At 39.2% G+C, this 72089-nt stretch overlaps 1 protein-coding gene across 1 annotated transcript; it reads left to right on the top strand.

The window, feature by feature from the left end:
- Positions 1–28720: 28720 nt before the first annotated feature.
- Positions 28721–60694, top strand: ZSWIM2 (zinc finger SWIM-type containing 2). Its single transcript, XM_046019475.1, has 9 exons — positions 28721–29023; positions 30756–30832; positions 32956–32996; positions 38488–38698; positions 45647–45898; positions 47058–47142; positions 47807–47919; positions 58094–58247; positions 59164–60694. The coding sequence occupies exons 1-9, from the start codon at positions 28859–28861 to the stop codon at positions 59974–59976; spliced, it is 1911 nt and encodes a 636-aa protein (XP_045875431.1). The 5' UTR covers positions 28721–28858; the 3' UTR covers positions 59977–60694.
- Positions 60695–72089: the final 11395 nt, after the last annotated feature.

Below are 72089 nucleotides of genomic sequence, written 5' to 3'. Positions count from 1 at the left end.
CCATGTCCCCAGCCCGAGATCACAACCTGAGCAGAAACCAAGAGTTGGTGCTTAACCAGCTGCACCCACCCAGTTGCCCCCTAAATAGTTTTTTGAAGTAGTAAGCCTGTTTCTTAATGTTGTTAAAATTTACAACACTTTAGCTTCCCATTTTGGTTTAGATGATGCCTCTGAATCAACAACCAAAATAAAGATAAACATATTTAGATAAACATATTTCTAAATGTGTGTTACCCATTAGTCTAACGCTTAAATGAAATAGTATTGGCACAACGAAAATTGAACAGAATAGTCACTAAAACTAGGCAAGAGGCCTAAAATGCTTATAACTGACTTTCCCTACAACATTACCCCTTTTGGCCTGGTTCACATGGTAGTGGTTCTTTAAAAAGTTATAACATTAAATATACATAATAGCGGTTATGAATAAAATCTGAGAAATTCAATCTTTTTTGTGATTTTAAAAATCTAGATGTTTAAAATCACGTAGACCAAGCATTTAAACATTTGACTATTCCTTTATTTTATCCAAATGTTTTGACATTTTAGAGCAGGAAAATTAAGCATAAGAAATAATGGGACTAAAATGAACCAAGCAGAATTTTTATTTTGAGTAGATTTTGAGGAATAGCTGATAGACATTTGAATGAATATTTGTGCTTTTTAAAAGCAATAGACAATCTCCAGTATCTATTTTAAAATTCGTTCCTACCACTTTGTCTCCAATCTTCTAATATGGTTAATCTTGAGAGGTCATTTAGAGACCAGGAGTACTGTTGGTTTAGCTGTAAAATGTACAGAAACTCCCACCAAATTTCCCAAGTTTGCCTTCAGTGGGATATGTGCTCCCTAGTTGCAGAATCAAATATAACCACCCTTATAAACACAGCAGTTCTGCTGAGTAACCAAACTTAACCTCTCAAAACAAAGCATTTCTATTAAAATAACTTGTTTGGCATATTATTAGGGTTGTGCTATTATTAGTTCCAGGCAAACAGATGTCTTCCTGGATGAAATTCAAGCCAGGCATCTTTTTTGTTGTTGTTGTTTGGCAAGTGGGTGATATACTAAGTTATACTTTTTATAGCTCAGTAAGCTTTTAGCTTTAGAAAAAGATACAGTCTTCCAATTCCATTTGACTTGAATTTTTAATCTACTCTTTTATAGCACATATTACAACAATTTGATTCCTTACAAAAACAAGATAGTAAATTCCATGTTTTCTAAAAATGTAGATATACTAGTCAATGACATAAAAATTTCAAAACCAAAGTATTTATAATTTTAAGACTATCAATATCCATTCATTTAAAGATTTTATTTATTTACATGTCAGAGAAAGAGAGAGAGAGAGCTCACAAGCAGGGGAGCAGCAGGCAGAGAGAGCGGGGGGAAGCAGGCTCCCCACCAAGCCAGGAGCCCGACGTGAGTCTTGATCCCAGGACTCCAGGATCATGACCCGAGCAAAAGGCAGCCGCTCAACCAACTGAGCCACCCAGGCGTCCCTCCATTCTTTTATAAATGAAAAATATGTGTTAACATTATCTCTAAAATATCCATAGTAATGTCAAAAATTAAAGCATCCTTCAATAGTACATCATCTGTAAGAGACTTTAAAATATACTAAATGCTTATACTGAAACTTTCTCTTTTATAATAAAAGTGAAAATTCCCTTTACTCTTTTCCAATATAAATACATGTTTTTTAGCAATGGTTTCCATAGTAAAGTTAATTTTTAAAATTTCCCCTATTTAAGTTTATAAAGGTTAAAAGAAGAACCATTGCAGAAATAATTACTTTTCCCATTATACATTTCCACCTTCTTCCTTTCAGTAACAGAGCCCCCCTGAACACGCTGGCGCACGGCAGGTGCCGTATTTACTGGCTTCCCTTGCCATCACAAACGGTCAGATGACCATGTTCTGATCAGTGGGATATAATCAGAAGTCGTGTGTGCTACCTCTGGTTCATCTCCTTAAACAGAAGTTGCTTTCTCTTTTTTTTCTCCTTCCATATCCCCTTTCCTCCTTCTTAGGGACTGCTGCCCATGAGCTAGCTTTGGCAGTAGGAAACAAGAAACAACAAAATAGGAGGAACCTCAAATTCGGATTGATCTTAAAAGCCACTGTATATTTAATTCTTTGTTATAACCCTTTAGTCTATTTGATGTATCAATCTTACGATGTGGTTAATCAGTGTAATGTAATGTGCAAAAAAAGATTTTAGATGTCATATTATTTTGTCTGGTAACAGTGTGTTTGTGGGGATTTTCAATCCATGTGGTTCAGGCAGGGAAACCTCATCACCAATGTTTTCTTCAGGGATACAAAAAGTCCAGATCTGATCACTCAAGAGTATTGCATTGTGCTGACCATCATGAATGTTTCATGTCCAGATACATGGCCTGTATCAGGCCCATAAAAACTCTCCCAGCTTCTTTTGTTAAAACTATCAGCAAAAAGATTCATCTTCTCCTTCAGAGTTTAAAAGCACTAAGTACTAAGCAAGTTTGGATTATTGATGCTCTCTTGGCCACCCAAGTGGGGAAAATCCACTTAGAAATAAATGCAACACGAAGAAAAGAAAGCCAAGAGAGGAAGAAAGAGGGGGAACTTGATGACATTATTTAAGCTCCTGTGTCCAGCTGTGCTAAAGCTACATGCATTCTGGGCTTCCCATGACTGTGCGCCAAAAAATTCCCACTTATTATTAAAACTAATTAAAGTTGGATTTTTATAAATTGCAATTAAATATCTCTAGTCATAGTTGTTAATTATAGTCATTTTAATTGATAGAAAATATCAAGTCTTTTAATCTAAGAATGGTTCTTAACTTCAAAGTCGTCCCCATCTTCCTGAGAATATCAGTAGGAGATTGCTGCTAGTTGTTCTATTTTACACGATCATTCTGGCTTATTAAAAGCTAAATCTATGACATTTTCAACCTGATGACAGCAAGTCTGATTTGCAGTTTTAGCCTATTCTCTGCTATCATCCAGACATACAAACACTCTTTACCACATGATGCCGTAGACAACTAATTGTGGTACGTAGAATATAATCCAATAATATTATCATTTGACTCATCTTCCTTCGGTAGTATGCCGCACCTCTAGCCCTCATTTTAGGTAATGAAAGAGATAGAGATATATTTGGAAGAGAGTTTTCAAACTGAATTATACAAACATAAATGCATAATTGGAACCTGTTTTGTGCCAGTCTATGTGGAGTGAGCAGGAAATATACAAATTCAAACGGGCTTTCTTCCAAATTGGCAACACAACTTAGTTCCTTAAGTTAAGACTTGGGAGTCTTGGCTACCTTCGGTCACTGACAGCTCGTTCAACAGAAAGCGTCTGAGCACTGCTGCAGGCTGTGCTCCGGGCACTCAGAACGCCGCATGAAGAAAATACTCAAGTTCCTACTTCTTAAGTGGTGAATCGAGTTTTCTTACATGTGTTGAGTCCCCTTACACCACCTGGTGAGAGGGCTCTCTTCTGGACTCTTTCAGTCACAGTCCACGTTGACGTCAGTGCCTCTCTGAATCACGCATCCTGAGGAAGAACTGGTGCTTTTTGGGGCAACGCATATACTAAAACTGGAACAGTACTGAGGAGGAACTGGAGTTAGAGGTAGCTGGCCTCCTTGGGCCGCCCGTATCTCCTGAGGCCTCTGCCAGTCTCTGCTTAGAACCGTGAAACCTGGGCCATCAATCCCAGTGTCACTGTCCTCCAGCCGAGCATAACACTCACACTCCTCTCGACCTTTCCTTTCGTCTGATACCTCAACATGTCTTCAGTTTAACTGCCAATGCCCTTGTCTTTCCCAACACTTTCCTTTATGCACTCTGGAATTCTACTTTATTGTTTTGTGTTTTAGTTTATGTGACAATGAATATTATTAAGGTAGAAGGCAGTGTTAAGCCTGGATTAAGTTCTTTGTTGTTTTACTGAGCAAAATTGTACGCCTAACAATGTGGTATGGGACAGATGAGAATGGAAGTTTTGATACTAGCAATATAACTCAACTATTCGCACTCCTTTCAAGTGTGAATTTTAATGAATACCACCACCAAGCCTTCTAAAACCTTAGAAACCCCGAGAGTCCTTCTCAATCCTTCACACTTTGCTTCCATGAGTGACCAAGTCTTATCGATGAAATTGCTTACACATGTATCGCCTCTATTCACATATATTAACTTGTCCCTTTAACAAGCATTTGTTACACACCTATTATGTTCCAGGTACTGTTCTAAATATAATGAACAGAATGTAATGTACATTCGTTCTGAATGTACAGAATTTTCCTTGTATTTTTATTTTTTTAATTTTTATTTATTTATTTGACAGAGAGAGGGAACATAAGCAGGGAGGGCGGGAGAGGGAGAAGCAGGCTTCCCGCTGAGCAGGGAGCCTGATGCAGGACTCAATCCCAGGACACCGGGATCATCACATGACCTAAAGGCAGATGCTTAACCGAGTCACCCAAGTGCTCTAAGAATGTTCCTTGTATTTTTAGTTGTGTGTTTGTGTACATATCCACATTCATATACATATGTATATTTGTATACATAATCTCCACTTTAGATTTGCAACATATAGAATTTCTTCAATCTAAATTTTTAAGATTATTTTGCCAAAAAATAAATAAGTAAAACAGATCAGTGAAACCAGGAGCTGATTCTTTGAAAAAATTAATAATGTTGATAAACCCCTAGCTAGACTTATCAAAAAGAAAAGAAAAGGGACCCAAATAAATAAAATCACAAGTGAGGAGAAATCACAACCAATACCACAGAAATACAAAAAAATTATAAAAGAATGTAATGAAAATTATATGCCAAAAAATTGTACAACTTGGAAGAAATATATAAATTCCTAGAAATATACAAACTACCAAAACTGAACAGGAAGAAATAGAAAACTTAAATAGATCGGCAACCAGCAAAGAAATTGAGTCAGTAATCACACATCTCCCAATAAACAAAAGTCCAGGACCACATGACTTCATAGGAGAATTCTACTGAACATTTAAAGAAGAGTTACTACCTATTCTTCTCAAACTATTCCAAAAAATGGGAAAAACAAAGCTGGACCTATCACAATTCCAGACTTCAAGCCATAGTACAAAGGTGTAGTGATGAAGACAGCAGGGCACTGGCACAAAGACAGATGACACACAGATCAAGGAACAGAACAGACAACCCAGAAACGAACCTACAACCATATGAGCAATTAATCTTTGGCAAAGCAGGAAAATATACCCAATGGAAAAAGATAGTGTCTTCAGCAAATGATATTGGGAAAACTGGAAAGCAACATGCAAAAGAATGAAACTAGACCACTTTCTTACCCAATGCACAAAAATAAATTTAAAATGGATGAAGACCTAAATGTGAGACAGGAAACCATCCAAAACCTATAGGAAAACCTTTGACATCAGCCGTAGCAACTTCTCACTAGGTGTGTCTCCTGAGGTGAGTGAAACAAAAACCAAAATAAGCTATGGGGACTTCAAGATAAAAACCTTCTGCACAGTGAAGGAAACAATCAACAAAACTAAAAGGCAACCTACAGAATGGGAAAAGATATTTTCAAATGACATATCTGATAAAGGATTAAAATCCAAAAAAGAACTTGTACAACTCAACACCCAAAAAGCAACCCACTTGAAAGATGGGCAGAAGATGTGAATTGTTTTTTGGGAGGTTTTTGATCACTGCTTCAATCTCATTACTAGATATCGGTCTATTCAGGTTGTCAATTTCTTCCTGGTTCAATTTTGGGAGTTTGTAGCTTTCCACGAATGCATCCATTTCATCTAGGTTGCTTAGCTTATTGGCATATAACTGTTGGTAATAATTTCTGATGATTCTCAACAAGATCCTAGCAAACAGGATCCAGCAGCACATTAAAAAGATTATCCACCATGACCAGGTGGGATTCATCCCTGGGTTGCAAGGTTGGTTCAACATTCGCAAATCAATCAGTGTGATAGAACACATCAATAAGAGAAGAGAGAAGAACCACATGGTCCTCTCAATTGATGCAGAAAAAGCATTTGACAAAATCCAGCATCCGTTCCTGATGAAAATGCTTCAAAGTATAGGGATAGAGGGAACATTCCTGAACTTCATAAAATCTATCTATGAAAGACCCACAGCAAATATCATCCTCAATGGGAAAAAGCTTGCAGCCTTCCCGTTGAGATCAGGAACATGACAAGGATGCCCACTCTTACCACTCTTGTTCAACATAGTATTAGAAGTTCTAGCAACGGCAATCAGACAACAAAGAGAAATAAAAGGTATCCAAATTGGCAAGGAAGAAGTCAAACTCTCTCTCTTCGCAGATGACATGATTCTTTATATGGAAAACCCCAAAGACTCCACCCCCAAACTACTAGAACTCATACAGCAATTCAGTAACGTGGCAGGATACAAAGTCAATGTACAGAAATCAGTGGCTTTCTTATACACTAACAATGAAAATACAGAAAGGGAAATTAGAGAATCGATTCCATTTACTATAGCACCAAGAACCATAAGATACCTGGGCATAAACCTAACCAAAGAAGTAAAGGACCTGTACTCGAGGAACTACAGAACACTCACGAAAGAAATTGAAGAAGACACAAAAAGATGGAAGACTGTTCCATGCTCTTGGATTGGAAGAATAAACATTGTTAAAATGTCTATACTGCCTAGAGCAATCTATACTTTTAATGCCATTCCGATCAAAATTCCACCGATATTTTTCAAAGAGCTGGAGCAAATAATCCTAAAATTTGTATGGAGTCAGAAGAGACCCCGAATTGCTAAGGAAATGTTGAAAAACAAAAACAAAACTGGCGGCATCACGTTACCCGATTTCAAGCTTTACTACAAAGCTGTCATCATCAAGACAGCGTGGTACTGGCATAAAAACAGACACATAGACCAGTGGAACAGAGTGGAGAGCCCAGATATGGACCCTCAACTCTATGGTCAAATAATCTTCGACAAAACAGGAAAAAATATTCAATGGAAAAAAGACAGTCTCTTCAATAAATGGTGCTGGGAAAACTGGACAGCGATATGTAGAAGAATGAAACTCGACCATTCTCTTACACCGTTCACAAAGATAAACTCGAAATGGATAAAAGACCTCAACGTGAGACAGGAATCTATCAGAATCCTAGAGGAGAACATAGGCAGTAACCTCTTCGATATCAGCCACAGCAACTTCTTTCAAGATAAGCCTCCAAAGGCCAAGGAAACAAAAGCAAAAATGAACTTTTGGGACTTCATCAAGATCAAAAGCTTCTGCACACCAAAGGAAACAGTCAACAAAACAAAGAGGCAACCCACGGAATGGGAGAAGATATTTGTATATGACAGTACAGACAAAAGGTTGATATCCAGGATCTACAAAGAACTTCTCAAACTCAACACACACAAAACAGATAATCATATCAAAAAATGGGCAGAAGATATGAATAGACACTTCTCCAACGAAGACATACAAATGGCTATCAGACACATGAAAAAATGTTCATCATCACTAGCCATCAGGGAGATTCAAATTAAAACAACATTGAGATACCACCTAACACCAGTCAGAATGGCCAAAATTAGCAAGACAGGAAACAACGTGTGCTGGAGAGGATGTGGAGAAAGGGGAACCCTCTTACACTGTTGGTGGGAATGCAAGTTAGTGCAGCCACTTTGGAGAACAGTGTGGAGATTCCTGAAGAAATTAAAAATAGAGCTTCCCTATGACCCTGCAATTGCACTGCTGGGTATTTACCCCAAAGATACAGATGTAGTGAAAAGAAGGGCCATTTGTACCCCAATGTTTATTGCAGCAATGGCTACCGTCGCCAAACTGTGGAAAGAACCAAGATGCCCTTCAACGGATGAATGGATAAGGAAGATGTGGTCCATATACACAATGGAGTATTATGCCTCCATCAGAAAGGACGAATACCCAACTTTTGTAGCAACATGGACGGGACTGGAAGAGATTATGCTGAGCGAAATAAATCAAGCAGAGAGAGTCAAGTATCATATGGTCTCACTTATTTGTGGAGCAGAACAAAGAACATGGAGGACATGGGGAGATGGAGAGGAGAGGGAGTTGAGGGAAACTTGAAGGGGAGATGAACCATGAGAGACTATGGACTCTGAAAAACAACCAGAGGGTTATGAAGGGGCGGCGGGAGGGGGTGGGGTGGGGTGGGAGGTTGAGGAACCAGGTGGTGGGTAATAGGGAGGGCACATACTGCATGGAGCACTGGGTGTGATGCCAAAACAATGAACACTGTTATGTTGTAAATAAGCAAATAAAAATAAATAAATTAATTTAAAAAAAAAAGAAGATGTGAATTGACATGTTCTGAAAGACATCCAAATAGCTAACAAATCTATGAAAAAGTGCTCAACACCACTCGTCATCAGGGAGACGCAAATCAAAACTACAACGAGATGTCCCCTCGCATCTGTCAGAATGGCTAAAGTTAACAACACAGGAGACAACAGCTGTTGTGGAGGACGCAGAGAAAAGAGAACTGTCTAACACTGCTTTTAGAATGCAAACTGGTGCAGCCACTCTGGAAACCAGTACGGAGTTTCCTCCCAAAGTTAAAAATAGAGCTACCCAGCAATCCAGCACTGTACTACTAAGTATTTACTGATTTGAAAGGGTACAGGCACCCCAACATTTATAGCAACATTATCAACAATAGCCAAATTATAGAGAGAGAGCAAATGTCCATCAGCTAATGGATGGATAAAGAAGTGGGGTGTGTGTATATATACAATGAAATATTACTCAGCCATCAAAAGAAAGAAATCTTGCCATTTGCAACAATGTGAATGGAGCCAGGGAGTATTATGGTAAGTGAAGTCAGTCAGTCAGAGAAAGACAAATACCATATGATTTCACTTATATGTGGAATTTAAGAACTGAAATGGATGAACATCATGGGGAAAAAGAGGCAAATCATAAAGCAAACTCTTAGCTGTAGAGAACAAACTGAAGACTGCTGGAGAGGCAGAGGGTGGGGGTGGCTTAAACAGGTGATAGGTATTGTGATGACGCTGGGTGTTGGGTGTAAGTAATGAATCACTAAATTCTATACCTGAAAACCAATGTAAATAAATTTAAATTTAAATAAATAGCAAGAAGGAGTGGAATTTCCTGTGAGTTCTGAGGAAATTTTTCAAAGAAGATTTCAAGATTGTAACTTAGTTATAATATAATATAATATATATTATATATATAATATACATATATATTATATATAATATAATAATAATATAATATATAATAGAAAATTAGTTAATTAGTGAAAGACTTTTAATACTTTTAATACTTCACTAAAGTCAGTATATATTGCCAGTGAATATTTCCCTATTGCCTTTGGCTAAAAACTTATTAAAATATTGACCACATTACAAACTATCCAAAATAGCACACTTCAGTGCATTTTTAGGTACTGTTATTTGAAAAATACTTCAACATGTCACTTCTTCCTTTAAAATGGTAACATTTGTGGGGTGCCTGGACGGTGCAGTCAGTTAAGTGTGGGACTGTGGATTCAGCTCCGGGTCATGAAGTGGAGCCTCCTGCCTCAGGGTGGGCTCCGCACTCAGTGAGGGATCAGTCGGATCCGGTCTCCTGCAGCCCGTCCCCCAGACTCTCGTGCTCTCTCACATGTGCTCACTCTCACTCTATCTAAAATAAATAAATCTTTTTTTATAAAAAAATGTTAATCGTTGTGGGACACCTGGCTGGCTCATTCACTAGAGCATGAGACTCTTGATCTCAGCATGGAGCATGTTAAAAAAAAAAAAAAAAGTAAAATGTTGTTTTATGAAGCCAAAAAATTTTTGCATACTAAGGAAAATAGAACTCAGATGAAATAACTTTCATGAATATTCATGTTTTCCCTATTTAGTAGAAGATGAAGCTTGTGTTCTAATGAATCAAGGTCAACACAAAGTCAAAGCCTCTAATGCTATACTAGGTAGTCAGAGAGGGAGAAATACATTAATAATATCTAACTTATGAATCACCCAACACGTTCTCTTAACAGGAAAGCTTATCAGTCAACATGGTACTAAGCTAGTCAATTACTGCTCATATCCTTTAAATTATATTTATGAACTAGATAACACAAGGGGGAAATGTTATACTTTTGATCTTTCTATCAGCCAAATGTCTTTCATAACTTATTGAAGAAAAAAGCGACTGACTGAAAACCCAAAATACAATGCAGGAAGCATACTCATTGCTGTTATTGCTGTGTGTGATTGATTGTTTTCTTTTTCTATTCTCTTGATGTCAGTTAGCACCAAAGCTTAACTAATTTAAGCAGCTGACATTAATTTGAGTAGGTACAATAAAAAAGAACATTTGGGTAGACAATAATTCTTATAATACAAAAGAGATTACATTATTAAATCTAAGTGTCACATCGTCATCCTTGGAAAGATAAATAAAAATACGTTTGAACCAGCAAGGATTTAATCCTTGTTCGCCCAATAACATTCAAATTCACAGTGTTATGCTGACACCTAGTGGAATGAAAACATGATCCAAATGCTGCCAAGATCTTCATTCTTGCTTTTTATACTTAAATTAACCTATAGAATGAATAATACAAATTCACATGATACACATATTCTAAATATGTGACAAAAGACGATAGAGCTTGGGGGCCAATTTGCTAAGAAGTTACTTGAAAGCAGTTGGATGCTGTTAGATCTCAACTAATAAAACTTCACCAAATTCGATGAAAACTAGATTATTTAAAAGTAGCCAGGGAATTTATTTTATTTTGATCCAAGTTTTTTTTAACATACCAACCACATTTGAAACTTTTTATTTGCATATTTAAAATTTGTGCATTCAATAATTAAAATCATTTGAAAAAAAATGGCACTCGGATTGAATTGCATTGTACAGCCGGCATGACACCTTGGACCAGTTTAGTTTTTACTGGTCATCCCCACCCAATTCTTCCTCCACCAACAAGCTCTTTTCCTTCTCCGCCAGCCAGACAGGCAGATGGGAGAGGCGGCTCAGTGTTCATGGTCAGTAGTTCAGATTCTTTGATGGGGAAAGGGGCAGCAGTCATTTAAACTTGACCTGAGCTCTGTCCGACTTACGAAGTTGGAAGTTAACAGCACACAGAAGTAAGGTGAGAAGGCAGCGCGTGTGGAGGGTACAGCACACAATGGTGGCCCAGCTCTCGTTGCACTCCGTCCCCTTGCTTCTTGGGTTCAGTCATCTCCTTTGAAGGCATTTATGGCTTCAATTTCAATTTATTGAATTTCTCAATCTCAGCCACATTGTGTTCATCAGACTTGGTTGCAGCGGAAGTGAAGTCTGGTCTGCACGGTGGCTACTGCCAAGGCTTTAACAGAGTTTTACATGAACACGGTTTAAAGAATCAATGCTTAAGACAAAAATGGCCCCTGGACCCTCTACACTTGTTCTCCTGCCCCAGCAGCAAATAGTTGAAAGTATTTTTGCTTGACTTTTTGTCTCTATTTTTTAAATTATTATTTTTTTTAATTTTCAAACAACTTCTTAATTTTTCATTTACTTCCCACTTTTGGAAGTTAAGGATTTAACTTTTTCTCACTCTACCTCTCCACACATGTTCCCACTCTCTCATTTTCCCAAACCAGTTCCATCGTGCTTTCCGTTAGGTCACTGTTCAGTGTGTTAAATTATCATCAATATGTAAACACCTATCAGAGTAAAGCTATGATTAAATTTCAAATTTCTGTATAATATTCTTATTCCTAGAACTGATAATTATTGAGGAAGCATCTGCTTGCCCCTAAGCCTGGGCTCCCTAGCAAACAGTACCTAAGGTAAAACTTGTATGCCAGCATTTCACTGGGGTGAAAACCTTAGGGACACGAGAATAAGGGAAAGGAGAGAGAGGCGGGAAAAGAGCGTCAGCAAACGTGAGGGAGGGAAGAACTGAATCAGTCTCCCAGGCGGTATCAAGTGAGCGGTTGCTCCATCCCAGGGCCCGTGTCAGATCTGTATTTCAGGAGGAATGGAATGGGGGCACGGAGGCAATGCATTCACCAGTTCTGGCTTCCCGTTAGTCTCCCCAGGGATGTTGACGTCCCAGCATTTCCAAGTCCTAGTTGTAATGATCTGCCTGTGGTTTTACTGGGTTTAATATTGAAAATCCCACCTGCCAGAAACCCTGCCTCGGTTGTGGGTGAGCAAGGATGCTGGGTCACCGAAGGACTTACACCCGATAGCAGATCAGCCTGAGCAACGAACGGCTTTGGCCGAGGTGCCGGCAGGTTGGATCCACATTAGGAAACAAATGCCCAATGGGCACCAAAGACTTGTGACCAAGATAACCTGAGATGGTTATATTAACGTTCTGTTACGGATTATTTCTTAACCTTCTGTCCCTTAGGATTCATTCACTTCTAAGTGAATCACACAAACCACGCTAAAATATCTTAAAGCTTTAAGGCACATCACATAATTCATTCTATTGATTTCATTTTCTTGAAGGAACAAAACTGCTGGCGTTGTCTGAACTGCTCCGGTCTGGGCTGTTTTTCTTCTCCTTTTTATCTGGAAGATTCCTCCCACCTCTGCCTCCTGTTAGATCTCCTGTGTGTCTCTCTGTTTTCTCCTGTGTCTTGGCAGAGCCCCTGCTCCAATAGCTTCCTGAGGAGGGGCATATTGATGGAGAGTAAATACTTTAAAACCTTGCATGTCTGGAAATGTTCTCATCCTATCTGCGTACTGACTTTGGCAAGGTATGGAACTCTGGGTTTGATACCACTGTGCCTAGAAACTTTAACACATTGCCCCATGCCTTAGAGCTTCACTGTTGATGAGAAATAAAAAGCAATTCCGATTCCACATCCTTTAGTGTTTCTGTCTCTATCTCTGTCTCTCTCTCCCCCTCACGCCCCTGACCACCCAATATAAACACACAATATAGAAATTTCTTCTGTCCCAGTGATAATGAAATTTCACATTTGTGAGCCATGGTGCTAGGCACTCAGGAACACCACGTAAAAGCACACAGATGTGGTTTGCACATCTCCACCTATGCATAGAGGGTGCCCCCTTGGAATGGCTCAATCCCCAACCATTCCTACCTCAGCAGATGGGTTATGTTTGATGAGTCTTTTCCAGTTGGTTAACTCATGCCTTTCAGTTCCAGAAAAATTTTTTGGAATTATTTCTTTAATGTTTTCTTCTCCTTTCTTTGATCTATTTCTGGAACTTCTATTAATTAGAATTTAGACCTCTTCTACTATGTCATAAAGTATTATGAGGTCACTTAAACTCAACCTCTTTGTTTCTTGATAGTGGTGGTGGTGACTTGGGTTTTGTTTTTTGTTTTTTATTGTTGTTGCTTTTACCGTGTTTGTTTCTTTTGGGGAGAGATTTCTTCTGCTCTTACAATCCTCTTGAGTTTTCTTCTGTCTTATTTAAAATTTCTAAATGTTTTTTTTTCTCTTACTATTTCTTTATTGTAGCTTTTTTCTTTTTTATTATTTTGATAGACTTAACTCTCTAAAAAGGATATGCAAAATGTTTTATGTTTTCTTCCCCCTGCAGAGTTTGTTTGTCCCTCAGATTTTTTTGCTTTTGGCTATTTGATTTCTGTTTTTATGTTAAAAGCCTCCCTTAGGTTTCCTATTTTGTGTTCATATTTACCAGTTCATTAAGAGTGGGTGATGGAAAACCCTAGTTCAAAACTTTTAGTATGCAGGTGGGGTTCGTTGACTCTGTCACTACAAGTGATCTTGCCAGGTCTTGTCATTGTCATGGGGAAGACCGTATTGCATTGCATTGCATTGCATTGCATTGTATTGTATCTGTATTGTAATTGTATTTTATCATATTGTATTGTATTGTATCTGTATTGTGTTGTTTTGCATTGTATCTGTATCTGTGTTGTATTTTATTGTATTTGTATTGTATTGCAGTGTTATCTGTATTGTATCCGTATTGTATTGTATCTGTATTGCATTATATTGTATTATATCTGCATTGTATTGTATCTGTATTGTATTGTATCTGTATTGTGTTGTATTGTAATACATTGTATTGTATCTGTATCTGTATTGCATTGTATCTTTATTGTATTGTATCTGTATCTGTATTGTATTGTATCATATCTGTATCTGCATTGTATTATATTGCATTGTATCTGTATTGTATTGTATCTGTATTGGATTGTATTGTATCTGTATTGTATTGTATTGCATTGTATCTGTATTGTATTGTATCTGTATCTGTATCTATTGTATTGTATTGTATCTGTATTGTATTGCATTGTATCTGTATTGTATTGTATCTGTATTGTATTGCATTGTATCTGTATTGTATGGCTTTGCATTGCATTGTATTTAGATCTTTCATCTAGGGCTGGGCAGATTCCCTGGAGAAGATTCATTCTTTTCCTTCTTCAAAAGTAAATGCTTGACAACCAATGATCTAGTTGTGGATGGAGTAAAGCACTGGGATTCAGTCTCTAATATGCATATGTTCACTTAATACCTGTTTTTAGTATGACGTAAACATCCTTGATTACCCACAGGGTTCCCCAGTGTAGAGCCCTCTGTGTCACCTCCTCCAGAGACAAAATTTCTGCTGGTTTACCTGGATGGAGGCAGTTGTCTGAGTGTTCAAAAAGAGGAAGTGGAACTGGGGATATAACTCCCTTCTCGGCAGGTTCAATCGATTTTTTTTTTTTAATTTTTAGAGTATCATCCCATTGCACCTTCCAACTCCAGAAGTAGTTGAGCCCATGAATCTTCAGTCTCGTTTGCAATTCTTCAAGGTAAACTGGACTAATTCCCACCTCTTACAACCCAAGCTCAGTATACAGCTTTTACCAGTTTGCTACAGTGTCTGCCACTCATTGGTCATTTCATTTTCCAAAATTATGTTGTTGTCTCCACTTTCATCTTTAGTATTTGTGAATTCATGCCTTTTGAATTGTTCCCTTACTATATAGCCCAGTGGAGTTTGGAAAGGTAATTCTATTTGTATCTTTAATTCACCAAGCAGCAAACTTGTATCTCTATACAGTTAAGAGATTTTCTTTACCACTTAGGTCACTAAGAAGAAAAGCCCAAATATAATACACATATGGGTTTATAAGCGTTTTAATGCAAAAGAACCAAAAATGATATCTAGAGTCCAACTGTCCACCTCCATCACCAAATTTTCATGGAGATGTTATAAGTTTATATTTGATTCCTCAAGTTTGTGCCTCCAGAAACACAATTTTATTGCTAGCTCATAATTTCTCAGCCTTTTAACAACTAGCTCATACTAAATTTAGAAAAATGCACAAAAGACTGCTGCGTAAAAAAAGCACCATACTTTATTAATTTAAAGTAAGAAACATACTATCAGTTGAATGAAATATTCAAATTGTATGAATTGCAATTCTCTGATCAAAGTGCAGAAGGCAAAAATAACAATAATGAAGTTATTTTAAAAGACTTAAACATTATTAATAGTATGATGCTATATTAGTTTGATGTCTCTAAGTACATCAATTTCCCAGTTAAACCATTATCAAAATTCTTAATTATAAATAATTCAATATAAAAGAAATTTCATAGCAACTAAGGCTATAGTGGGTGGGGTTGGGGGGCATTGCATTAGGACAAGTCCAGACCAATATATCCTGCTATTAAGTATGTATCTCTATTAAAAGTCCAACAGGCATCACAGTCTTAACACATTTAAACCTAGACTCAAAATATTCTTGCCCACCCTAGTCTTTCTTCTGTGTTACCTATCCCAGCAGGTTGAGACTTGTTTTGGGTCTTCCCATTATCATCCAAATCCTACTGATTTCTAAGACATTTTGATTCCATAAGTGAGACCCATCATTTTTTTTTTTAATATCTCCTCAACCATAAAGTTAATGCAGAACCTCATTTTAGTTACTCATCTGGTCACAAAAAAAAAAAAAAAAAAAAAAAAAAAAAAAAAAAAAGCAGAGACTCACTGAAGCTAATTCAAGCAAGAATATTTATTGTAGTGAGTATTATAAAGTAAAGCAAGACATATCAAAATTTTCAAGAGTTTATTCGAGTATACATTGATTTGAATCAGGCAGCACCAAACCAGAGGTGTTTAGGAGTGCTCTGCCTGTGGGAGCTAGGAGAAAAGGCTTTATAGAGAAGACACAGCAAAGCAAGGAAATTATTTGATTGGCTATAGCTTAAGTAATTAGCTTATTTGGGAAAGCTTTGTTAGCGGTGGTTGGTTGGTCTAGAGGTTTTTTGTTTTTTTTTTTTCTCAGATTTGAGTGCATTGACTCTGCCTTAGGTTTTTTGATTTGGTTAATGGTCTCCTTGTTTAACTGCTTTGACACAAGTGAGTGGGGAATGACAATAATTTGGAAGGAGGGACTGTAATAGGGATGGTCTTCTGTGAGGTTAGGGCTATTAAGTAGTTTAGATTCATAGTAGCTCCCAAGACTGTGGCATCAGGAATCCACAGAGCTTTACTCTAGCACACTGCCTTTAGTGTGACTATGCAACACCTTACAGATCTGCTTATTACGATCATCTCCAGAAGCTTCCCTTTGAGATTAGCTCAGTTTCAAAAGAGGAAAGCCTAGATCGTCTTCATGAGCCAGGCCACTAAGCCAGACTTGTCTATGCACCCTTGTTGAATGCATTGTCCACTTCTGTCCAGGTAGCTCTAAACAGAGGCACAGTGATGCATGCTGCCCTCCATTTACTGGATACTCTAAACAGGAGAATCACGGGGGGCCAGATATGGATGTGCAGTAAACCCTTCCCTTTTTTTTTTTTTTTTTTTTTTTTTACTTTCTTACTTATGTCAATATTGCCTGAAGATATCTAAAACTATACAGTGAAGTTCAGGAAACTACTTTTGGGCATCAAAAGAGGGGACAGTATTCACATGACTGTTTGCTGCAGGGCACCATCTTACACTGAGATTTTCCATATGGGTTAGGTCAAAGTACCTTTTTTTTTTTGACTATGAAAACACGCACACACACATTTTCATTCATTCTGCTTAGAAATTTAATATTTTTCTATTTATAATATTCTTATGGCTTTACTTTAAGAATGTTAGGTATTTTCATTTGTTACAAAGGCAATTTCCAATAATATATTCAAATTATAGATCAGCTGAATTCAGTTCCTGTTATACAGTTAAGAATAGTGCCAAAATGACATCAGAAAAAGTACCATCTGGAGGATAAAGAAAAGAGACAGACTGAACATATTTTCCAAGTCAAGAATGAAATAATTAAGACAAAAAAGACACTCTTAAAATATTAATTTATTTTTTTTACATAGACCCTTATGTCAAATATTTAACCTGGTAATATTACAGCCCATGAGGTTCCCAAAAATATTCTCCCATGAATTAGTTTTTTCTATTTATACATCAAATATTCAAAGTTGTGTGTATATTTAGAGAGCTCTCAAAACATTTTCATGTTGGTTTTCTTTTAGTATGACAACTAAGGTAATATTTCCATTCTCATATTTATAGGAAAGATTCATGAATGCAACTGAAAATTGTATAATAAATCTTAAGTTAGACATGGTTTCTACAAGCAAGTGAACAGTGAGAGGAAACTAGTTCAAATAAGCTTTAAAACATCATTGATCTGATAATTATAGACTCTAAGAAAGCACAAATATCCCTTAGAGGATCTTTCAGATAATGTTTCACTTCTGCAGTATTCCCAGAATATGCCAACTCAGTATGCCTTTGTTTTCTGTGATGGGAATCTTCAAACATGATAAAAGACCCACTTCATTTTCGGACAGCTGGAATTGTCCAATGTTCCTTCTTATAGGGAGCCAGTCTGCCTGTCTAATGCATCAAGCCCTCCAGAATGACACAGTTCAAAGGGATACCTTTCCACGTGTGTGCCTTTAAAAAGTATTTCTTCTTACTGATCTAAGAACCTCTCCTTAGACTCACTGCCAGATGCAGTTAGCAACTAAAACAAAGGTATCTGACACTTTTTGACTCCTTTATAACATAAAGATTAAATAAATGCAAAACAGTAAAAGAAAATCTGGAACACTGATCTGCACTATTTGCATAGAACTGTACCAGAGGAACCAAGGAGATACACCATGTAGACTAGACTGCCAACCAAGGAACTGGTCTATAAAACTCAGTGGCTCTGACTCTAACTTTGAGAGCTGCAGCAACAGTAGGGAGAACAAAATGATTTCAAGACCAGCTGTTTCAGGAGACCAGAAACAAAGAAAGCTCACAAAATGAATTCCTAGTGGCATTAAAGTGGAGTTTCTTCCTTTAATATCAAGGTTCTTTGATGCCATCGGGCACAAACTTAGAAAGAAGCTTGGGCCATACTGCATAAAGCTTCTACAAATTGTCTCAGGAAACACGAGGGGGAAAAACAACAACAACAACAAAAAAAACACCCTCACAGAGAGAAGTGCCCAGTGGTTCTGACTACAGTCTTAGCCAATTCCTTAGCTCTTCCCAGATCAATGACCCACAGGCCGTCCCACTGGCCTAAAATGCTAACAGGAGGATCCTAACAAATCCAAGTAGATATTGAGGCAAAGCAAGACCCCATCTGTGTCCCCTGCTCTAGGCCAGTACTGAGACTATAAGAAATTACCTCCATCAAGGATGAATAAAAAGTCAATTTAGAAAAGATTCTGTAGGAACGATAAAAAAGGCACACCTTTCAAGAGGCAGGCAGAAAACACGCTTTTAAAAAAAGTATAGGGGCATCTGGGAAGCTCGGTGAGTTAAGCCTCTGCCTTTGGCTCAGGTCATGATCTCAGAGTCCTGGGATTGAGCCCCACATCTGGCTCTCTGCTCAGCAGGGAGCCTGTTTCCCCCTCTCTCTCTGCCTGCCTCTCTGCCTACTTGTGATCTCTGTCAAATAAATAAGTAAAATCTTTTAAAACATAAATAAAATTAAAAAAGTATAAATAGCAGTATCTCTTTTAATGCTTGGTAAAATTCACTAAAACATGCTGTCATGGTTTTATTAAAAAAAGAAAAAGAAAGGGTGATGTCTGCAATCAAAGGAGACACAGCAGAGACAAAATTTTATGAAAAATTGGCAGAAATAACAAAATAACTAGAATTCTAAAGCATTGTGAAATAAATATCCAATGACATAATTTTTAAGTCCAGTAGGATGACGAGGGAAAATATGAAAAGATCTCACAGACCAAGATGGCAACATAGGTTGTTCCCAACTTCACTCCCCCTTGTAAGGAATACAGCTCACAGCTCTTCAAAAACAAGACGCCACTGAGAGAATCCTTGAACACAGGGGTGAAGCTGAAGCTCCCTACACCCCACAGACCAACATACATGACATTAGAGGGATCAGAAAAGCAGCGACAGGTTGATCACAGTGCTCCTCCCTCTGGCCAGTACAGCACCACATGGAGCAGTCTCCACTTAAGCCTTCGTTCCCCTGCTGGAAAGAGTGAACCCCGGAACCCCTAGCATTGTGTATTGTATTGCGGGAGCTCTGATTTCACACCATGGGGATCACAGGCAATCTGCTCAACCAATGGGAATCCGCCTGTGACAGAGAAAGGGGGAGGGGCTTGCAACAATCAGTCTGCAATCTTGGCTCACTGAGTTCATATCTGCATTGCCCAAGTACTGATCCCAACCAGAGGTATTGCTCATCTGCAGAACCAAGCTTGGACACACTTATCTGTCAGATTCAGAGGCAGTTTTGCAAACTCTAGAGCCCAGTTTGCCCATCCACACCCAGGCAAGAAGCAGAATCACAGCCCGACCCTAAGTGGAGAGTGTCTTCCAGCCCTAACCACCCAGAAACGCTGGTGAAAACTCCTGGAAGCAATGCAGCCCAGCAGTGCTTGAGCCAAGATGCAGGTAGGTAGGCAGATGGGCAGGCAAGTGGAGTTGATCACCCAGTATTGGGTGTGGAGCATTTCCATGCTATGTGTAGGCAGGGGGATTGACTAATGGCCAAAGCTGAGGGTAGTTCTTGCCCTACCACCACACCTGAAGAGGCTGTCTGAGAAGTTAAGTAGCCTGGAGCAGCACCACCCCCATCCAAACAAGGGAACTGAGACATAGCTCCACGTGCCGTGGAAACTGTCTTTGGGCCCCATCTGACTGGAGAGGCTGGAGAGAACTCCTTCCTGAAGCTGAAAGGCATGTAGCAGAGCCAGTGTCTGTAAAACAAAGAGGGTGGCTCTGTTCAATCCCAGAATTTGTGGTGCAGGTTAGCTTGAGTTAAGACAACAAACAAAGAGCCTTAGTAGCTATAGAACTGCTCCCACTGCACCTGGCATGGAATCTAAATAATAGCCCCACTCATTACTGAACAAGCCTTCAGCCTGTTTGACCACAGAACCCAGCGCACAGGAAGCTTGAACAGTGTACAGCGCCTGGGGTCCTCTATGTGCAGAGCAGAACTAGCGGCCTCAACTGACCAGGGAATTCAGTGCATACTCTGGCCTAATTCAGACCCACAAACAATGATCTATCTATATAGGCCTTGGGTCCTGTCCCAACACCCTGCCACGCAGAGGGGATAACTCATAGCCCAATCTACCACTGAATATGGTACCCAGTCCCGGTCATCTAGTGACCCTGCCCAGAGAATCCAGGCAACCAGAGCCCATTCTTCAGCTCACTTAGGAAGGCAAACAAGCCAGCAGTCCTCCCCAACTGTGGAACCAGAGGCACATCGAACCCACGCATGTTCTCAGAACTCAAAGTGTTGCCTCACCCCAAACACTCCATAAAAGCAGGCCCCACCTCCTCAAGGAGGTTATCAATAAACATCCCTGGAAACCCACACTGAACCAACTGGTGAAGAACTATCTCTGTCAAAACCTGTAGATTTTGGGAGAAGAGCCTGATTACTCAAATACAGACACGAACATAACGAATCAAGGATCACAAATAGATCAGGTAAATGTGGCAACACCAAAGGAAACTAATAAAACTCCAACAACTGACCTTAAAAAGTGGGAATCTATGAACTGTCAGATGAAAAATTTAGAATAATGCTCCTAAAGAAGTTCAGTGTATATATAAATATAAATGGGCAACTAAATGAATTCAGGAAAACAATGCATGACCAAAAAGAGAAACACAAGGAAATAGAAGCAAGGAAATAAAACAAACAAACAAACAAATCCTATAGTTGAAAAATATTTTTAAAAAGATTGGAACAGAAGAATTCAATAGAGAATTTAAAAAGTAGATTCGACATAAAGAAGAAAGAATCAACTATCTGGAGGACAGGACATTGGAAATTACACAGAGAAGCAAAAAAGGATGAAAAAGAGTGAAGAAACCCTGTGGAAATTATGGGACACAATGAAAGGAAACAATATTTGCATCATTGGAATTCCAGGAGAAGTGGGAATGGGACAGAAATGATATATTTAAAGCATTAATGGCTAAAAACTTTTTGAACCTAGAGAGAGAAATGGACATCCACAGCCCTGAGGCCCAAGAGACCTCAAATAGGTTGAATCAGAAAGGGCTAATTTTGGACACATTGTAATCACATTGCCAAAATTCAAAGAAAGAATTTTAAGAGCAGCAAGAGAAAAGAGAAAAGCTCTGTACAAGAAAAACCCTTGTAAGACTAGTGGATTTCTCAACAGAAAATTTTCAGGGCAGGAGAGAACGGGATAACATATTCAAAATACTGGAAGAAAATAACTGTCAACCAAGAATTCTAACCCTAGGAAAGCTGTCCTTCAGCAACGAGAGATAGATACTTGCTTGAACAAATACTGAGAGAGTTCATTACCACCAGACTCTGCCTTACAAGAAATGTTGAAGATAGTTCTTCAAGTGGTAAGTAAAAGAATTCTAATTAACATCATAAAAATTCAAAAAGGTAGCATAAATCTATTATATTATATATATAATATATATTATAATCTATTAGCAAATATATAATCATAGTTAGATTCTGCAATATGGTAATTCTGATGTATAATTCATTTACAATTCTAGTTTAACAGAAAACAAACCATAACTACAAAAATCTGTTATTAGTTACACAATAAAAACATATCAATTGTAACAGCAATAACCTAAAATGTGAGGTGGAGGAGAAGTAAAAATACAAAATTCACAAATTCTATTGAAGTTATCAGTTTAAAAATAGGCAGCTATAAATTTAAGATATGCTCCATAGGCCTTATTAACCACAAGAAAAAAAATCCTGTAGTTATTACACAAAAGAACACTATAAGGAAATCAAAGTATACTAATAACAAAAGAACCAAAACACACACAAAAAGACAGGAGGATAAGAAACAGAGAAAAACAGATCTACAAAACAACCAGAAAAGGGCGCCTGGGTGGCTCAGTGGGTTGGGCCACTGCCTTCCGCTCAGGTCATGATCTCAGGGTTCTGGGATCCAGTCCCACATCAGGCTCTCTGCTCGGCGGGGAGCCTGTTTCCCCTTCTCTCTCTCTCTCTCTCTGCCTGCCTCTCTGCCTGCTTGTGATTTCTCACTCTGTCAAATAAATAAATAAAATCTTTAAAAAAAAACAACAATAACCAGAAAACAATTAACAAAATGGCAATAGTAAGTTCTTACCTATCAATAATTAAAGACAAATCAGATTCTCCAAATAAAAGATATAGAATTGCTGAATGGATAAAAAGAAAATCCAACAATATGCTGCCTTTATGAAACTCATTTTAGGGATGGATGGCTCATTCAGTCTAGCATTGATTCTTGATCTCAGCTCAGGTCTTGATGTCAGGGTCATGAGCTCAAGCCCTGTGCTTACTAAAAAAAATAAATAAATAAATAAAAATAAGTAAAAGAGAAACTCACATTAACCTTAAAGATGTATAAACTAAGAGTGAAAGATGGAAAAAGGCACTTCAGGCAAACAGTAATTTAAAAAAAGTCAGGGGTAACTATGTTTATATCAGATAAAATGGATTTCAGTCAATTACAGAAAAGTCATTATATAATGATAAGTGAATTATCATTCACTTATTTGATGTATTTGGTGAATACATCAAAGAGGTGTAACAACTATAAATACTTATGCCCCAACATCAGAACACCTAAATGAATAAGTCAAAATTAACAGAGCTAAAAGGAGAAATAACTAATAATACAATAATAGTTGGGGACTTTAATACCCCAGTCTCAACAATGGGCAGCTTATCCAGAGAATCAATTAGGAAACAGCAGATCTGAACAACACCGTAGACCAAACAGATCTAATCTATATATACAGAACGTGCCATCAACAACAGCGTAACACATATTCTTCTCAAGCGCACAGTCCTAGGATGTCAGGCCTGTTTTCTAGGATATTAAACCATGTTTCTAGAATATGTTGGGCTACAAAACAAGTCTCATAAAATTCAAGAAGATTGAAATCATACCAAGTATCTTCTCTGAATACAAAAGCATGAAACTAAAAATCAGTAAGAAGAGGATAACTGGAAAACTCGAGAGCACATAGAAATGGAAAACTCATGAAATGATCCTGGTGGAAGTGTTAATTACAAAGATTTGTTTTAAATGTTACTAATACATAAAGAATTAAAAATTAGACTGGCCTCAGAGTTACATCTTCTATATCATGGATCACCTGTAAAATATATAGCAATATTTTTAGGGTTAGAGGACAAAGATTTTTATCCAAGTATTTTATAGTGAGCCAAACTGCGATGTACCTGTGAAAGCTGTTTTAGGACAATTTAGGTTATTCAAGATTACATAAAGTATATAACTCACATTCTCTTCCTGCAAAAAGTATTCAAGAAATTATTCAAACCAATCAAGGAATGAATCAACTGAATAAAGAAAACACAGAAGTTATATAATAAAAGGAGAGGTGTTGACTAACAGGAATAATTTAAACATAAAATTAAACAAAAAATAATAATAAACATAAGAGTAAAATGACGCTGATTTTTCTGGTGGTACCAGACTCAGTAATCATGTATGGGAGGTAAGTTTTTTCAGTCTTACTTAGCTTAATACAAATGAAAATTAAAAAGTTGATGATTATCTAATTTTTGTCTCTTTGTACCTATTCTTTTATTCTGTAAATGAGTTTTCTCATTCTCTTTAGTGTTCCGAAATTTATTAAGCACATATATAAGTATGGCAATAATTATAATTCATTCATCATACTTCACATTTGATAAGCTCTCTCCACTTGAAGGTAAAGTCCATCAGTGGTGGGAATTTTTTTTTTATTTGACAATCATTTTCAAAACCAAAAATCTCTTTCTGATTCCCTGATTTTTCTTTTGGCTGGCCAAACTATTTTAACCTCCTTCTCTTAGCCATTTTTTTACCTCTCCAGTTTTTTTAAAGCCACCTTTCCATTATTTCCCAGATTTGTTTTCTTTTGGCCTCTAGATTGTAACACATTGCGAGCTTCTGCCCAGATCTGAAAGGCAGAAGTGAAGCTCTTGAGAACAGGAAGCCCAACTAGCAGTTACAGTTGTGAAGTTCTTTGGTTTTCTGCAATAATGGTGGAGGTATCGATGTCTGGTTCTCGGCTTCTTGAGTTATTTCCCTTGCAAAAAATCTCAGGGTATGAATGAATAATTTTCCTGAGTGCCTCACTTTAGTCTATGATCAAAGTTTGATTTCTGTGACCTTAATAAACATTCTGCAAGCTAACTTATATCCTATAATAAATTACTTTATACTCAGAACCAGCCAGAGTGATTCTCTTGACCAGCCAAAGGCTGGCAGATAACCAGGAGTAAACTGTTTCCTGGTCACAACTTCACTTCCTCCTCCTGAGGCAGTCGGCCAGCACTCCCATCCACATCTGTTCTTCTAGCAGGTCACTGGCATTTGCCAATGGCCCCACATATTCATTTTCTATTGATATTTTAAAAATCACCACAAATGGGGACTTAAAACAACACCCATTATGAGGTCACAGTTCAGTAGGTCAGAAGTTGAGGCAGGCCCAACTGTTTTCTGGTCAGAGTATTACAGACAGAGTAATACAGAGTATTACAAGACTGAGGTCAAGGTGTCAGCCAGGAGATACTTTTTATCTGAAAGTTCTAAGGAAGACTCTGGTTTCATCTTTATTCAGGTTGTAGCAACATCCTATTCCTTACTGCTGCAAGTCTAAGTCCCCCATTTCCTCCTGGCTCTCAGCCAGAGGCTACTTTTCTCTTCCAGAGATCCCCAGCCTTCCTTTCAGGTGGCCACCTCTGTCTTCAATGCCAGCGAGAAAATGATCCTTCGTTTCAGACCTCTCTTTCTGTCAACAGCCAGAGAGAACTATGCTTTTAAAGGAGTTGTATGTTTAGATCAGGATGACCCAAATTATCTCCCATTGAATTAACTCAGAGTCAACTGACAGCAACCTTAATTATATCAGCAAAATCTCTTTTACCATAGGACATGACGTATTCACAGGAGAGGGAATTATGCAAGGGCAAACGTCATTGGGGTCATTCTTAGTAGTTTACCTTTCTCAGTCCTCTCTAGTTGTTTTCAGTATCAGAGGTTGCAAGATTTTTACTTCTTTTTTATTATTTTCATAGGCTTTTCAGATGGAAGAGAACTGACATTAGCTACTCAGTGTGATATCTTAAAAGTCCCAATCACACTCACAGTAGGTTGCAAATTTTATGTTACACTTGGATGTGCAAAAAACTGGTTTGTTTTCTCTATAAATGGTCCAATCCCCTTTGCTAGCTACTACTCCCCTTGAGAACAGGAAAGAAAAAAAAAAAATAGGAAACTGTAAGTTTAGTCTGATTTGATAGTATTTTTTAGATGAATGACATCTATTGCCAAAGCAAAATTGCACTGCACAGGGTTAAACAGTCAAGGAAGACTTTATTCAAGATGATTGCAGTTGGGAAGAGGGAGATTGACTTCAACCACACTGAAACAAAAGGAGGGTTTTACAGCCTACAGCCAACTAGTGGAAAAGTACTGGAGGACTTTAGGAAGGAGGTTGGTCAACGTGATTGGGCCCACGGTGACTGGTTACTGGTGATCACCAAAGTTAGATTCCACACTGCCACAAAGATGGGGAGATAGGGGCCCTTTTGTTCTTGATTGTTTTTCAAACAGTTGGTTTCTGGGTCCTTCAGAAATACACTAGTTTGTAAAACAAGAGTCTGGGAGAGGATTTACGTCTCAAAGGCACAGAAAAAAAGGTATAATTTCAAGTTTTCTAGAATAAACCCTCTAAGAAGAGGGAGGTCAAGGACCTATAGTCAGGAAGAAACTAAAGTTTAGCCAAGCTGAGGAGAACATTTAGTCTGCGTTAGCCACTAGTGAAGATAAAATGCTTAGCATTTCAGATTTCCACCAACCCCTCTTTCTCTCCAGAGAGCTGCATGAGCGTAGGAGGAAGCGCAACTTCCATAGCCATGTCTGGAGACGAAAGATGTCCCCTGGATTCTTGCTGGTCACTCCTGCAGGGATCAGTCTGAACTACTCGCTCTTGGTAATCACTGAGTTGTGACTCGCTCTATTGACTTTAATCTTTTTTTTTTAAAGAAGTGTCATGTGGAAGTCCCCACTGGAGTCCCGGTCCTCCTGCTCTGTCCTCTTGAAATTGCTGAGCTCCGCACCACCCTCATCAGACACCAGCGCTTTGCCTCCGTGCCCCATTCTTTCTGCATCCGCTGCACGTCTGCAAGTCCTGAGTCCGGGATGTCGCAAGCATCGGTTGACGGGTCTGTCTGCGACTGGCGCCTCTGCGTGCTGCTCACTTCGTGTGGGGGGACACGAAAACCAGAAGCCCGAGTTTCCCAGCGACCCGACCTCTCTGACACTGTCCCTAAAGGAAACGTCCTGACGCCACACACTTTCCCTGGGTGTTTTCCGTCTTCTCAGACCCGCGTCAGTGCTGTCCTGCGTCCCTGCGTGCACTCCCGCCCTCACCCCTGCATGAACCCGCCCCTGCTGAGATCGCGGCTGACCCCCCCCACCCCGTTCTCTTCCAGAATCCCAAGGTCTAACACTCTAGGCCCAACTTTTCCATCTTAACCTGTACTGTAAGATTGGTGGATGGATAAAACTACAAATTCCTGTCTTCTTTGGCTAAATTGCATTGCCAAAAGGACTAAAACTTAATTCGCAAAACTCAAGGCTTATCCATGATTCACTTCGGCCACTGAGCACTTCAGTCACCTCCGGGACCACGTGCTGCAAAGCGTGACTCGGAAGGGAGCACAGACTTGAGGGGGACATTTAATCCCTCTGTCCAGCATTTGCAAACGTTACTGAGGTCCCACAGTCCCGAGAGAGGCGGCAAACACAGGGGAGAGTCGCGTGGCTCTAAACGTGTTGTCGAGTCGTCACCGACGGTGCAAAAACGAAGGTTTCCATGTAAACCAAGTTCCGACAATCTGTGCTTTTAACCTCCATGAAATACGAATATTCCTGCTCTTATCGCCCCCAGAATGGCGTTCATGAACCTGCACGGAGCCGACGTGAGGGCTCCTGTGTCCGACGCGGGACCTTCTGACCGCGATCTTTCTTGCGCACACGCCAAGCGAGCACCGTCTAATCATAATGAGCAAAAGTAACGTTTAAAACAATCATTTGCTGCTGTTCATAAGCTCCTCGTCCAGGTAACTTTAAATCACTGTCACGTCATAGTCACGTCACACGGATTCCGCGGAGACGGATTTTGCGTGTGTGACACGCGGGGGGGTGGGGGGGCGGTGACCTGGAACAAGCGCTCCCCTGGAAGCCCGGCGCGTCCCGCGGTGCGGAGAGTGCTGGGATGTATTTCGGATTCTGCAGGTTGGGGTGCATTTCGGATTCTGCAGGTTGGGGTGTATTTCGGATTCTGCAGGTGCAGGTGCTAATAAACTGAGCGAACTCGGTTGGTTACATGTTCCTCTGGTGTCGGGGTGAGTTTCCCCCGACGCGGCGCGTCCCACTTTGGCTCCAGTCCCTCACGTCGGGGGCGGCGGTCCGGGCACGTCGCGGTCGCTGGGCGGGTAACGCGGTCCCGAAACGGGCCAATTGCGGACCCGGGACGCAGGACCGAGCGTGCGTCCGTCTGTCCGTCCGTGTCACACGCGCCGGCGGCCCTCGCCGTCCCCGCCTCGCACTCGCCGGCGACCCCACGCACAGGCACCGCCCGCCCGTCCTCGCGCTGCGGGGCCACCGCCCATCCGCGTCCTGGCCCCGGCGCCCCCGACCCGGCACAGCGACAGTGGCACCAGCGGAGCCCGGCGGCGCGTCTCCGAGGGTCCCGTCCGCGGGGCGGTGCGGCCGCAGGGGACACAGTCCGCGGGGGACACAGTCCGAGGACCCCGCAGGCCACCGGCCCCCACTCCTACACGGGACGCAGCTCGGAGACGCGCCCCTGCACGCGGCCCGTTTCGGGGCCGACGCGGGACTCCGGGTGCCGTCGGGGGCGTCCTCCGTCCTCCCACAGGGCGCGCGCGGGCTCCGCACACCCGGAGCCTCTGTGAAGCGCCGGGGCGACGCGGGTCCCGACACTTGCCGCGGGCTCCTGCATGGAGACCCCAGGACCCGGATCTGGCAGCGCGCGGAGCCCAGACGGCGGCGCCCGCGGGGAGAGGGGAAGGGCCGCGAGGCAGGGACGCGGCGCCTGCGGCTGCGGGGCCGTCGCCTGTGTGCGGGGAGGAGGGGGAGGCCTGTGCGCCGCGGCAGGGGGCGGGGGCGGGGGCGGGGCGGGGCCTGTGGGGCGGAGTCAATGGGGCGGGGCCGACGGGGGGGGACGCGGGCGCTGGCTTGGCGCTAGGCGCGCGGGGACACAGTCACCGAGGCGACCGGCGCTCGCGGTTGCTATGGAGACCGGCGGGCGCCGCGGAGAGGGGCCGCCTTCGGCCGCAGCAGGGCGGGATGCCGCGCCGAGGCCCAGGAGCCCCCGGACGGCGGAGACGCGTGAGCGAGCGCCTGCGCGGGCGGCAGGAGGAGGCGCTGAGCAGCCGCATGTACCTGCTGCGGGAGACCGGCCCCACCGGCTTCCTGCTGCGGGAGGACGCGCCGGACGGCGGGGACTTCCGAGTGAGCGCGCCGCCCCGCCCCGCCCCGCCTGCTCCCCCGGGCCGCCCCCGCAGTCCCCGGGCCGCCCCGCAGGTGAAGCTCCGTCCTGCGCGTCGGGACCCGGCCGGTCTCCAGCTCCAGGGCGCGGGCTGAGGCGCGGGGTCCGCATGGCTGGCGGTGGTCCCGGCGGTCCCGGGGGTCCCGGCGCCGGGACTCGGAGGAGACCCACGACCTGCCCGCACCCGTGACGCGGACCGGGATGACCCGGGCTGTCCGCACTAGGCGGCCGCTGGGCTCCGGAAGACCCGCTCACGCGCGCCCCGACTGCTGCGCTGGACGCTCGGTTTGCTGTGAAGACGGCGTGTCCGTGTCGTGTCCGCGTCGTGTCCGCGTCGTGTCCGTGTCAGCATCGTGACCGTGTCCGTGACCGCGTCGTGTCCGTGTCGTGTCCGTGTGGGCATCCTGACCGTGTCCATGTCCGCGTCGTGTCCGTGACGGTTCCGCGTCGTGTCCGTGTCCGCATCGTGTCCGCGTGGTGTCCGTGTTCGTGACCGTGTCGTGTCCGTGACCGTGTCCGCGGCCAGGCCCGTGACCGGGTCGTATACGGGACCGTGTCCGCGTCATGTCCGTGTCCGCATCGTGTCCGTGACCGCATCGTGTCGTGACCGTGTCCGCGTCGTGTCCGCGTCGTGTCCATGTCCGCATCGTGTCCGTGACCGTGTCCGCGTCCGTGTCCACGTCGTGTCCGAGTCGGCGTCGTGACCGTGTCCGCATCGTGTCCGTGACCGCCTCGTGTCCGTGTCCCCGTCCGTGTCCGCATCCATGTCCATGTCGTGTCCGTGACCGTGTCCGCGTCCAGGCCCGTGACCGTTTCCACGTCATGTCCGTGACCGTGTCCGTGTCCGCGTCGTGTCCGTGACCGGATCGTGTCGTGACCGTGTCCGCGTCGTTTTCGCGTCGTGTCCGTGTCCACATCGTGTCCGTGACCCCGTCCGTGTCCGTGTCAGCGTCGTGTCCGTGTCCGCATCCGTCTCCATGTCGTGTCCATGACCGTGTCCGTGTCGTGTCCGTGACCGTGTCGTGTCCGTGTCCGCGTCTGTATCATGTCCCTGTCCGAGTCCGTTACCATGTCTGTGACCGCATCCGTATCCGTGTCCCCGTCTGTGTCCGTGTCGTGTCCGTGTCGTGTCCGTGACCGCGTCTGTGTCCTCGTCATGTCCGTGTCCCCGTCCGTGTCCGTGTCCGCGTCCCCCACTCTGGCCGCTAGTAGCGCCGCCGCCCCATCCCCACGGCCTACTCGGGAAACACGCGTTCCGTGTCCTGTGCTTTCCGGACCGAGTGCGAGTCCCTGGCCCGTTTCAGACATCGTCTGTCCCCTCTGTCCCTCCTGTTCCTTCCGTCGCTTCGTCTCTGACAACCCTGCTGTGCATCCGTGTCCGTCCGGTGCAGACTCGGTGAACCCGTCTTCTCCATAAGATGTGATGCGGGTGTAGACGTACCCAACAGCAGAAACCCAGCGCAGGTCGTTCCGCGGCAGGACAGGGCGGACTTTTGGGGAGAAAGTTCCCGCGGCGAAAGTTCCCGCGGCGAGTCCCGACCGGCAACGCGGACTGTGGAGACCAAGAGCGCGCGGAGGCTCTGGGTTGAGCGGCTCCCAAAACCCCGCTTGCGCCTGTGACCCATTAGATTCATTTTATTCTGGTTCTAAAAAGTAACTAAGGGTTTCTCCTAAAGGATGCATTTCCTTTTAAAGGTGTTTTTAGGGAATCCTCACGTCTGCAACTGTGCCACGTTTCTGGAGGGCGGGGAGCTCTGCAAGCACATCTGCTGGTGAGTGACTGCGAGATGCACCTGTTTCTGACCACAGGTGCCGCATAGGAGGGGCTCGGTCCTGGGAGGGTGTGCCGGAGGGTAACACAGCTACACTGTTGCAGTGCATTGTGTGATTTTATTTCGTTCTGAAAATGAAGTAAGGTTTAACCTCCTCCACAAGTTTTAAATGTGAAATGTTTTTAGTAAGAAAAAGTCACTTCCTAGGGTCTCATTGTGTACAAATGTGAAATCTAACTATGAAGAAAAAGAAAAACCTCCCTGATTGCCATCACTAATGATAATTATTCTCACTACAGAATTCCTACTTGCTGTCAGTTAAAAATAAACCTCCAAATACATTTTATTTTTATTCTTTCTAATGATGCATTGTTTGTTTCTTTGTAAATACAGTACAAATTATTTAATAACACATTCATTGTAATTTTCTTCATTATGATATACTTTTAATCTTTTATTTTTGTTTTCAATACGCATGTTACTATGAATCTTTGAAGATAGTAGGACTCCACTGAAGATGACTTCCAACAAATCTGAAATTTTTCCTCTAATGTCAGAACCTATTTGTAGGGGAATCCCAGAAATGGAAATTTTAAAAAGCTCTTTCCATTTAGTGGTTAGAAATAGTTTGGAATTCTTTCCATTCTTTCCATTGTTTTTTCATTCTTTCAACTCGTTTTGTTTTACTCGTCTATTTACAAACAAGTCATAAATTATACTATTATAGAAAGTTTGATATTTGAGAGTAAAACAAATAAAATTAAGCAAAGAGTTTGTATCTCACATTTTGAATGCTTTTCTTTATAGGCTAAAAAAACCCCTAAAAACAATGCATCTCTCTCATTTCCAGTGCTTTTACTTACCAAGTTTTTGTTGTTTCCTTTTGATCAGTTTTTATTCAGCATTGCTAACACAATTTGCTGGTTAGCATAGAAGATATGAAATATGGTCCTTTCAAAACTTGTAGTTTTTTTTTTTTTTATTAAAAATAATAGGGGCACCTGGGTGGCTCAGTGGGTTAAAGCCTCTGCCTTCAGCTCAGGTCCTGATCCCCAGGGTCCTAGGATCAAGCCCCGCATCCGGCTCTCTGCTCGGCAGGGAGCCTGCTTCCCCCTCTCTCTCTGCCTGCCTCTCTGCCTACTTGTAATCTCTGTCAAATAAATAAATAAAATTTAAAAAATAATAATAAATTACATTTATTAAAATAGTTTCTTTTTTTCTTTTTTTTTTTTTTTTTAGTGCTAGCTTCCTCAGGGCAAGGGCTTTCTGTTCTCATTTTTATGTAGTGTAACTCATTTTTAAAAATATATATGCCAGGGGCGCCTGGGTGGCTCAATGGTTTAAAGCCTCTGTCTTTGGCTCAGGTCATGATCTCAGGGTCCTGGGATCAAGTCCCACATCGGGCTCTCTGCTTGGCAAGGAGCCTGCTTCCCTTTCTCTCTCTGCCTGCCTCTCTGCCTGCTTGTGATCTCTCTTTGTCAAATAAATAAATAAAATCTTTAAAAATAAATAAAATAAAAATATATATACCAAACTAAATGGAAATATGATTCAAGTATTTAATATACAGACTGTGCTTAATATATTTATGTAAGAATTTCATATGTATTTCTCACTTTTTAAAAAAGCCATATTCCATTTTAATTGGTGATATATTAAGTATTTTTATTGTCATACATTAAAGTCATATATGGAGGAAAACAGTCAGTTGGTGTGCTTCAGAAAATTATTCCATTTTCCGGAGTAAGCAACTTGTAGAGCAGCTTAAAGGAAGTGCCATGCATAACTCAGCTGTCTCTGTGAGCAGCCGCATGTCCTGAAGAAGTGCGCGGACTCCCTCTGACAAATCCCTTTATTATAAATGTCTTTCATTTTCATTTATCACACTTTTTTCACATATGCTGACTTTAAAACATGTATTTAACTACTATCTTTTGCATGAGTTTTTTATTTTAACCTCAGTATAGTTAACATATTTAATTACTATTATAACAGAAAACTGATGAGTATTTATTTATAAATTTTATAAAGCTATTCCTGTCTTAAGATTAAAACAAAATATTTATTTTTCAGTTATGTCAGAAATATATGTTTTAATTTGGTTTTCTGTCTGTGAATATTAGGGTCTTGTTGAAAAAATTCAAACTTCCAAGGACTCATGAATGTAAGTTGTGTTTTTTCTTTTATTTTTTGAAGTTAACAATTTTGGTGATTTTTTGTTTGGACATAGTCTAAATTTAAAAGATTATTTTCCTAGAAAGTCTGACAACAAGCTATAGCTCCGTTTGTTACATTTAAGACAGTTGAACATTTTTTTCCTTAATTAAAAAATGTAACTTTATATGTCATTTCAAATTCAGTGACATTTTATTTAAAAAGGGGTGAGACAATGGCCAGGTATTCTGAAGCCGATATTCCCCTCATGTGTTCTAAGCAAAGATTCACCGTGGTTTTTATATTTAAAATGATTTTAATTACAGGAAAAATAAATGTAATTTTTAGATCCCATCAATAGACAATTGACATGGTACATGATTTCATTAAAAAAGGTCTACTGACTGAAATTCATATGCAAATATATATATGTTTAAAAATCTATAAATATATATTTTTAATAATAAAATAGTTTTATGTCAGTACTTAAATTGAGTTTAGAGTCTAGCATACAGTTGTGTAACTTTAAGTTCTGGAGTCCTTAGAATTAAAAGAGAAAGAAAAATGATTTTGTTACAGGTCATTTGGATTTGTAGATTTTATAAAAAAAGATATTGTTGTTAGGGACTTGCTCCTGTAGTCAGGTGGTTATTTGGCCTATCATAGACCCATCTAAGAATTGCAATAACATTTTAAAATTTATTAGTGAATGTTTATAATGTTCAGAAAGAAAGTAATGATCAGTTTTCAGTTTTTTAGTTCTAAGAGTATTGGTTTTACTTAGCCAAGTTTAATTCCTCCCAACTATCATATAAGTACAATTATAATAAACATGTAAAAGTGTACTAGATAATAAATTAATATTTCTGTTTCATGTGCATTCTTTTGTACTCTTCTCCCACTTCATACATTCTTTTAGAAATGTCCCCATTTTCCATGGCTGCTGTTACCTCTATAGTGGTGATTTCAGCATCTTCTCAACAGAGCAGGATCTCTGACTGACTTCAGGGCAGCTCAGTTTTGCAAGACCTGCAGGCATTTTAAATACCAAATTTCTCCCCATTTGTGCTCCCATCTCTATTGCCTCCCTCGTAGGTTAGCTTTCCTTCTTTAGTCTCCAGAACTAGAAACCATGGGTTCTCCTGGATTTTTCCTCTTGTAATTTCTTCCCTCATTTCTCTGTCACTCTATAAATCCTGCTGACGGGACGTCCTCCCTTCTTCTCAGCGGTGTCCTCGTCTGTCCGTCCGCACGCTTGTCCGTCTTCACAAGCCCCCTTTTCATCACCTGCACTTTGCTGCTGCCTCCTTCATGTTGGAGACAAAAGGTTCTTTCCGAAATGTCACTTAATTCTCTACTTCATCATCTCTCCCAATCCCTTCATATCAATTGTTAGTTTCTATGATATTATACATATTGTTTTCTATTTCTTCAACCTATATCACCTGAGGTCAAATGTTCACATCCTCTCCAAGTCTTATTTCATCTCCCCACTGTTTGACATATCATTTTCGCGAGCTTCCGTGCCAGTCTGTCCAGCAGAAATGGAATGTAAACCACATGTGTAATTTTCTAGTAGCTGTACTACAAAAATAAGAAGAAACAGGGAAAATTAATTTTAATGTTAATATAATCCAATGCATCAAAATATTGTCATATCAACATGTTATCAGTGTAAGAATTATGCGATTTTTTTATACTGTCCTGAAAGTCTAGTGTGTATTTTATACTTTGAGAGCATCTCATCTCAGATAGTATGTTTTCATCCGAAATAATTTATCTGCATTTAGATTTCAAAAAGTAGTCAGTTGGAAAAAAGATTCATGTGATACCCGAATTTTTACAAACATTTACAAATTTTTTAGTAACTATCAATTATCAGTTTTCAACTTAAATTTAAATGAAACAAAATTAAAAATTTAGTTTTTCAGTCACATGAGCCACATTTCAAGTGCTCAGTAGCCACACGTGGCTAAGGGCCGGTTACTCTGTTAGACAGTGCAGCTCTACACCACTGAACTTGGCAAGTCGTAGTCGTACTGTGTGTTAGCCAGGAGCTGCTGCTAGGTACTTTTATAGAGCAAAACATGAATACTAACATTTGTGGATTTTTTAATTTACAAAAATAGCGATTTCCTATGGACCAGCGTAATACTTATATTGTGTTATCCTCTATGTCTTGAAGACAGAAACCATGTTTTGTTCTTTTTATAAATATCAGTCTACAATAGGGAATTCTTTAAATGTTTAACCCTACGCATTAATTTTGAAAAATGGGTACTTCCTACTAAAAGATCTTCCATATCTTTTCTATTTAAAACAAGTTTTATCAACACTGAGAAAATCCTATTTGCACATCAATAAAATTCATAATTTAAATGAAAGCTAGAGCAAACATACATGAAAATTAAAGTAACTTAAAGGAGGCTATAAATATTCATTAAGATTATGTAAAGTATGTATGTGATGGAGGAGATGGTTAGGAGTAATGGGGGAAGGGTGTTTTGAATATCATTCCTAGATTCTTCCAGCACACATCAGGAAACAATTATTTGTACGCTAGTCCTGCATATCAAACACAGGAGACTTTTTTTTGAAGACTTACAAAGATGATTACCCAGGAAATTTTATAATTTTTATAAATTATAAATTTATATAAATCTATAAATTTATAAATTTTATAATTTTTATAATTCTTAAAATTATAATTTTAAAATTTTATAATAAAGATATCAATTTTTTATATCGGGCCAAACCAGGCATTTATCACCTAATAGTTCTATTTTTTTTTTTGATAGTTTACTTTTTAATAGGGAGCTGGGGACAAATAACTAAGAGTCGAAATTCATCCTTCTCTTCATTTTATAAATGTTGGCATTAGAGAAACTTAGTTTATTCAACTCCCCTCTTCTTTTATAATGGAGATTCTAAAAGTTCCAGTGCTAACAGCAGACAGATGCAAAGTGTAAACCAGACTTTTTAAGCTCTTCTCTTCTCCTCCCTTTTCTCTTTTTCTTTTTGTCTAGTAAATGCCATCTGTTCCTTTTTCAATTAAATATGTAGAGATAAAATAAGAACCACATTTCAGGAAATTTTTTGTAATTCTCACTACAAAGATAAAACCCTTTTATGCTTTCTTACTTCCTTTTTGAGTTTGTATTTGTGTCTGCATAATACTCCATGGGAATTCTGTCTTCATCACACACTGTTACTTTATAAACATTTTCAATGCTATGTAATCTCTGTAATTAAAGTCATCGATGGCTAACATTATTTCACTGAATATGGTATATCAGAATTTAGTTAACATTCTTCTATTGTTAGTCATTTAATTTATTTCTAACTACTTGTTATATTCTTTGTACATGATGTTTTCTCTTCTTCCAATTGTATCTTTGGCCTAAAGTCTCAGTAATTGGATTTTAGATTAAAAGTATTAATATTTTTTATGTCTGCCACCCACATGTATTACCAAATTGGTCTTGAAAATACTTTTGCTGGGACTCCTGGGTGGCTCAGTGGGTTAAGCATCTGCCTTTGGCTCCGGTCATGATCCCACGGTCCTGGGATGAAGCCCCATATCATGCTCCCGCTTCTCCCTCTGCCTGCCCTTCCCACTGCTTTTGCTATCTCTCTCTCTTTGACATATAAAGAAATAAATCTTTTAAAAATAAATAAAATACTTTTGTTGATTGCAATTTCAGCAGTTTATCAATTTTCTGCTAGTTTTGCTTTGGGATTCATGTTTAGGTCATATTATTACTTAACCATATAATGAAAGACATGAACAAGATACTTAAGTCCCCAAAGAAAAGAATTTAAAAATACGAAGAAATACTTTGAAATGTTAATATTTCTATAGTTTTAGAAAAAAAGGCTGTCATACAAAACATGCAACAATGCCAGATACAAGTTTCATTATAATCTATTTATTCCTAGTAAACTTAAATAAGAGAACAGTTTCATTCTCCCATACGTCTGCATATCCTTAGAAGATCTAAAATGCCTTCATATAACTTTTGTGAATACAGAAAGAGATAACATAAGGGAAACAACATTTCACTATTTGCTACTGGTTATTCAGTAACAATATTTATTCTGTGTTTGTGCCTCCTTTGTATTTCACTTCACTTTTCTTTGATTTAATGAAACTGAACATCTCCCATTGCCTTCGGATAAGGTTAGCTCTCTCGCTCTTCTTTGTAAAAGAAAACTCTCTCATGGTCTCATACATTAATTTTTCCAAGTTATCTCAGAAGAGCTTGTTTCTCCCTTGAATTTTCCAGTTTATATTATACCACATAGGACAGTTTATGACCAGCTCCTCTTATGAACTTTTATGTTTCAGTAATTCTGCTGCCCTAGAAAATATTTATTCCCAGAAGCACAATTTTTGGTCTTCATTTTCCTCTCCATTTTTTTTTAGAGTGCAGATGTTGCTCTGTCTCTGACAAATAGCCTTCATCCTCCAAAGTAATGGGTAATTAGAGTATGTTACCCTGTTAATTCCACCTCATACACGGAGCAGAGATTTCTGTATTGAAACGTGTCTGTGATGGTTTCAGTATTTTTAGTGCTTAATTGGAAGACTTCCCAGAGAAATGAAGCTTTTCATTATCCTGCAAATATTTTAAAAATTTATTTGTATAAAATGAATAGATGTATAAAATGAATAGAATTCAGGGGCACCGATAACAGATGGCATTTGAATTATGACATGTTAAGGAGAGAGAAAAGGAAGAGCGCCTGAGATAGGCCAGAGAAGAAAGAATCTAGGATCAAAGCTATACGTATTAGAAAATAATTTCTTATAAAGACAGCAGGATAGAGAAAATTCATAATTCAAAGAATGTGCATCCCAAGGCTATAAGCTGCATAGCTCATAACAGATTGTCCTGAGGACTACTCACCAAATCTGTGACAGATGTGGCTGCCAAGACACTCCCGTACAAACAAAACCATGACAGAGTAGACACGATTAACTGAGTCTTGCTCTCCTGTTATCCACTCATTCACTACTCACGTAACAAATATTAATTTTACTGACTACTCAAGTATCCCTGCTTCCCCGTTATGTTTTGAATGCCCATTTCTTCTGATTATATGCTGATAAAATATTTTTATGGACAAGTTGAACAGATCAAAATGTAAGACATAATTATAACACCAATCCAAGGATGAGCACTATCATATAATTAATACCAAACCATTATAAAATGCAACATTTGTACTGACCCTTTCAGTTACAAGAAAAAAAGATAACTTCCATTCTTTATAATTTATAATTTTTATAATTCTTTATTCTTTATAATTTATAAATGACTCTTTCCTGAACTTTTGGTTCTGAAAAAATACAAAAAGTGGTAAATGTAGGTATAATAATTCAATCAAAACTATCTTTCTGATATTTGAAAGAAAATTCTAACTTTTAGCATAAATTATTACTTTTCTGTATCTCTAATTTTGCCACTGAATTTTAAGACTTTGGAATTTTTCACTAGCTGCTTTGCAGTTAGGTCTCGTGGAAGGAGAAATCAGTGACTTGCTTCGAGGGATACATCGAGTTCAAACTCCCCAACAAGAAACTATTGATGAAACTGTGCGTAATGAAGAAGATGGCTACATTAAACAGAAGGAAATTGATTCAGATGATATCTGCTCAATTTGTCAAGAAGGACTTTTAGAGAAAAAGCTTCCTGTCACGTTTTGCAGGTGACATGTTTTTTTTTTTTTTCCTCTTTTCTATTGAAGTATAACTAAATCATAGCATCATGTTAGCTTCAGGTGTACTGTATAATGATCCAACCGTTCTGTACATTACTTAGCACTCATCCAGATACGTGGATTCTTAATCCCCTTTGTCTGTTTCTCCCATGCCCTGACTCACCTCCCCCCTGACAACCTCCCATGTCCTCTCTGTATTTAAGAGTCTCGTATTCTGGGTACCTGGATGACTCAGTCACTTGAGCATCTGCCTTCGGCTCAGGTCACGATCCCAGGGTCCTAAGATCAAGTCCCATGTTGGGAGTAGGGGGGACTGCTCAGCAGGGAGTCTGTTTGTCCCTCCGCACTCATATTCTCTCTCTCTCTCAAAAATAAGTATCTTTTTAGGAAAAAAGAATCTGGTATTTTGCTTGTCTTCTTTTTTCTTTGTTCATTTGTCTTGTTTCTTAAATTCCATATATGAATGAAATCATATGGTATTTGTCTTTCTCTGACTGACTTATTTCACTTAGGAACATACCCTCTTCTAGTTAATCCATGTTGTTGCAAATGGCAAGGTCTTATTCCTTCCTGTGGTTGAGTCATATTCCATTCTCTGTGTGTGTGTGTGTGTGTATGTGTGTGTTTGCCATAGCTTCTTTATCCATTCATCTACTGACGGACACTTGGGTTGCTTTCATAACTTGGGTATTGTAAAAATGCTGCAATAAGCATAGAGGTACATTATCTTCTTGAATTCATGTTTTTGTTTTCCTTCAGTAAATTACCTTCAGTGGAATTACAAAGTCAAGGTAATTCTGTATTTAATTTTTTGAAGAACCTCCATACTGCTTTCCAGGATGGCTCCACAAATTTGCATTTCCAACGTGCACAAAGCTTCCTTTTTCTCCACACCCTCACCAGCACCTGTTATTTCTTGTGTTTTGTTTGTTTGTTTGTTTGTTTCGGATATTTGGACAGGTATCACCTGGCATCTCATTGTGGTTTTGATGTGCATTTCCCTGAGGATTTGTGGTCTTGACCATCTCTTCGTGTGTCTGTCAACCATCTCTATTACTGCTTTGGGAAAATGTCTATCCAGATCCTCTGCCCACTTTTAATCAGATTATTGGGGGTGGGGGTTGGTGTTGACTTGTATAAGTTTTTTATATATTTTTGATATTAACCCTTATCTGATATACCACTTGCAAACATCTTCCCCCATTCAGTTGGTTGCCTTTTGGGTTTTTTGGTGGTTTCCTTTGCTGTGCAAAAAGCATTTAATTTTTATGTAGTCTCAATAGTTTAATTTTGCATTTGCTTCCCTTGCCTGAGGAGACATGTCTAGAAAAATGATTTTATAATGTCAAAGAAATTACTGTCTATGTTTTCTTTGGGGATTTTTATGGTTTCAGATTTCACATTTAGGTCTTTAACTCACGGGTCCAGTTTTATTTTTTTGCCTATAGCTGTCTGGATTTCCTAGCACCGTTTATTGAAAAAACTGTTGTTTTTTTTTCCTCATTGTATATTCTTGGCTCCTTTGTTTTAGATTAATTAACCATGTAAGTGTTGGTTTATTTTGGGGCTCTCTGTTCTGTTCTATTGGTCTGTGTCTGTTTTTGTGCCAGTATTAGACCGTTTTGAGTACTTTAGCATTGTTTATATCTTCACATTTGGAATTATAACAACTCCAGCCTCTTTTTACTTTCTCAAGTTTGCTCGAGGTCTTTTGTGGTTCCATACAAATTTTAGGATTATTTGCTCCAGTTTTGTGAAAAATGTTGTTTGTATTCTGATAGAAATTACATTGACTCTGTAGACTGCTTTGAGAAGTGTGGACATTTTAATAGTATTCATTCTTTTGATCCTAGAATGTGGACTATCTTTCCATTTGTTGTGTCATCTTTAATTTCTTTCATCAGTGTTTTATAGTTTCCAGAGTACAGGTCTTTCACCTCCTTGGTTCAATTTAGTCCTAAGTATTTTGTTCCTTTTAATGCATTTATAAGTGGGATTGTTTTCTTAATTTCACTTCCTGCAACTTCATTATTAGTACAGAGAAATGCAGCTGATTTCTGTATATTGATTTTCTATCCTGTGACCTTACTGAATTTATTTATTCTAGCATTTTTTGGTGGAGTGTGTAAGGTTCTGTATATATAATATTATGTCATCTGCAAATGCTAAATGTTTTACTTCTTTACAAATTTGGATGTCATATATTTAGTTTTAGCCTGATTGCTATGGCTAGGATTGTCAGTACTATGCTGAATAAAAACAGTGACAGGGGATATCCATGTCTTGTTCTTGATCTTAGAGGAAGAGCTCTTAGTTTTTCACTATTGAGTATGATTTTCGTGTGGGTTTTCATATATGGCCTTTATTATGTTAAGAAATGTTACCTCCAAACCCATTTTTTTTTGTTTTTATCATGAATATATGTTGTACTTTATCAAATCTTTTTCTGCATCTATTGAGATTTTTTTTTGTCCTAACTCTTGTTAATGTAATATATTATGTTGATTGATGTATGAATATCAAACCACACTTGCATCCCTGGAATAAACCCCACTTGGTTGTGATGAATCACATATTGTTTGATTTGGTTTGCTAATATTTCGGTGAGAATTTTTGCATCTATGTTCATCAGAGAGATTGGCCTGTACTTCTCTCCTTTTATAGTACCTTTATCTGGTGTCAGGGTGATGCTGGCCTTGTAGAATGAATTTGGAAGCTTTCTTTTCTCTTCTATTTTTTTGGAATAGTTTGAGAAGAATAGATATTTCCTCTTCTTTAAATGTTTGGTAGAATTCAACCTGTGAAGCCATCTGGTCCTGGATTTTTCTTAGGAGTTTTTTGATTACTGATTGAATTGCCTTGCTAGTAATTGATCTGTTCAATTTTTCTATTTCTTACTGGAAGTAAATTAGTTTTGGAAGGTGTTATGTTTCTAGGAATGTTTCCATTCCTTCAACATTGCCCAATTTGTTGGCATACAATTTTTTGTAACCTTCTTTATAATTCTTTGTATTTCTGTGCCATTGTTTTTTTTTTTTCCCTTCATTTCTGATTTTATTTGAGTCCTCTCTATTTTTCTTGATGAGTCTGGTGAAAATTTTATCAATTTTATTGATCATTTCAAAGAACCAGCTCCTGGTTTCATTGATCTATTCTATTGTTTGAGGAGGGTTTTTTTGTTGTTGTTTTGATTTTTTTTGTTGTTGTTGTTCTCTATTTCATTTCTTTCTACTTTAATCTTTATTATTTCCTTTCTTCTGCTGGCTTGGGTATTCTTTTTCTAGCTCCTTTAACTATAAAGTTTGTTTGAGATCTTTCTTGCTTCTTGTGGTATGTCTGTATTGTTATAAATTTCCCTCTTTGATCAGCTTTTGCTTCATCTGAAAGATTTTGGACTATTGTGATTTCATTTTCATTTGTCTCCATGCATTTTTTGTTTCCTCTTTTATATTTTGGTTAACCCACTCAATGTTTAGTAGCATGTTATTTGACCTCCATTTATTTATGTTCTCTCCAAATGTTTTCTTCTGTTTGATTTCTAATTTCATACTGTTATAGTCAGAAAACATGCATGATATGATTTCAGTATTTTTTAATTTATTGAGACTTGTTTGTGGCCTAACATGCAACCTATTCTGGACATTATTCCATGTGCACTTGAAAAGACTGTATATTCTATTGTTTTTGGATAGAATGTTCCGAATATCTGTTAGGTCCATCTGGCCCAATGTGTCACCAAAATCCACCATTTCTTTGTTGATTTTCCATCTGGCTGTCTAATCCATTGATGTAAGCGGGGTATTAATGGCCCTTACTATTACTGTGTCACTGTCAGCTTCTTCCTTGAAGTCTGTTCATAGTTCCTTTATTAACTGCTTCCATGTTGAGAGCAAAAATATTTGCAGTTGTTCTATCCTTTTGTTGGTTTGTTCCCTTTATCATTACATAATGTCCTTTTTTTCTTGTTACAGTCTTTGTTTTAAAGTCTGTTTTGTCCAATATAAGTATTGCTACCCTGGCTTTCTTTTCACTTTGACTTGCATGGTAAGTGGTTTTCCATCTCTTCATTTTCAGTCTGCATATATCTTTAGGTCTGAAGTGAGTCTCTTGAAGGTATCATGTAGATGAGTCTTTTTTAAAATCCATTTACTCACCGTCTTTTGATTGGAACATTTATTTCATTTACATTTAAAGTAATTATTAATACGTATATACTTATTGCCATTTTGTTACTTGTTTTATGGTTGTTTTCATAGTTCTCTGTTCCTTTCTTCTTCTCTTGCTTTCTTCCATTGTTGTTTGATGGATTCCTTTCTCTTCATTTTTTCTATATCATGTGTAGTTTTTTTTAATGCATGGTTGCCATTAGGTTCATATATAATATCTTATGCATATAAAAGTCTATATAAATGTAAATCTAAGTTGGTGGCTGAAGTTTGAACTCGTCTGAAAGCACTAGGCTTTTAGTTGGGCCGTATTAGTGGTCACGCTGGATGCTTGTCCTCATCCTGTCTGTTGGGCTGCAGGCACACTAAACTGCAGGGCACTCTCTTGTGTTGTCTCCTGAGAGGCTTTCATTGGTATATGGAGCCAGACACCAGAACACATGCCTACTTGAGTCCCCATTGTGACTGTCATCACACTGATCTGGTTGCAGCCTGCTCTCCCTCCTTGTCCCCTGAGAGGCTTTCATGGGTGGATGAGGCCAGAAGTGAGACCTCATGCCTGCCCCCAGTCTGTGTGCCAGTGTTGCAGCTGCACTGATTGGCAGGGCAGTCTCTGAGCTGCCAGCTATAAGGTTTGGCTACAGCGACTGTGTGCATTGGTGTGTGTAGTTATTTTCCCTCTCCCCCGGGTAGGAATCACTTTGGAGTGGTGCTGGTCCTTACCAGGACTGCTTACAGACTGTGTTAGGCCAACAGCTACTTTTTCGGGACACTTGCTAAGTGGGGCAAGTTGGTTGGTGTGGCTCCACAGGATAACGTGGAGGCAGGAAGCACTGTGATAGCAAAATACGTGGGGAGAGTTTGCGCCGGCTCCAAAAAGCATCCAGCTGTCTAGCCTATGGGATGGGGAGGATAGAAATGGTGCCCATTAGCTCTTTAGTTCTCGGAGAAGTTTCCTAATGATTCTTGTCCCTCTGGGGCACATTCTGAAATTAGTAAATAAATCTCCATGATACCCCAGGTGCTTTTCAAACTACTGCTTTTATGCTGTGTCCCAGCTTGGTTACATGTTATGCTGGCTCGTTAAGGGCGGAGACTCGGTTTCCTTTTGCCCTCTGGCTCTCATGGAGCGAAGCCCCAGTGATTGTAAAAACTGGTGATTTTAAGCCTACTGGTTTTCAAAGCCAAATGTTATGGGGACTTGTCTTCCCAATGCGATTAACTGGGTAAAAGTCTGTTCTGCCAGTCTTCAGGTTGTTTCTGAGTTAATTGCACTGATGTGTTTATATGTCAGTGTGGATGTCAGTATTGTGTCAGAACAAGGTGAGCTTAGGATTCTCCGATTTTGCCATGTTCCCAGCCTTCTGCATGTTTTTTTCTTTGGGTATTTAAAGCTTATGAAAAAAATTGTAATTTAAGATGTTTGTAACTGATTGTTATGAGACATATTGATAGAGAAACAACAAAAAGCTTTACCTATTGCTTAATTTATATTTAATTGGCCTTTTTTTCCCTAACATATCTGTCATAAGAGATCCTGTTCTTATTCTAGTATTTCTAGGCTACATTATAAAGGGTGAAAATAAAGACTTAACTCCACTTTATTCCTCTTTCCACTTTAAGTTATTAAAGTAGGATAATTTTCACATTTTTATTTTATACACATGAATAGATACCACGGCTTAGACCATTTACAAAGTATTTTCTGAGAGTAAAGATAGTACTTTAATATTATAAAAATTCTTTTCAGTGTTTCAAAATTCTATCTTAAACCTAAGTAATTGAAATGTTTACCTGTACACAAACACTTATTAAGTGTCATATTCATACTATTCTTTGAGACCCTGCAAAACTGGACTTGAATATTTGGGCAACTATTTCTTATTAAATTTTTCATTTTCTTACTCCTGATTATTGGCTGAAATTTTCATCCATGTAGTTTTTCATATGGGTGCTTCTATTTCATATTTTTAAATTATTAACTATTTCCCAAAATATTATTTCTCTCAGTAGATACTTGCCAGGTACAACCACATATTGTGTGATTTCTAGAAAAATGAGGTGGTACCCCTGCTCTCAATGATGCTTTTTATTTAAACAAACAATAATTATTGTTACAATTTTCCTTTTGTTAAGATTACATTTATTCTCACTTTTATTTTTTTTTAAGATTATTATTTATTTATTTGACACACAGAGAGAGATCACAAGTAGGTAGAGAGGCAGGCAGAGAGAGAGGAGGAAGCAGGGTCCCCGCTGAGCAGAGAGCCCGATGCGGGACTCGATCCCAGGACCCTGAGATCATGACCTGAGCCGAAGGCAGCGGCTTAACCCACTGAGCCACCCAGGCGCCCCTATTCTCACTTTTAAAATGACTAGTATTGGGGCCCCTGGCTGGCTCCGTCAACGCAGCATGCAACTCTTGATCTCAGGGTTGTGGTTTCAAGCCCCACACTGGGTGTAGAGATTAGTTAAAAATAAAATCTTTAAAAAAATGAAAAATATTTTCATGATGCAAAATTGTTTAAACCACTATTTCATTGGAATGAGAGGCAATTTGTTAGGAATTCTAATGTATGAATTAAAGAGAACAGATTAAGTGGGTAGTAAGATGGTGTTGATGTGTATAATCAAGCTGTATCTGGGAAATCAGTTCAGAATCTGTTTTTATGGGAAATAAAGGCGGTGGCACAGGAAGTTATATTTTGTAAGTATTTATATAAAATACGTAACTTTGATGTATACAGATGTCCAGTTTTATTCCACACAGGTTTGGCTGTGGCAAGAGCATTCATATAAAATGCATGAAGATCCTGGCTACTTACCAGGATGCGATTTCAGACGCTTCGATGCTGAAATGTCCTCTGTGCAGGAAAGAGTTTGCGCCACTAAAACTTATTTTAGAAGAATTCAAAAACTCCAGCAAACTTGAGACGGCAGCGGAAAGAGAGCGGCTGGACAGACACCTTGGGATTCCCTGTAACAGCTGCAAACAGTTTCCGGTTGAAGGCAGATGTTACAAGTAAGTGTCGCAGTGAAATGACAAACCTGGATTCCAACTTCCTCTCACTTCGGGAACTTGGAGCTTCGGGCACGGTCCGAGGCGGCCTCCCTCCTTCCGCGGACGGCGTGTGCGCCTGCGTCGCGGCTGCTCTCTCGGGGCTCCGGGCGGGGTCGGGGGCCGGGGTCGGGGGTCGGGGTCGGGCATAAAACACGTCCGAGTCCTTCCGGCCTCCACCGACGTCCCTCGGAGCGTCCGAGCCCCGCGACACTGGGAACGGCTGAATCCAGGCTTTCTCCCCGGTTTTGCGCCCGGCCCCGCCCCGCCCCGTCCGGCCCCGCCCCGCCCCGTCCGGCCCCGCCCCGTCCGGCCCCGCCCCGTCCGGCCCCGCCCCGTCCGGCCCCGCCCCGTCCGGCCCCGCCCCGTCCGGCCCCGCCCCGTCCGGCCCCCGCCCCGTCCGGCCCCCGCCCCGTCCGGCCCCGCCCCGTCCGGCCCCGCCCCGTCCGGCCCCGCCCCGTCCGGCCCCGCCCCGTCTCCGGGAAGGAGCGTCGTTGCTGACGTCACGACGCACGCGTCGGACTCTCGGAAACGGAGCAGGGCCCGGGCTAGAGAACCGCGGGATCCGGGAAGGAGACTGACGGGCCGCGGGGAAAGACGAAAGGGACGCGCGACGACACACCGTCGCCTCGTGCTCAGAGCCCGTGTGTCGCTCGCGTCGCGCAGAAGTGGAAGGGGCAGGTGGCGCGGACGCCGCGGGAGCGGGACGTGGTCGCTGGTCCCGCCCCCGTGGTGGCGCGGCCGCTGCCGAGAGGACGGGGCGGGCGGGGCACAGGGAGCGGCGGCGGCGGGAAGGACGGACAGACGGAGGTCGCACGGGGAGGACGACGAGAGGCCGCAAGACGAGACGGCGACGGACACTCGCAGAAGCTCCGGAAAGATCGCGAAGCTCCGACCCCTGGACTTTCGTCCCTTGAGACCCAAGTCCGACTCTGGCCAGAAAATCGTAAAGTAATAAACTGGCGCCGTCCGAGCTGCCAGATTTGCTGCGGGAGCAGCGGGAGCAGCGGGAAGCTGATTGGGCTTTTGTCCTCTGTGCCTGGTTCCCAGGAGATTTTGGCGGGAATTGTTCACCAAAACCATCAAAATGATGGGGTTTTTCCTTGTGTGTCTGCGCTCGTAGGTGCACCCGGTGTGCGGATCATCACTTGTGCCAGGCCTGCTTCGACCGGCGCCGCCACCGGCCTCACCCGTTCGCGGTCCGCGAGGTGCGTACCCGAGCCGCACGGCGCTTCTGCTCGTTGCGTGGGTCTGAGTGGACGCCGCCCGACAGCCCCAGAGCAGATAGTGCTTGTAACGGAGCTGAGTTCTCAACGCAGAATCCTGGGACCGAATTTTTATGAGAACTTGTTCCCACAGGCACGAACAAGGGAAGCGGGTATCACGCTGGTAGTTTCTAAAAGCAACAGTAGCAGTGGTGGCGGTATACGTAACTATCTCAAGTACAGGAATGACGGCCACTGAACTTGAGTATCAGTTTTTTAAAAAATCTCTGTTTCAAATTTGTATAACTTATGGACACCACTGATCGTTTTAAAATTTCTTACATCAAAAATAATAAAATGTTATTACAATCATCTGAACTGTGCACTTAGAAGTGTCTCCTGTTGCTTAATACTAACGCGACCTCCTACCTATCACACGAGATAAAAATCCACAATTATCATTATTAATATTTTGCCTTGAAAAAATTAGCTGTGCAATAGTTAAGTTAGACTCACTAATAATTTGTAAATTCTTAATGTTAAAAAAGGTGTATTTTTAAATGAGTCTTTGTTATTTACATTATGTTGTTGATGCACAACTAATTTTAATCCACAAAATTAAAATTTCCATGATTTGCAAAGTAACACCTGTTTTTACCTATTACAGAAGAGAAATCAAAGATGGAAATCACTAGAAAAAGGATCAGATGAAATCGTAAAATACGTAGACAGTAGAAATGAGATAGAAGAAAAGATGCCACATCTTCAAGAAAAGCAAGGGTGAGATTTTCAGTGAAACTTACATTTCTTTTATAACTTGGGACATTTAACCAATTTTTCAGTTTCAGTAAGTTTTATTCATTCCTTTGTTCAGGAAATAAGAATCATATGTTAACAGTATTATATAAGCAAAGAGGAAGGTTCTAGAGTCAGACTGCCTGAGTCCAGTCCTTGTACAACTAACCGCAGGCTGGCTGTGCAACTTTTGGGCTGGTTACTTCACTTTCCTCTGCCGCATATATTTTGTCTTTAAATGTTAATAATCATAAAACCAGCCTCGTAAGAATTTTGAGATAATACACAGAGCAAATGTTAATACTTATTAATATTAATAAATAATATTAAATGAGTTAATACACAGAGCAAATATTCAAATAATGTTGTCTAGTAGTATGAATCCCACCAGAGATTCTACTAGCTATTAGGCACATAGTAGTTCCCTCAGTAAATAAATGATTGTTTAAATAAATGTAAAATTAAAACATAATAAGAAAAAAAAATGCAGGGGGATTTGATATTTGCTTTGAGGTGATTGACCTCCAGGGGGAAGAAAGTCTTTTCTTTCTCATCCCCTACTCTTTCACCTCATGGAGGAGGATTTCTTAACACTGATTGGACGGTTTATGAGTGGATGGACCTCTAGATTTCCTGTCACATTTCTTCATTAAAAAGAATTACATATTCTGGGTACTACTGGCCTATTAGGTACATCATAAAACTATACAAAAGAGGTCATTTTGAAAGGATGGATGGGATAAAATTAACTTTTAAAAAATAATTTCAGTGAATTATCCAAATAAAAATTGTCCTTGTTCTCGTTAACACAAACACACACACATATTCCTGTCAACCCAATGCATGTTTACGCATGTCTTACGGGCACTCCACACACTTTGCAGACCACAGCTCTTGAAGAGCATGAAACACCTTGCAGGTGTACAACAAGCCTATGTAAATGTTCTCCATCTCCATTTCCTCTGGCTGTCTATTATCACACAAACCCATGAGAGTGGCAAATTGTGTAACTCAGGGTTTTGGGTGTATTATAGGTAGAAGCAAAAGAACATTAGGGTAGAAAAGCACTCTAGGTAGAGAAAGTGGAATAAATAAAAGGAGAGAATTTCAAGATAAAGTATGGTTACCACCTTTAATAAAAATGCATTTTTTTTTTTTTAGTTGACAATTAGATGACCTTGGTAAAAGCAATTACTGTAGTATGATGGAAGTATATCCGTAGAGTGATAAGATAGGTAAACTTTTCTGAGAAATATAGGCATGGCTTGTTTTGTTGCGCTTGTCTTAATTATACTTTACAGATACTGCATTTTTAACAAACTAGAGTTTTGTGATGACCCATATCAAGCAAGTATATTGGTGCCGTTTTTCCAACAGCATTTGATCACTGCATGTCTCTGTATCATATTTTGGTAATTCTTGCAATATTTCAGACTTTTTCAGATTGTTACTATGTTTGTTACGGTGATCTGTGTTCTTTAACATTACTATTGCAATGTTGTTTTCATGCCTGCTAATACAGCATCCATTCTGCAACCCATGAAATAATGAATACTTTTGACTTTCAAATCTTATTATTTAAGAAATAAATTTTTTTTTTTTAAAGATTTTTTATTTACTTATTTGACAGAGAGAGATCACAAGTAGGCAGAGAGGCAGGCAGAGAGGCAGGCAGAGAGAGAGGGAAGCAGGCCCGCTGCTGAGCAGAGAGCCCGATGCGGGACTCGATCCCAGGACCCTGAGATCATGACCCGAGCCGAAGGCAGCGGCTTTAACCACTGAGCCACCCAGGCGCCCCAAGAAATAAATTTTTAAAATTTCAATTCCAGGAGTTAAACACAGTTTAACTGTTAAACAGTGTCATGTTCGTGTCAGGCATACAGTGTAGGGATTCAGCAACTGTACACATGACTCGGTGCTCGTCATGGCAAGTGTCCTCTTGCTCCCCACCACCTCCTTCCCCTGGTAACTACCATTTTGTTCCCTGCAGTTAAGAGTTTTTTAGTCTGTCTTTTTTCCTTTGTTCTTTGCCTTTCCTTGTTTTGTTTCTTAAATTCCACATATGAGTGAAATCATATTTCTTTTTCTCTGACTTATTTCACTTAACATTATAACCTCTACATCCCATGTTGTAGCAAATGATGAATATTTCATTCTTTCTTATGGGTGAGTAATATTCCACTGTGTGTGTGTGTGTGTGTGTGCGTGCACATACATGTGTGTGTGCTTTTTCTTTGTCCATTAATCTACCAATGGACATTTGGGTTGTTTCCATAATTTGGCTACTGTAAATAATACTGCAGTGAACACAGGGGTACATATATTCTCTCAAATTAATGTTTTCATACTCATTGGGTCTATACCCAGTAGTGTGATTACTGGACCCTAGGGTATTTCTATTTTTAATTTTTTGAGGGACCTCCATACTGTCTTCCACAGTGCGACTGTACCAGTTTGCATCCCCACAAACAGTACAAGACGGTTCCTTTTTCTTCACATCCTTTGCAACATATGTTGATGTATTTGTATTTTTCATCTAGCCATTCTGACAGGTGTGAGGTGATATCTCATTCTGATTTTGATTTGCATTTTCCTGATGAGTGATATTGAGCATCTTTTCATGTATCCATTGGCCATCTGTAAGTCTTCTTTGGAAAAATGGCTGTTCATGTCTTCTTCTGCCTATTTTTAATTTTTTCAACATTTTATTTTTGTAGAGAGTAGGCGGAGGGATGGAAGGAGAGGGAGAGAATCCCAAGCAGACTCTGCACTGAGCATGGAGCCTGATGCAGGGCTGGATCTCACAACTAGTGTGATCCAGTGTGTGTGATCCAGTGAGATCATCACTTGAGCAGAAAGCCAAGAGCTGGAGGCTTAACCGACTGAGCCACACAAGTTCCCCCTGCCCATTTTTTTAGTTAGATTATTTGATTTGTGTTGAGTTTTATAAGTTCTTTACATATTTTGGATTCTAACTATCAGATATGTCATTTGCAAATATCTTCTTCCATTCAGTATGTTGTCTTTAGTTTTGTTGGTGGTTTATTTTGCTGTGCAGAAGCTTTTTATTTTGATGTCATCCTAATAGTTTATTTTTTATTTTGTTTCTTTTGCCTCAATGAAACATATCTAGAGAGGCACCTGGTTGGTCAGCTGGTTAAGCATCGGACTCTTGATTTTGGCTCAGGTCATGATCTCAGGATCATGAAATTGAGCCCTACACTGGGCTCCTTGCTCAGCATGGAGTCCACTGCAGATTCTTTCTTCTGTCCCCCTCTGTTCCTTCTGTCCCCCACCCCACATATATTCTCTCTCTCTCCAAAATAAGTATTTTAGAAAAAGAGAGAGAGAGAGAGAGAGAGAGAAGACATATCTAGAAAGATGTTGTTATAGCCAATGTCTGAGAAATTACTGCCTGTGCTCTCTTCTAGGATTTTTATGGTTTCAGGTCTCACATTTAGGCCTTTAATCTACTTCAAGTTGACTTTAGTGTATGGTATAAGAGTTTGGTCCAGTTTCATTCTGTCCATGTGGTTACCAGACACCGTTTATCAAAGAGACCTTTTCCCAGTGCATGTTCTTGCCTTCTTCTTGAAGATTCTTTGGCCATATAATTGTGGGTTTATTTCCAGATTTTCTATTCTGTTCCATTGTTTCTTCTTCTGCCAGTACCATACTGTTTTGATGACTACATCTTTGTAATACACTTGAAATCTGGAATTGTGATAGCTTTAGCTTCTTTTTCAAAATTTCTTTGGCTATTCGGCATCTTTTTTTGTTCCATTCAAATTTTAGGATTGTTCTAATTCTGTGAAAAATGATGTTGGTATTTTTATATCCCTATAAAAATCTAGAAAAATGCATTGTCTGTAGGTTGCTTTGGATAGTATGGACATTTTAACAATATTTGTTCTTCCATGAACATGGAATGTCTTTTCATTTGTTGTGTTGTCTTCGATTTCTTTCATCAATGTTTTACAGTTTTCACCTCCTGATTAAGTTTATTCCTAGGTATTTTGTTCTTTTTGGTGCACTTTTAAATAGAATTTTTCTTAAATTTTCTTTCTGTTGCTTCATTATTAGTGTATAGAAATGCAAGAGATTGCTGCATGATTTTGTATCCTGTGAACTTAGTGAATTCTTTATTGGTACTAGTAATTTTTGGTGTTTTCTATATATTATATCTTGTCATTTGCAAATAGGGTTTTCTATATATTATATCTTGTCATCTGTAAATAACGAAAGTTTTACTTCTTTCTTACCTATTTGGATGTCTTTTATTTGTTTTTCTTCTCTGACTGCTATAGCTATTACTTTGTTGAATAAAAGTGGTGGGAGTGAACATCTTTTTTTATTATTATTCATTTGAGAGAGAGAAAGAGAGCATGAGAGGGGGAGAAGCAAATGGAGAGGGAGAAGGAGACTTCCCTGCTGAACAGGGAGCCCAAGATGACTCTGTCCCAGGACCCAGAGATCATGATCTGAGCTGAAGGCAGATGCTTAACCATCTGAACAACTCAGGCATCCGAAAAGTGAACATCCTTGACTTGTACTGGGGAAAATCTCATAGCTTTTCACTATTCAGTTTGATGTTAGGTGTGAGTTTTTCATTTATGACCTTTATTATGTTGAGATATGTTTCCTCTAAACCAACTTTGAGAGTTTTTATTATAAATGGATGTTTTACTTTGTCAAATGCTTTTTCTGTATATTGAAATGATCGTATGATTTTAATCATTCATTTTGTTGATGTGATGTATGAGTTGATTTGCAGATATAAAACAATTCTTGCATCCCAAGAATAAATCCCACCCGAGCATGGTGAAAAATCTTTGTAATGTATTGTTGCATATCATTTGCCAATATTTTGTTGAGAATTTTTGCATCTATGTTTATCAGGATATTGACCTGTAGTGTTTTTTTATAGTGATACTATCTGGTTTGGGTATTATGGTAATCCTGGACTTGCAGAATGAATTTGGGAGCTTTCCTTCCTTTTCTATTTTTTTTTTTTTAAAGATTTTATTTATTTATTTGACAGAAAGAGATCACAAGTAGATGGAAAGGCAGGCAGGGAGAGAGAGAGAGAGAGGGAAGCAGGCTCCCCGCCGAGCAGAGAGCCCGACGCGGGACTTGATCCCAGGACCCCGAGATCATGACCCGAGCCGAAGGCAGCAGCCTAACCCACTGAGCCACCCAGGCGCCCCCCTTTTCTATTTTTTGGAATAGTTTGAGGAGAATAGATATTACCTCTTCATTAAATGTTTGATAAAACTTACCTGTGACACCACACTGTCCTGGACTTTGGTTTTTGGGGAGTTTTTTTGTTTGTTTGTTTTTTTTTTTGAGTTTTTTTTTTAATTACTATTATTATTACTATTCAATTTCATTGCTAGAAATTGGCCTGTTCAAATTTTCTATTTCTTCCTGGTTTAGTTATGGGATGTTTGTTTCTACTAATTTATCCACTTCTTAGGTTATCCAGTTTGTTGGCATACAACTATTCATAATAATCTCTTCTAATTTTTTGTATTTCTGTGGTGTTGGTTCTTATTTCTCCTCTGTCATTTCTGATTTGGAGTCCTCTTTCTTTTAATGAGTCTGGCTAGGTTTATTAATTTTGTTGATCTTTTCAAAGCACCAACTGCTGGTTCATTGATCTGTTCTGCTGTTCCTTTAACTTCTATTTTGCTTATGTTTGTTCTGATATTTGTTATTTACTTCTACAGGTTTAGGTTCTGGTCTTCTTTTTCTAGTGTCTTTATATGTAATGTTAAGTTGTTTATTTGAGATGTTTCTTGTTTCTTGAAGTAGGTCTGTATTGCTATAACCTTCCCTCTTTGAACAGCTTTTGCTGCATCTCAAAGATTTTCTACCATTCTGTTTTCCTTTTTCTCCATGTATTTTTTTAATTTCCTCTTTGATTTCTTGGGTAGGCCATTCCTTATTTAATAGCATGTTATTCAACCTCCATATATTTGTGCTTTTTTTCCAGATTTTTTCCTGTGGTTGATTTCTAGTTCCATAGTGTTCTGATCAGAAAAGATGCATGATAGAATTCAATCTTTTTTAACTTATTAAGACCTGTTTTGTGGTCCTAATATGTGATCTGTTCCAGAGAATGTTCCATATGCACTTGGAAAAAATGTGTATTCTGCTGTTTTAGGGTGAAATGTTCTGATTATATCTTTTAGATCCATCTGGCCCAATGTGTTATTCAAAGCTACTGCTTCCTTTGTGATTTTTTGTTTGGATGATCTATCCATTGATGTAAGTGAGGTGTTAAAGTCCCCTAATAATATTGCATTACTACCAATTATTTACTTTATGTTTGTTATTAGCTTCTCTATCTATTTGGTTGCTCCCAAATGTTGGGTGCAAAAATATTTGTAATTGTTATATATTCTTGTTGGATTATTCCCATTATGATTATATAGTGTCCTTTGTCTATTATCACAGTCTTTGTTTTAAAGTCAATTTTGTATGATGTAAGGGTTGCTACTCTGGCTTTATTTTCACTTATATTTGCATGATAAATGTTTTTCCACCCCTTCACTTTCAGTGTGCATGTGTCTTTAGGTATGAAATGAATCTCTTGTACACAGCATATAGTTCTTGCTTTATTATCCATTCCATCACTCCGTGTCTTTCGATTGTAGCATTTTGTCCAAAGTAATTATTGAAGGTATGTATTGCCATTTTTCAACTTGTTTTATGTTTGTTTTTGTAGTTCTTCTCTGTTCCTTTGTAATCTTGCTCTCTTCTCTCTTCTCAAACTAAAAGTTTGCTGGCTTTCTTTAGTCACATACTTGAATTCAATTCTCTTTATTATTTGCGTAGCTATAACTAATTTTTTATTTGTGGTTACTATCAGGTTTATGTATAATATCTTATGCATATAGTAGTCTATATTAAATTGGAGTCCCTTAAGAAGTTTCAACCCATTCTCAATGCACTAAATTTTTCTCCTCTCCCTTCTACATTTGAGGGATATGGTGTCATAATTTACATCCTTTTTTGTGAATTTCTTGACTGATATTTATAGATATACTTAATTTTACTGCTTTTGTGCTTCCTACTTTTCTTACTCCTGCTTATGGTCTTTTCTTTCTACTCAAGGAGTCCCCTTTAATATTGCATATAGATCTAGTTTAGTGGTGATGAATTCTCTTAACTTTTGTTTATCTGGGAAACTTTTTATCTCTCCTTCTATTCTGAATGATACCTTGCTGGAGAGAGTATTCTTGGCTGCAGGTTTTTTTCTTTTACACTTTGAACGTACTATGCCACTCACTTCTGGCCTGCAAAGTTTCTGTTAAAAAATCAGCTCATAGCCATATGGGGATTCCCTTATATTAACTTATTAACTTCTTTCTTTTCTCTTGCTGCTTTTAAAATTATCTCTATATCACTACTTTTTGCTATTTTAATTACTATGTGTCTTGATGTGGACCTCCTTTAGTTGATTTTGTTGGGGATTCTCTGTGCCTCCTGGATCTGGTTTTCTGTGTCCTTCCCCAGATTCAGGAAGTTTTCAGCTCTTATTTTTTCAAATAAATTTTCTGGCCTCTTTTCTCTCTCTTCTTTCTCCTGTTAAGGTTGATTGCTTTCTAGTACTCTGTCCTCTGGGTCACTGACCTATTCTTCTGCTTCCTCCAGTCTATTTATTCTCTCTCATGTGTTTTTAATTTCAGTTATTGAATTCTTCATCTCTATTTATGCTTTCTATCTCTTTGTTGACAGTTCTCACTCAAGTTGTTCACTCTTTTCTCAAGTCCAGCTGTATCTTTATTACTTTAAATTATCAGGAATATTCCTTATCTCCATTTCATTTAGTTCTCTTGCTGTGATTTTCTGTTCTTTCACTTGAGGCATATTCCTTTATCTTCTCATTTTGTCTAACTCTATGTGTCTGCTTCTAAGTGTTATGAAAGTCAGCTGTGTCTCCTATCTTAAAAGTTGTGGCCTTGTGAAAAAGAAGTTATGTGGTTCCCTGTAGTGCAATGTCCCCTGGTCACCAAAATGTGGCACTTCAGGGGTATCTCCTATGTGATTGTGTGTGCCCTATGTTGTGGCTGAGTTGAATTTGTTTTCAGTCCAGTCACCTGCGATGGTTTGTCTGTTATGGGCAGGGTTTGTCCCTGTGTTATTAGTGGGCTAGTCTGGGGCTCTCTTGAGTTGAGTGAGACCAGACTTTTGCCATAATTGCATAACACTAAACTGCAAAGTATTTTCCATGTGTTACCTCCTGGGAGGCTTTTGTGGTTGGGCACAGGTTTGCCCCAGCCCGCTGCTGGGACCTAGTAAAATTGATGTGTATGGTTATCTCCCCTCTCACTGGGGCAGGAATCACTTTGGAGTTGTACCATCCCCTCTCAGGGATGCTTGTATCCTGCCAGCCTTGTGTCACCTCTTTGGACAAACTCTTTCCAAGGGCAAAGGGCTTGTTGGAGGAGGTGCATCCCCAGAGAACACAGGGGCAGGGTGCTGCTGTTAGCAGTGTAGATGGAGAGTGTTGATACTGTACGGGTTCCAACACATGTCTATGTGTTTAGCTGGGAGGTAGGGGAGGGAAATGCTGCCCACCAGCTATTTGGTTCTTGGAGTAATCTCCCAGAGATCCCAGCCTCTCCAGCACATACTCTGAGATTAGTAAATACACCTTCTTCCTGTATATCCCAGTTTTTAAAATTGCTGTTTCTATGCTGATCTTAATGAGACTGTTGGTTTTGCTCTCTCTTTTAGGGTGGGACCCAGTTTCTTATCCCCTCCCAGAACCAAACCTGCTGATTTTTAAAGTTCCAGTTGATGGAACATTCAACTCTTGATGTTGGCTAAGGTCATGACCTCAGGGTCCTGAGATCAAGCCCTGTGTTGGGTTCCATGCTCAGTATGGTCTGCTTGAGATTGTCTCGCTCCCTTTCTCTCTCTTTCTGCCCCTCCCCCTACTCACTTTCTCTCTCTTTCTCTTTCTCTGGAAAAGGTAAATAAATCTTTAAGGAAAAGACTATTGACAAATTTTGAAGGAAGATCTTCTGTGAGTAAAATGCAATCAAACAGCATCACATGTTACAGAAGAGAAGTGTTATTTGATGAGGTAGACTTATTTGTTACCTTATTTCAAGAAATTGCCACAGCCATCCCAACCTTCAACAACCAGTACCCTGATCAGTCTGCAGTCATTAACATTGAGGCAAGATCAACAAAATATTACAACTCACTGAAAGCTCAAATAATGTTAGCATTTTTTAACAGTAAACCATCTTTAGTTAAAGTATGTACATTGCTTTTTCAGATATAATGTTATTGCACACTTAATAGACTATAGTATAATGTAAATGTAACTTTTATTCGCACTGGGAAACCAAAAAAATCCATTTGACTTACTTTCCGATGATGGTCTGGAACCAAGCCCACAGTATCTCCGAGGTATTTCTGTACTTGAACTTTATTCTGAATGATTTTTAAATAATAGGAATACGTCTAACCTTTAACCAAGTTTTGTTTTTAAATACTTGTTTCATCTGTGTTGACAGTCATTAATAGCATAAATAGCTGTTAATTTACATTAATCTTCGTTTTTTTGGTTGGTACTTCTGGTACAAAAACGAAATTAGTACTTTTAGAATCAAAACGTAGTCTAAGAATATTAAAGTAGTAAACATATACCCCAAGGGAAAGTGAGTTTCCTCTTAGATTCTCATCTAGCAATTTATCACAGTAACCTGGAATATTTAATGTGGTTTACCATGCACCTTACTCCCTACCAGATGGCATCATGAATTGGGCTGTATTTTTCTAAATGCAAGGAGTAAGTGTTGGCCCAGACTGAAATAATTTGAGTATATGGTTCTCATTAAAATTTTGCTCTTATTTCATAGACATTAAAAAATGCAAATCAAAAAAATTTAGGTTAGTGTTTTTATTTGAAATGACTAATTAAATTTTGTTATTTATGAAGTTGATGTTGAAATTGGGGCCATCTTGTTCAGCATTAATATATAAATATAGATTTGTTTGATTTTATAATGTATGAAATTTCTTACCTTTAGTTCAAGAAAATATTGGATTCATTCACATTGTTTATATGGAGTGTATTTACCTGTGTCATCTATAATCCCATATAAATATTCATGTCTTTCTGCGGATTCTCATTCAGCCACGTTTACACACCAAAACAAGTGGTGAAGTCACTGCCTCTCTTACTGATTACAAAGAATAGTAAGCTGCTTGCTCCAGGCTATCAATGTCGACTTTGTCTGAAGGCATTTCATCTGGGTCAACATACAAGATTGCTACCATGTACTCATAAGGTAGACGTTGCATCATTTTGGTTTGACTTTCTTCATAAGGCCAGTTTTTACATATGAATTGACAATTTAAGTCTCTCCTTTCACTTTTTAGTTGTATTAAGTGCAGAGATGTTCATATTGAACAGTATGTGTGAAAGAGCTGCAGTGGAGACTGTCCCTTGTGGATGGATTTCTACTGATGACTCATTTCTGCTATATGGTATTTAGATAAAATAACTCTTCAAGTTAGATTATTTTATCTGCTTTATCTACTTTCAATACCCATATAAAGAAACACCTTATAGAATAATGTGTTTTTGTGATTCTTTGGATGAAACCAGAAATGTTTAAGTTGACATAGTTAATTATTTCAAATGAATTCACTGAAATCAAAGTCTAACATTGTTCTATCATATATATAGTTGGTAACCAGTTTTTTCTGAAATAGTTACTTTAAATAAATATTTATACCTTTAGAGTCACCTTTATTTAAAATGTCTGATAGTTTGTTTTCTTCCCAAGAATGTGATTTGTTATTTTATACCTTACCATCATTAGGTCCATTTCCAACTCTGGTTGGTTATGACTTATTTAATTTATTATTTATTAGCTTAATTATTTAATACATTTCATAAATTTCATTCATTATAAAGCAACAGTAAAATTAATGGCCTAATAAGTAGCGGGATTTAACGATATTACAGAAATGATATCCATAGAAGCCTTTCCATTTTAATGTTGAAAATGGAGATCAGTCCATTACCCATTCCATTTTCTTCTTTAAAATAGTTCCATAAAACTTGATAAATTATAATTATCCACCATTTTTGCTAAATAGTTTTTAATAGTAACAATAATGAAACTGGGAAAAACTTAGTATATATTATAAATAAGATAATTATATCTCTAATTATATCTCTAACCTTTTTTTTTTAAGTTTCATAGGAAATGTATTGACAGTTGGTTATTCTACAAGTGCAATTCATGCCCTATTGATGGACAAGTTATATATAACCCTTTGATCTGGAAAGGTAAAGCAGTAAATGGACACACACATCAGTCCATTTCAAATGCAAACGTCACTCATCTGTCGAAACAGGAAGAACCGGAACTTTTTATTCCTGGTACTGGGTTAGTGCTTAAACAAAATAGACTTGCAATTTTACCTAGCATAACTCAGCATAATTCTGAAAAGTTGAATACACCTGAAAGTCCAACAGATACCTCTCAGGATATAGCAATAGATGATCTATTCTCTATCAAGTTAGATGACTCAAACTCAAGAAAATTAACCTATGAATATAGAATTAGCCAACATTTCCCCAGGTATCTTCAAGATTTACCAACTGGTCCCTTTGGAAAAATGTCATCTCAAACATTCCTTCCTTCTATTGCTCCCAAGAGTATTATATGTCCCACCGGAATGGGAACCCCATGTGTCAATGAAAAATACCACACTTGTCAAAGCCAGAAGATGGCAAAAGACTGTAAGCATATTAACCACAATCCAAAGAAGACTTCTGGTGCTAGAATAAGAGAAGACAAGAAGAGATCAGATACTTTACTTCCAGAAGATTTAAATCTTATTACCAGTTGGGGTACAACTAAAATTAGTTTGTCTAAAAGATATAATAATTGTATGGGGAAAATTAGACAAAAATGTAGTAATCCGTCAAGAAGGCCTGAATCTCATCCTTTAAATATAAAAAGTCCTGAGCTATCTTTCATATTAAAAGGAGTTCAGTTATGAAGATGTATTTTTATTAACATCAGAAAATATTTGGATATTGAACATAAAAATGTTTTATTTGTAGAACATAAACACCATACTCTTGACAAATGTATATAGAATTCTTTGTCATCATTTTGCCTGCTTGTCTGTGAATGACTACTCTTAAAAGAAATGACCCCATTCTTTATAAGACTTAAAGCATTTGATAAATATGTTCACAATGTTGTTATGAATAACTTTTAGAAATTTTCATACTGATTAAAATAATTATTTTTACTTAAATTAAGGAAATATATTTTCCTTGCTTTAAGCCACTGTTTTTAAACATTCCAGTTGATAACATGTAACATGGAAGGATTCTTTCCAGGACCTTGAATTTTTTGCATTTTCTTGCATTAATATTTACCACAAAACTATGGGAAAATCCAGATGGTGGTTATCTTTCTCACTTTATTTCTTTAAAGTTATTTCTTATACATGAAATGAAAATTAAAAATACTTACAATGCTATAAGTTATGCCACACTTAGAATGATTTCACTGATGTCAAGAAACTTATAAGTACTATCAAATTCTATTTCTACTATTTTTGAAGACTGTATAAAATTACTTAATCCCCCCATTAAAATATAAGATATCTCAGGGAAAGAACCTCGTTGTCTTATTCACTGCTGTACACTTAATATACAGTGCTTGACAAACATGGGTGTTCTGTAATATTTGGTGAACTACTGAATTGTGAAGACGTGGCCACATAGGAGGCAAACAACACAAACAAATAAACAAATGTGGTATTAAAAAACCAAAGAAAGAAAATGCAGTCAATTTTTAGCAATTGACCAAGTAAGATCAAAACTGAAGAATGCAATTTTGCTTTAGCAATAAGGAAAATATTAGTGGCCTTAGCTAGGAGAGTTTAGTGGAGGGGTGGGAGCCAAGTCTGGTTGGATTGGGTTGAAGAGAAAATGGCAGGTGAGGACATGGAAACAGGAATATATACAACTCAGGGCAAGAGATTATGAATGAAAAAAGAGGCAAAAGTAACTGGAAGATGTAAGTTTAGGGTTTGGTTTTGTTTTTAAGCTGAGACTTGAACCTATTTAAATGCCATTAAAAATATAGCTGGTGTATGTGATAATTGCTATCAGACAGCTACGGCTGGTATGTGTGATAACTTAATAACAGAAGGATCTAGAGCCTAAGTGCCAGGAGGGCCTATCGCAGGGTGCAGGAACTTGCCCACTGTAACAGAAGGGGGTTATGTACTATAGATTTAGATGCAGGCGGTGTTAAATTGTAGGCTCAATCCGCAGAGAGTAGGTAAAGAAGAAAGATGTTTGAGGTCGTTGGAAAAGGATTAAAGAAACTGTTTTCTTGAGGGAAATGGAAAGTGAACTAACTGACTGGAAAGGCATAATAGCATTTCAGGCAACTTTAAGCTCCTTTCCAGTTTCCTAGCTATGAATCTGTATAATGGCCCCAATCTGACTCATTTGGGTGATGTTTAGCTACACAACATGATCGATGTGTCACTGTAGAGAGGTGGAGCTCTGAATTCATGATGGTTACAATTTTGGTCGTAGTTAAATGGAAGGAAAAGGAGCAAGCAAGTTTGGGGCCACAACAAGGGAGAGATCGAAGAAGAAAGAGACTCAAAATCTGAACAAATTAGAAGAGATTATAGGGAAAGGCTGACTCTAAGGCAAGATAAATGATAAATGGATTGAAAGACTAAGATTGGTCAAACAGGAGTACTAGGCAGGCATGCTGCAAAAAATAGGGAGTTTGGGTCAGAAAGTAATGACTGAAGAAGAGATTTCAAAGGGCAAGTGTCAGTGAGGTTCCAGGTGCGGCCGTTGGTTGGTGGATGTGGCAAAGAAAAGCCTTCAAGAACGAAAATGGGAAGGAAAATGAGAACCAATGGCAGTAACTGGGTCAGCCTCACCGACATTACTGACCTTCAGAAGACGAGTTAGGGAAGAAAGTCTGTAAATATTTTGCCAGAAATCCTTAGCGGAAGGTGTCTGGAAGATCTACAGAGGATGGGTAGGAAAGGAGAGGAATCAAGAAATGGTAAATCCAAGGGGAACGGACATTTTTGTAAGAAAGTCTGGAGCTATGATCTGCAAATGTCAAGGAGTACAGAGAAATGATCCTGATGCAAGCACAGTAAGAGAAAATAAATGTGCTCTTATGATAGGGTGCAGGGGAGTGAAGTCCGGAGAAGGAACACAGGGTAAGGCAAGAGGGGAGGAAGGGTGGGAGGGACAGACACATTTTATGAAAAGATGCCAGGTTTAAGGAGCTCATTGTAGTGGAATCAGAGGTCCAGAGAAGAAAATGCAAGGGTGTGGGATGGGAAGGGGAGCGCACTGTCAGGAAAGAAAGGAGACACAGAGAATAGTGACAAGGGTGAGAATAAAGGTGGGACGTCACTTGAGAAGTGACCAGTAAATGGAAATTTGAGGCAGAGTGAACAGCTTGTTTCAAAGACCGAATTTTGGTTGCTGCTTGGTTGTAGCTCAGGTGGAGAGACTCACAGGGTGTGACCCTCAGCGCAGGATGCCCCTTACACTGAATTTCTCAGGGCAGATGAGGCTGGATCGCGTCACCGGGTGTCGTGGCAACAAAGACATGTAGTGAGGCAGCAGACGTCTAAGTGGACAGAAGGCTGCTGGGCAGTGGGGCTGTGCACCGGTGGGAAGAGTAACCCAGGACCCAGGGCCACGTGGGGGTGGGAGGCCATGGCGGGAGACTTGAGTGCAAGGAGGCTGGTGGTTTGCTCAAACCCTTTTCTGTGTCTCTTCGTCTCCCCCGGCCCTGCCATAGAGTCACGGGGCGGAGGAGCTGAACGGAGTTTTGGAGACCCTGGGGTTGATGGCTTGGTGGGTTGGTTGGGGGCTGCAGGCAGAGAGAGAAGCAGGCTCCCTGCTGAGCAAGGAGCCCGATGTGGGGCTCCACCCCGGGACCCTGGGATAGTGAGCTGAACAGAAGGTAGGCATTTAACTGACGGAGCCACTCAGGTGTCCCCGTGGGTTTTTTTTTTTTTTTTTAATTGCAGAAAATAAAGTTTAAAGTGTTTTTAATGTCTCACCCAAGGTGAGAAGACACCCAATGTGGCTGGTGAGAAGGTGAGAAGAAAACCCACATTTTCTTGCTCCCACTCCGACCTTAGAACACAGTGGTGGTGTTTCTCAGCCCCTTTTCTCTGAATCTCTCTCGGCTTTTAATTGAGGGAATATTATATTATTTCTTTTTAAACAAATCTTTTTCTGATTCTGGCTAGAGAATGTTTTCTGGAGCTTGTAAAGGCAGAATATCATTCTTAACAGTGAAGTATAGTTATAGAGTTAGTATTGTACTGAGCAGTGAATATTATCATGATTAATTACTGCATATAGAATGTTTCTTGTACATATGGTAATAAATATTTTATTCAAAGGAGCCATTATAATGAAATATTCAGAGGTGCACATTTGCAGGAACATTTCCAAAAGCAAGTAGGCGATTAAAAACATAGAGCTGTTTTCTAAGTGATGTCTACTGTGAAACAAGTTCTACTTTTCATACGTTCTTTGAAGAGGATGACCAATTTTCTTTAAGTTAAAATGTCATGGTGGTCGGATGAGTGAATGATCTCCTTGGAGCAGAGGGAGAATTTTTCAAGTTTGAGTAGGAAACATTGAATTGTATAAGACAATTTGGCATATCATAGAAGCTTAAATCACTGGAGAGGCTTTCGTTGTTTGAAAGTTGGATTCCAGCTTGTGAATAATTTGTACTGTTTTATGGCCATCTGTTCCATACTAAACACATTTGTCAGATGGATTCTTGTTCAAATATTTGAAATCCCAAGAGAGAGGACTAGAAGACGTAACACTAAATATCAAATTGTGTTTTAGATGTAACTTTAATCTGGTGTAGTATGTGGGTATATTATTCTTACAGTACAAAGGAGTAAGGGAGAAATATTTTAAGGAGTTGCTTTTATTTAAAAAATGTCAACAATGGGCCAGATGTATGTTTCAGTGATATTCCCTAATATATGGATAAGACCTTTAAGGTATAGTGACAAAAATTTCTTTTTCAAAAAATGCCATCAGGGGCACCTGCCTGCCTCAGTCAGTAGAGTGTACAACTCTTGATCTTGGCGTTGTGAGTTCAAACCCCACATTGGGTGTAGAGATTACTTAAAAAAATGATATAAGCTAAAAATTTAGAAGAAATACGTACAAGCTAGAAATAATAGAATAGATCCCTTGTATATTTTAAAAAACCACTAAAATATGCTAAAGTTAATTTTCAAAAGTTTTACACACCCATGTCACTGATTATTTAAAATAAAAATAACAATTTCTTCCTTATTAGTTTTTCATTAGTGTGAATAATTAATGATTTCAAAATGCTAAAATTCTAGTGTTCACTTTAGCAGCAGATAAATCAAATGCTAAAATTCTAGATATTCATTACAGAGGAAAAAATAGAATAAGAATCTAATGGTCATGGTTTTTAATTGCAAAATTTTAAAAAATAAGTTATCTTGAAGAAAAATCAAAATTATTAAAATACTTTGATCCTGATTATTTCAATAAATTTCATAGAACTAATATATAGTTTAAATAACGTCATAAGGGGCACCTGGGTAACAGAGTTGGTTGAGCACCAACTCCTGGTTCTGGCTCGGGTTGTGATCTCAGGGTCATGGGATCAAGCCGCAGGTGGGGCTCTAAGCCCATCATGGAGTCTGCTTGAGACTCCCTCTCCCTCTCCTTTGACCCTCCCCCTCTGCATGCTCGCTGTCTTCCTCTCTCAAATAAGTGAGTCTAAAAATAAAATAATGAAACAGTGTTAAATGTGGCCAAGATTTTGAAATTAAAATATAGTACCAGCATTGATTTACATTACTTTGTCTATAGAAATTTTCTTTCAGAGATATAATTTTTAAAATTTCCTAATTTTATTGTAAGCTAGGAAATTGTGTAAAAAAAAGAATATGATAATAATACTCAAATATAATATTTTTAACCTTCATTTGATTATTTGACAATAGGAAGCTTTAAAATATGTTACTTTATGTTGTTACCAGGGTAAAACTCACCCAAATTCTTCCTGAAAATTAGTCTTTTATATGATGTTAAAGTGTTTTAAAATTAAATCTGAAATGTCTGTTCAGGTCCTCTGCCCACTTTTTAATCAATTATTTGGTTGTTGGTTGCTTGAGGTTTTCTTGACTCTGCTGCTTCCCCATGTTCCCGCCAGCCTTTCTGGTCGGTAAGGGTAGGAGCTTTTCTCAGCAGTATATGGAGTTACTACTAAGCTCCCCTTTGTGTGCTGGGGCAGACCAGGCTACAGGACCAGCAAAACTCTTCAGTAGAGGACCTGAATCAGGGAGAACTGTGTTCAACTGTTCTCTGCTCCGACTGAGCTACTGACTTGGTTCTACCAACGGGCAAGCTGCTGGTTATAAGTCCTCTTTGGGTGCTCTAGTTAAGAGCTCAGTCTACCAAGATCTGAGTTCTGGTTACTGCAAGCCCCTTTCCCTTCTACATCACAATCATATTCCTAATTTTCAAGCTCTATAGATTCTTACAGTCCTTCTTGGGGAAACCAGAATCGGGGCTTCCAAGAAGCAAACGGCAATGTTGAAGGAGCTGGTGGTCCACCCTGGGCTCTCTTTCCTTAGGGAAGATCTCTCAGGGAGTTGCTGCTCCAGCCTAGGGAAAAGGCAATGTGGTCAGCATGTGCCACTTTACCCTTCTCGTGCAGGCCGTCTTGGTCATTACGGTGCAGGGAGGTGCTTCATCTTCACCCTTGTGTTCTAGGATTCCCCTGGTGGTGCTTTGTCCATGAAGTTATTGGTTGTTCTTGTGAGGATGGAGGAACAGCCTGTTGTGTCACCTTCAGTGATACCACTTTCCTGTTGAAGATTTTTATCTGTGTTCATTAGGAATATTGACTTGAATTTTCCTTCTTGTAAGATCCTTGTCTGGTGTTTGTACCTGGGTAATGCAGTCTTGGTAAAGTGAGTTGGGGTGTATTTCTTCTTCCATTCTTTGAAAGATTCTGAGATGATTGGCTTTGTTTATTTTTAAAATGTTTGGTAAAATTCACCAGTGAAACTGGTCCTGGACTTTTTATGTTTGTTAAGAGGTTTTCAATTACTGACTCAATCTCCTTACTGGAAATCAGTATGTTCAGATTTTCTAATTTTTTCATGGTTCAGTCTTAGTAGGTTATATGCTTCTAATGTCCATTTCTTTTAGGTTTGCCCAGTTCGTTGGTATATAATTGTTCATAGCAGTCTCTTAGGATCTGTTGTATTTCTGTTATCAGTTACACATTCTCCTCTTTCGTTACTAATTTTATTTATTTCAGTCCTCTCTTTTTTTGTGAGGTTTTTATTTATTTATTTGAAAGAGAGAACGAACAAGCATTAGAGAGAGAAGCAGATTCTGCTGCGCAGGAAGCCCAATGGGGGTCTTGATCCTAGAACCCAGAGATCATGACCTGCGCCAAAGGCAGACTCTTAACTGACTGAACCACCCAGATGCCCTCAGTCCTCTCATTTTTATCCTGGTAAAAAGTAGCTAAAATTTTGTCTAGTTTGTTTATCTTTTGAAAAACCCAGCTTTTAATACCATTTATTGTTTCTGTTGTTTTCTCAGTCTATTTCATTTATTTCTCCTCTGAAGTTGTTGTTTCCTTCCTTCTACTAACATTGGGCTTAGTTCGATCTTTTTTCTAGTTCTTTGAGGTGTGAAGTTGTTTGAGATGTTTGTTGTTTATTAATGTAGGCATTTGTCACTATGAACTTTGCTCTTAGAACTGCTTTTGCTGGATCCCATAAGTATTGGTATGTCGCATTTTCATTTTCATTTCCCTCAAGATGTAGTTTTTTAAATTTCTCCTCTGGCCCATTGCTTATCCAGTAGCACGTTGTTTAATTTCCACATTTTTATTAATTTTCATGTTTTTTTCCATGTAAATGATTTCTAGTTTCCTACCACTATTGTCAGAAAAATGGTTGTTGTGATTTCCGTCTTCTTAAATAATAGATGTTTTGTGGCTTAACATGCTCTATCCTGGAGAATGTTGCACGTGCGCTTGAGAAGAATGTGTACCCTGCTCCGGTGGAGTGGAATGTTCTGTAAATGTCTATTAAGTCCATTTGGTCTAAAGTTCATTTAAGTCCAGTGTTTTCTTATTGATTTTTGTTTGTTTGTTTGAACAAAGTATCCGCGGATAAAGGTGTGAGACGACGTTCCCTGCTATAGTTGTACCGCTCTTTGTCCCCCCACGATGTACGAATACATTCCTTATATATTTAGGTTCTTCCTGTGTTGGGTGCTTAGATTTCTTTCGCTTTCCATTTTGTCTATTATAGGTTTCTGCTTTGTGATTATCAGGAGGCTGACATAAAACTGCGTATTTATAACTTTAAGCTTTATAACTTTATTTATAACTTTAAGTCCACTTTAAGCTGAGAAAAACAACTTTAAAAGCACACTGAAGCTCTACGCTTTTACACTTCTCACAGTCTTTGATGTCACATTTTACATTTTTTACCTTGTTTAACCATTAACAAATTATTGAGCTGTAGTTATTTGTAATGCTTTTACCTTTTAACCTTTATACCTGAGTTATAAGTGATTTAGCCATCATTATCATATCATAACACTATTCTGAATTTAACTGTATATTTCCTCTACCAGTGAGATTTATTCTGTCATATATTTCCTGTTACTAATTTTCTTCCTCCAGCTTGAAAAACTCCCTTAAACATTTCTTCTAAGTCTAGCCTAGTAATGATGAACTCCTTCAGCTTTTGCTTCTGGAAAACTCTTTTTCTTTCCTTCAATTCTGAATGACAACTTTTCCAAGCAGAATATTCTTGGTTGGCAGTTTTTTCCCTTCGGCACTTTGACTATGTCATCCACTTCTTTTTGTCCTGCAAAAAATCTGCTGAAAAATCTTATGGAAGTTGCCTGTACCTACGTTTTTTTTGTTTGTTTTGTTTGTTTGTTTTTTGTTTCTACTTTTTTTCTCTTTCTTTCTTTTTTTTTTTAATATTTTATTTATTTGACAGAGAGAAATCACAACTAGGCAGAGAGGCAGGCAGAGAGAGAGGAGGAAGCAGGCTCCCCGTGGAGCAGAGAGCCCGATGTGGGGCTCGATCCCAGGACCCTGGGATCATGACCTGAGCCAAAGGCAGAGGCCTTAACCCACTGAGCCACCCAGGCACCCCTATCTCTTTCTTTCTTTCTTTCTTTCTTTTTTTTTTATTTATTTGACAGACAGAGATCACAAGTAGGCAGAGAGGCAGGCAGAGAGAGAGAGAGGAGGAAGCATCTTGATATTCTTTCCTTTTCTTAATGTTTGGAAATTTGAAAATAACATGTGTTGTATGGGTCTCTAGATTTATCTTGTTGGATTCTATGGGCTTTCTAAATCTGGATATCTATTTCATTCTCCAGGTTAGGAATTATTTCAGCCATTATTCCTTTAAGTACATTTTCTGCTCCTTTCTCTCCTTTCTTCTATGTTTTAGATCCCTACAATGCAAATCTTGTTCCTTTTGATGTCCCATAAGTCCCTTGAAAGCTATTTTCCCTCTTTTTTACTCTTTTTCCTTGTTGCTGCTCTGAATGAATTCTAGTGCCCTGTATTCAAGTTCACTGAGCCTTTTCTCTGCCTTATCTAGCTTGATGTTGAATCCCTCTACTTAATTTTTTCATTCAATTATTGTACACTTAAGTTGGTGCCATCCTGTGTTTTCTGTTTCTTGAAATTCTTACTTTGTTCACACGTTGTGCTCCTGAGCTCCATGAGTGTCTCTTTCTCACAGTTGCTTGAACTCTGTCCGATAAAGCACCACCTCCATTTCATTAAGGTTTCTTTCTATAGTTTTAACTTGTTCTTCTGTTTGGAATATATTCCCCTGTTTATACATTTACCTTGAGTCTCTGTGTTGGTTTCTGCAGATTAGAGAATAGCGTCACCTCTCCCAGTTTTGAGGAACAATCCTGTGCATAAAATGAATCTAATTGTTTAACTGTGTCTGAGCTCTTGGTTGTCTCTAAATTTTTTGTGATTGTTCAGGTTGACTTCTTTGTTCTTAGTGGCTCACAGTAGTTAACAATGTACCAAGGCTGTCACTGTCCCAAAGGAGAGGATCATAGTCAGCACCTGGATGAAACCGGTTGGCAGCAGGACCCTCGGGAAGCAGCTGGGGAAGTATATAGTTGGGCGCCATCCATGGAGAAACTGGGAGGTGAGCTGTTTTACCTGCTCCCTCTGTGCCTTACCCTGGGCTATAGCCATGGTGGGGGTGGTGGTGGGAAGTTCAGGGAATGTTCCTGCGCTATTAAGAACTGCTTCTTTGTTTGCTACTATTCAGTGGGACTTGTGAATGCAACCCCCGGGCGAGCAATCGGTTAAGAACTATTTTTTTGTTTGCTACAGTTATGTATGAATCCTCATGAATGGAAGTCTTCCTTGCTATCAAAGCCAGGTGATCTAGGCATCTGTCTCTTGGTTGGCAGCCCCAACAGCTGGGTAATAGACATATATGCAAGTTCCTCAGCTGGAAAAATTGGTTACTCGAAGTAGGTTAGAGGAGGAGTCAGTGGAAGTATGCACAGGCTTCCCTGGTCTTGAGAGAGGACCACGTAGTCATCCACTATAGCAATGTTAGATTAGAAGTATGATCCTCAGCAGTAGCTTTTAAGGTATACAAATAAGCATCTCTTGGGGAAAGATAAAGGCGGGAATTTTTTGCCCACTGTCTCTGTGCTGAGCCCTGTGGGTATAGCCACAGTGAGTTTTTGCAAGCCCCTTAAGAACTATTTCTTGGCTACAGTCTTGTTTGTTCTTCTGGATGGAAACTTCCTTGGTTTCCAGAGTTAGTTATTTTGGGGCCTGTGCCTCAGAAGTCTTAAAACTCAGGGCACCAGATGTGGGGTCCAAACATTTTGCTCCTCAGGGAGAAGCAGGGAGTTGAGAGTTCCCTCCTGATTGTTTGGCTCTATGCTAGGAGTGAATTTATGACGAAAGTGTGTCTCAGCGTTTCCTACCCAGTTCAGTGTAGATGATGTGGGTATTTTCTTGTTTGCCTGATAGCTAGGATTCAATCAAGTAGTCTCTGGATTCCTTTCGTGCTCCATCTGTAGCCGTAGATTCAGTTCTGTGCTTAGAAAGAGGCTAATTCACAAGCCTCTTATATTGCCATCTTGGATCAAAACTGCAAGAAGTTCTTGTCTCCTTTTTTGGAAGACTTTATTTTTTTAGGTAGTTTCAGTTTTACAGTAAAATCAAGAGAAAGGTACAGAGATTTATCATATACCTCTTGCCCCCATGCAAGCACAGCCTCTCCTATCATCAACATCATTCCCCAGAATGATAACTAGTTTACCAAGGATGAACCTTTATTGACATATCATAATCATCCAAGTTCACAAATCGCCAAAACCCATAAAGAGTGAACTTTAGTGTTCATTCTTGGTTGCGTACTCTGTGGGTTTGGACAAATGTAATGATGCGTATCCGTCACTGTAACGTCATACAGAATATTTTCACTGTCTTAAAAATCTGTGCTCTGCGTGTTTTCCCCCACACCACACTGATCTTTTTACTGCCTCCATAGCTTTGCCTTTTCGAGAATGTAATGTTGGAAGCACACAGTATTTAGCCTCTTCAGACTGACACATCACTTAGTAATACACACTTAAGTTTGCACCAGGTCTTTTCATGGCTTGATAGTCTTATCTTTTTAGCTCTGAATAATCCATTGTCCATTTACCCACTCACCCACAGAAGCCATGTAGGACATCTTGGTTGCTTCCCAAACTTCCTCTTTACACAAGAAGATATTTCCAAGGATTATTTTGATTATAAAATGGGTTATTTGTGGTTACTTTGTTTCTTTTAATTTTATAAAATTTTTGTTGTGGTTAGACCCCCTACTATAAATTCTAAAAGTTTTAAGAGTTTCTCTTCTACAAATATAATTTCGTTGAGAGCTATTCTTTTTCTTTTGAAAAGGTACCTCAAATAAGAAAAGTTTCTTCCCAAAAATAATTTTTATTCAATATATCACACTGAGGTTCTATGTTTTTGACAAAATACACAAGACTGTGTGTGTGTGTGTGTGTGTGTGTGTGTGTGTGTGCATGGGTATGTATATTTTGAAAACTTTACTTTGAGCTTTCAGGAAAATGTTAAAGAGGTAAATGAATAACTACATAAATAATTCAAATTTGATATAATTGTTCAGAAAACATTAACTACTCGCCATATTACTGAGTTTCCGTTCTAAGGGACAGAGAAGTTCCTTATCCTCCAGAAGCTAAAGATCTACCAGGGAAGGGAGATAGGTAGACAACCTATGCAGTTTTAAATATGAAAATGAACAAAAAATAAGGACAGGATGATTTTATAGGAAGTATGTAGGAATTAAGGTTCAGAACCCAGCTTAGATGGGGTAAGAAAAGGTCTAACAAATTCAGCAAAGACTTTTTTTTAAGATTTATTTATTTCAGACAGAGAGCATGTGTGTGTGGGGGGATGCGTGTGTGTGCAGAGCAGTGGGGAAGAGGGAGAGAGAGAGAATCTCAAGCAGACTCCCTACTGAGTGCAGAGCCCGAGGCAGGGCTCAATCTCAGGATACTGAGATCATGATCTAAGCTGAAATCAAGAATCAGCCACTTAACTGACTGAGCTCCCCAGGCATCCCTCAGGAGAGACCTCGAAAACAATAATCAAAAACAGGGCATTCCAGAGAGGGAAGGACAAATGCAATATTCCAAGGCCAGAATCATCTTAGAAGTTTCAAGGAATTGAAAGAAAGAAAGAAAGAAAGAATGAACACACACCAGTGAATTTAAAATGCACTGTTCCCACGTGGGGAATAGTAGTAGAAAGAAATGCTTTTATAGGGGCCAAGGAAAGAATGGACCAGGGGATCCCTAGAGAAAGGTAGAGCTTTTTGCATATAACTAATGGGGTTCCCATAACACGTAGTTCAGATCCTAAAAGAGTTTATTGGGCAGAGATGAGTATTAGAATTGTGCTTCTCAAACTGCAGTGCATACACACCACCTAGGAGATCTCATTAAAATGTGAGCCTGAAATGAT

Source organism: Meles meles, chromosome 9 (genome assembly GCF_922984935.1).
Source record: "Meles meles chromosome 9, mMelMel3.1 paternal haplotype, whole genome shotgun sequence".
Taxonomy (NCBI): domain Eukaryota; kingdom Metazoa; phylum Chordata; class Mammalia; order Carnivora; family Mustelidae; genus Meles; species Meles meles.
This window is presented reverse-complemented; position numbering and strand designations above follow the sequence as displayed.

Coding starts and splice junctions, on each gene's coding strand:
- ZSWIM2 (XM_046019475.1), top strand. CDS start 28,859: ATGCCGCGCCGAGGCCCAGGAGCCCCCGGACGGCGGAGACGCGTGAGC. Junction 32,997..38,487: donor ACTTCCAAGGACTCATGAAT/GTAAGTTGTGTT, acceptor ATTTTTCACTAG/CTGCTTTGCAGTTAGGTCTC. Junction 58,248..59,163: donor TGCTACCATGTACTCATAAG/GTAGACGTTGCA, acceptor TTTTTTTTTAAG/TTTCATAGGAAATGTATTGA.